Genomic DNA, 72,089 nt, shown 5'->3' with positions numbered 1-72,089 from the left:
AAATGAAAATTCATAATATACTTTAGTCTGTGAGAGAGAACAACCAACTATATGTTTTACCAATTGTATACTAGTTCCTCAAAATACACCACCAATTCTTCTGCAAGTTCACGATCACTCGATTGAGAACTAGTTTCCATTGCATCCTTGTAAAGATTATCTTTTTAGACAGTGCAATATGTTAGCACATAATTTTTCTATAATTTCCTAAAAAATGCTATTTTTCTATAATTTCTTTAATTATGCTCTTAAAAATGTGCATGCTATTTTCTATAATTTTCTTAATTATGCTCTTAAAATGCTATATTCCATAAACAAAATAGGCACATTTATTTGAATTTTTAAAAATCGTCAGTAGAGTAGAACAAGTGCTCCTTGAGGCTCAATTAAGAAAAATGAAGACCTGTTGAGCAACAAGATCTTTCTCTTCTTTCTCCTTGGATTTCTGTTCTTGGATAGCCTCTAACTCATTCCACAAAATACACCAGCAATTCGTCTACAAGTTCATGATCACCCGATTGAGAACTAGTTTCCATTGCATCCTTGTAAAGATTATCCTTCTTAGACAGTGCAATATGTTAGCACATAATTTTTCTACAATTTCCTTAAAAATTCTTATTTTCTATAATTTCCTTAATTATGCTCTTAAAAATGTGCATGCTATTTTCTATAATTTCCTTAATTATGCTCTTAAAATGCTATATTTTGTAAACAAAATAGGCACATATTTATTTGAATTTTTAAAAACCATCTGTAGAGTAGAATAAGTGCTCCTTGAGGCTCAATTAAGAAAAATGCATACTTGTTGAGCAACAAGATCTTTCTCTTCTTTGTCCTTGGATTTCTCTTCTTGGACAACCTCTAACTCATTCCCACAAAATACCTATTCCACAAAATACACCAGCAATTCCTCTGCAAGTTCACGATCACCCGATTAAGAACTAGTTTCCATTGCATCCTTGTAAAGATTATCCTTTTTAGACAGTGGAATATGTTAGCACAAAATTTTTCTATAATTTCCTTAAAAATGCTATTTTTCTATAATTTCCTTAATTATGCTCTTTAAAATGCGCATGCTATTTTCTATAATTTCCTTAATTATGATCTTAAAATGTTATGTTCTGTAGACAAAATAGGCAAATATTTATTTGAATTTTTAAAAACCGTCAGTAGAGTAGAACAAGTGCTCCTTGAGGCTCAATTAAGAAAAATGCATACCTATTGAGCAACAAGATCTTTCTCTTCTTTCTCCTTGGATTTCTCTTCTTGGACAACCTCTAACTTGTCCTTAACAAGCTCATCAACTTTTGTCGTGTACTCTCGAATGAACTTTGAAAAAGAAATTCTTTGAATATTAGCTATTTAATTGTGTAGAAGATTTAAAATGTTTATTAAAGAAATTTAAAATATTCACAGAATCATCAGAGTATATCAAGAACCTGAAGTAGGTATGTAAACACAAAGTCAATCGTATTATTCATCCAGGCAAGTTCGAAAGCCACATTTGGTCTGATCAAGTCATAGCATATGAACAAGCATGAAGCAAAGCATTCTTTCTTGCCCTACAATTCCAAATTGCAAAAGTAAGCCCCATTTCAATGCCACAATCCAAAATGAAAATTCAAAATATACTTTACCCTGTGAGAGAGAACAACCAACTATAGGTTTTACCAATTGTATACCTGTTCCACAAAATACACCACCAATTCCTCTGCAAGTTCATGATCACTCGATTGAGGTGAGGAGGCATTGGGATACCATATACTGATGAGAGAGCGTAGCAAGCTAGAGTTGTACTCATTGGCAAAAGTTATACCGATCAAGGAGAAAAGTTGAGGAGAATTGATGCATCGGAAAAAACTATACCGATATGACCCATCGACATAGTAAACACTAGCGGTAGTAGTGGAGAATTGTCTTGCCGATAGCCGATGAGGGTATCAGTAAGACTTATACTGATAAGAGTGGCAAAAAGAAGAGTCCATTGGTATAGCCAAAGCGATTGGTATGTGTTACTTTGAGCCACTCAGATGCCTGAAGAAATCATTGGTGAAACATATACCGATGGAACATACTCTATCGGGAAGACTTTCCTTATCGGTATGTTTCATTTCGGATTACCTCGATACCCGATGAAGGAGCGGAGCGAAGACACTATCGGGAAGATTCATGGTGATGAAGCCGATTGCAACGATATAACCAAAACGATCGGTATGTTTTACTTTGAGCCACCCTAATGCCCAAATAAATCATCGATGAAACATATATCGATGAAACATACTCTATTGGGAAGACTTTGCTTATCGATATATTTCATTTCAAATTACCCCAGTACCCGGTGAAGGAGCGAGCTGATTTAGTGGAGTGAAGACAATACTCGAAAGACTCATGGTGATGAAGTCGGTTGCATCGGTATAGCCAAAGTGATCAGTATGTGTTACTTTGAGCCACCCTGACACCTGAAGAAATTATCGGTGAAACTTAAACTGATGGAACATACTCTATCAGGAAGACTTTGCTTTTTGGTATGTTTCATTTCAGATTACCCTGATACTCGATGAAGGAGCGGATTGATTGAGCGGAGCGAAGAAACTATCGGGAAGACTCATGGTGATGAAGCCGGTTGCATTGGTAAGATCTATGCTGATGGTGAAGCCCATCGGGGAAACAATGCCTATCGCGATAACACTAAATGAGCTCACCCAACGCCCGATGAGAATATCGGTTTGAGATATACCGATGAGGAGGAAAAGGATTCATCAGCTTAGGGTATCCCGATACGAGAAAGTAAGATGTCAAAGCAGATAAAGGGTTGTTCAGAGAGCACCAAAAGGGAAATATTCATCGGGGAGACATATGTCGACAAGCCGTTGTCATATCAGAATTCAAAACTAATTTCTTAAAAATTCTTCTATTTAATTCTTGTAGTAGATATGCATCTATGGTTTGCACAAGGAAAATTTAATGAGAAGTTCATTATTGCAAAAGAAAATGGCAGAACTAGAAATTGCCTTGTCTAAATACTACATTGGTGAAAGAAGAATACATAGATTGAACACATTACACCTTTGAAAAATAGAGTAGAGGATTGTAATTGCAGAAATGGAAACTTTGAGTTCAACATGAAAGAAGAGGGTGGCTAAGAGCCCTGACTCTAAGGAAAAGAAAGGAAAAATTGAAGAGGTTCCTCCAGTCAAGAAGTTAAACCAAGACATGATAGACCAAATTCAGGCACCTGGCCAAAAATCCAAAAGGTCGAAGCAGCACCTGCTGCGGAGAGACCAATTGGAAGACAAGTACAGAGAGGTTGGAGATGTCTAGACCAAGGTAAGGGGACATGAATTTTTTATGTTCCACTATTTGAGAAGGAGAAAGGAGATGCCACTCTGCAATCCTTGGATGATAAATTTAGGTAAGCTAATAGCTCCCAATGTTTTTGTAAACATGATATTGCTAGAGTTTTTGGTGAGGAATTATAATTTGGTGAAGAGGTGCATTCAGCTCCCAAATGGGGAAGCATTTATTAGATTTTCTGCGGGTACCATAAATAAGGTTTTCAATTTAGACCCTAGTCCTGCTAAGCCTTGTCCTTTGGGGAGTTGGAGGAAGAATACCTCAGAATGGACACTACATATACTGACTGGAAATTTGCCATTCACAAGAGCCAGGTAGGAAATTAATAGAGGAAGGTGGGCCACCATTCATCATTGATTTGTTTAGACACTACTTGTAGTACACATATATGTCATGTGGGTAAGTAGGAGGGGTGGAGGTGCCTAATCTGGAAAGCACTAGTCCGCTGGTGTTAGCTTCTGATATACAAATGTATGAACCTAGGCCTTTTGACTATGCAACATATTTGGTGGAGAGGTTGCACAAAGGTTTTTTAAACCTTAGGGATAATACTCATCCCGATTTCAAATTTTATTCACTATTGATGCATCTAGTGTTATTTTATGGATATGTAAAGGGTTTTTGGCCTAAGGGCCTAAAATTAAATAGCAAGAACAGGGAAGATAAGGAGAAGACAGTCCAATTGTGGACATCTCTTTGGGATTCTCGATATATGAGGTCCAAATATATTAAGTTTGAAGAAATTATTGTGATGCCATTGTACCGAATGTATGGGATTTCATGTGAAGGGTCTATCTCTGACAAGATCAAGAGGTTCCTAAGACCCAAGGATTATGATGAAAGACACATTCTTGATCATAACTGAGGGGGACTGGTTTGTGAATAAGGATTTTACATGTTTTAGAGTACATGGATTTGAGGGGAGCCCCTACATGCTACCAAAACTAGTACCACACATAATAGCTTATCTAGAGATTGTGAGGCAATTGAGTGTGTCCAATGCTAAACATTTTATAGATATGCATAAGCAAGCCTTTCTTCCTAGGACATTGAGTTTTGGTGATTTCACCATAGTGTCAACCAAATATTATGAAACAATTTATAAGAAGCTGATAGAAGAATACAATTTGTATGAGCATTATGTCAGGAAAAACTATGATCCTGAAGGATACATTTAGTCTTGTAAGAAGAGGCAAAACTTGAAAGGTTATCTGCATGTCAGTATTGAGGCTGAAGATATCTTCAGGAACATGGAGGATGCAGAGTCCAAAGAGGTAATTGATCAACTGAATAATGAACTGGCAGAAAAGAGACAGACTCAAGGAAATTGAAACCGAGGAGGAGGAGGCAGAAAGTGAATCTGATGAGAATGTAGTTGTCTCTAGATGGCAAGTGCTTGAGAAGGAAGAAGAGCCAAACATGCAGGGCCAAATAGAGACAACATTAGAAGTTCATGCTGACTCTTGGTTAGAGGAGTTTTCTGCTTTTGTTGCTAATGATGTTTTTATTCATTCCAAATAATTCAAAACATTCTTGTACAATTTTAAAGGGAAGAAATTGAGAGAGTCTATTCCCAACATAACGCCTTATAATGAGGTTGAGTTGTTAAAGAAATTAAAAGAGGAAATTGCAGAGATAACCACAATGACCCCTCAAAAGGGGAGGCAATTTCTTATAGAGGTTGGGGTGATTTTGTTTCACGGATGGGACCTCAGTGCTTCTTTTATCTTTGACAGTTTATTGCATTCAGAAAATAAGGAATTCAAATTAGATATATAAGGTGTAAATGATGTATTTATTGGTTCAAGATTTGATTAGGATGAGGAATATTTGAGGTTATGGGTTCTATACCCTCCCCACAATAGACCAAAGATCATTGATGTTGACAAGGCCTTTGGCCATATGATGAAACTAATGTTAGTGAAATTGATCCAATTGTTGCTGCTGATATCAGAGTGGATATTTCAAAATTCAATAAAGAATGAATGGTCAAAGTAGTGAGGGAGAGGAACCAGTACAAGACATTGTATGAAGAAGCGCTAAGGAGAAGTGGGCAACAGGTGCCAATGGTTCTTACTCTGGATAGCTCTCAATTGAAGAAAAAATGTGAGGAGTTGCAACAAGAAAATAAAAGGATATTAAAACAGATGCAAAGTGTGAGGAAGGATACTTTTGGTGTATTACTAACTAAAATATTTGAGGTTTTACAAGCCTTTCTGAAAGAATTCTGGGCAGTGTTTCAAAAGAACATGGACAATGCAGCTTCACACAACAAAATTTCAAAATAGATTGGGAACAAGGTTGCATGATAAAACAATGGACAAAGCGGAAATAAAAGAAATTGAAAAAATAAAGAGGTTGTTGGCTAAACACAATAAATTTGATGAATAATTACAATTTGAATATGATGAATGCAAAGACACTATTCAGCATGGTTTCCCACAGTTAATTGATCAGAATGGTGAGCTAAAGGATAGAGATGTATGGATCTTAGAATGTCATAGTCTTCTCAATGTCACCCTTGATATTGCCCTAATTAATGGAATTGAATTGAAAGAAACTATGAAACAGATGGAAAAATTTGTCACGCTGGAAGTCATTGTTAGGGATATCATCCATGATGTAGACACATATATGTCATAGAAGTACTTGGAGCATATCCATAATTGCAGCAAGATGCTGGGAGACCAGACCTGATGTCTAAGTTGGAGCCCAGAGTCATGTTTTTCTATGTTTTTATATGTTCATATAGTAAAGACAATTTTTAGGAAGTTAGTTTTTAGTTAGTTTTTGTTAGTTTTAGTTTTAATGAAAGGGTATGCCCTTTCACTTTCAAACTGAATCATCATCTATAAATGTAGGATATTTTAGAACAAGTGGGGAAGATACCTCAAATTTTATTATCTTATCAAGACAATTTTATATAGTAGTTATCTAGTTTGTTTTTTGGAAATATCAAAGTTGATGGATGATACATATTGAAATCAGCTGGTTTGATTATCTATTTTCAATATAAATTTTAAGTGTTCTTCATTCTAAATGGTATATGCTTTTCAATTGATTTATTAGTTCCATGTGATAAATCTATTTTATTAGATTGCGTCAATGTGCTATCTTATGCTATTGTGATTGAGACTAATTTCTAGTTTGAGCATCAGTTTGAAAGGTTGGTTGGCAAGTTTCAAATTGTCTTATTTGTCTTTCAGAGCAGAGTTCTAATTCAATAAGACTAACCACATTTTATATTTCAGTTACAATCCATATAGATTCTTTTGATGTGATGGTCTTGTTTTAAAAACATGTTATTAAAACTGTCTCCATTGTTATACGTAGGATCTTTCAATTTGAAATAGTATGGAATCAGTAAGGCGAGATGAAGGCACTAATCTATTGTTGATCTGATATAATTAAATTAGATATTTTCAGAAGCAATCTTCATCAAGGAATCATACTTTTAATTTATACAGGCACAACTTCATAAACATTTATAAGTAAGCATTTCATAATTTTCAGCAAGTAATAAATATAACCAGACAGAATTCAAGAATCATTTTCCTCCTTGAAAATTCGCTATAGAAAAGCTTTTAATCAGAATTCAAGAAGTTCATGTTTCTCAACCTAATTGAAATTGAAGATCATTACAAAACTATTCAAATGTTACTCTATACTGCAACCATGTACGGCTTCACAAGACGAAGATGTCCAGCGTGGATAACAAATACAATAGAACAAAAGATAGTCATGAAAATTTTCCAAACCAAATAGCTGCTAAAGAGAACATTTAAAAAAACTTAATACCCAAGTGAAAGACATCTCGGTAATCCTAAAAATAGTAACAAAAAAAAGAGTTTAGAGCCATACCTTATGCATGATGTCAACCACTAGTGTGTGGTCTACCCTAAGGGAAAGGACATTCAAGAGGTCATTAATAAGATCTGGGTGTTCTTGCAAATAAAAGTGTACAACTTTGTAGTACAATTCAACCTTGGCCACTTTAACTACAACATCTTTGAATCGCATATGATCCCATGCCTCCGGAGAATGGTTCATGATAGTAGTGGCAACATTATCATATTTATCATCTTGAATATATAAATATGTAAGTTCCTTCTAGTGTTGCTGCTCATCACAAACACGGATATGAGTTCATCAAAGCGACCCCTATTTTGATAGTAATCACTGACCTCTTCCAAGTCATCCACCTGGAGCAAAAAATAAATGTCAGAATCACAAAAAATCTAAATTTCTCACCTTCATAGTTACACATAATACTACAGGATTAACCTTCTTAGATTATCATGAAAAAAAAACTTAAAAAACAAACCACTTACCTGTGGTGTTGTTGTTCGCGTTGGCTCTGTTGGACCCTGCAATTAAGATTCAATATACATTATTCAATAAGATTAACTATGCAACATAATGAAATATTGAAAAGTGTGTTATCTTATTGAGTTTCACTTGGTTTCAAGAATATTTTAATATTCTCTACTTAACAGGGCCAACCACATGAAGTTGGAATCTCATTTGGCCCCTCCCCCCTCTAACATCACTCTAAATTCCCTGTTAACATCTAACATTCATTCATTGTTTAATTCCATTAATAAAATATAACATTCATTCATTATCACATAATGTTCAATAACACATAACATTCATTAACACTCATTAACATGCAAAATTCATCAATATTAATTAACACATACCATTCATGAACATTCATTAGCACATAATTACAATCATTAACACATAAAAATTAGTCAGTATCAAATAATGTAGATTACAATCATTTATTTTTTAATATTTTTTTGAAGCTATGAAATTTCTAAGTGGACCATCATTTTCTTCATCAATTCCCCCCTCTTTAGTTGTTCTGCCCTCTTCTCATGATCTCGATGTATGCTTAGTCCTCTTCTGAGGACGAGGACACTGATGCAAAGGGGGTTCCTTTGCAATAACAAAGAAATGGGTTAAATTCAAATCATTTTTTATTTTTGTTACAAGTATTTCATTAATTTAAAGAACATAACTATGGTGCTCTTTACCTGATGGGTCCACATCATCTTCAAAATCATTTTGTCTAGCCTCAACCTCAATATGTTGAACAGCCTCTAGATCCTCTGGAGTTGAAATACAAAAGGTTACATTAATCAATACACCAATTGCAATTAAATATGTTTAAATGAATAATAGTGGTACTCTTTACCTGACTGGGGAACATCACGTTCCCGATGTTGTCTAGCTGAATCATGCTCTAAAATATTAACAAAAACAATTACATTAATTTCTACACCAATTACAATTTAAGATATTTATTTGTATTAATAATTACATAAAAAAATTTGAATAGCAAATGAATACCTCCACTACTGAGATGCACATCCGGACCTTCATGTGGAGGTTGTGCTCCACAATTATCAGGCTACATTCCAATTTCATGCACATTGTTATAATTGCTTGCTTAATTAAAACAAATAAATTCACTCTATGTTGGAACTTAACATCAAATAGATTATTTCAAGGTATTTAATTTGAAATTATTTTCATATAGCTTATTTACTTGTGTGACAGATGCACCAGAATCTCATGTTTGCCCACTCAATTCTTGTAGCCGTTCAGCCACGACTGTATAGCCTTGCTGGTAGGCAATTCTCTTGTCAGCTTCTGTGGGCACTCTATTGAATTCATAGCCTTGCATTTTTGCTTAGTATGATGAATTTTGCTTGTATTGTTTGCTAAAAAAAAATTGTTTACAATTTATACCTATTTTGATGCGATATTCCATTTACTGATTCTTACAATTCGTGTGGCAAGTTTCATATAACCACCAGAGCCGATTTTGTGTTGCCCGTTCTTTTCTTGTCTTGCCTTGGTTTCCTTTGACGTGTCACCCAGTCTATGAAAAGTTTGAAATGTGTTAGATTATATAAATATAAAGAGTAATTAATACATAATTACATTCTTAATAGTATCACATACCTTCTTCTGGTGTCTAGTTGTGGATTTCCTTTTTTCCTTTCAACTCTCTCCTTCACATCCAAAATCAGGTCCTTACACTCCCTCTCTGGAATCCTGGGGGGACGCTCATACTTTACGTTCTTCTCTAAATGTGTCATGTACTGGTCCCTCACATACTGTAGATATGTGCCATCTTTTTCAAGGAGCTTGGTTTTGTCGAATGTGTCATTTCTGAACAACTCAACCATATGGTTTGTGAGTTCATCTTTTAACCCGTTTTCTTGGTCATTCCACCTTTTAAGAAAAAACAAACCTATTAGATTCAGAAATGAACTGAAGCTACCTTTAATATAGTTGAAGAAATGGATCAAAGGAAAACTATTCTAGAAATGATGTGAAATAAAAATAGTGGATTAGGGTTAGTTCACATATGATGTTCCACCTTTTACATATGGTGGGCCCAAACATCTACAATGCAATGTCGTGAAGGTTTTTATAAAAAAAATCATTTCCTGCAAAAAATTCATGGGATGATTAGTCCAAAATGAGTGATCAGTAAGTAAATTACAATTAGACTATATATAATAATAATTTTAAAGTACCTGGAACCTTTTGTATCTTCAAGGGAATCAATTCTTCGTCGCTCACCACCAATGTGGTCTGCAACGTTCCCGTACTAGCAATACGAGAAGATACAGGAAATGATGGTATGGTATCAATAGTATTCGCCTTTGGCGCATCTCGTGCTGCAGAAAATGAATACTCTATGAAATGCCCCCAAGAAAGAACACTTCAAGGGAAATAAACACATAACAAAAGAGAGAGAAAAAGAGGGATCTACCAACAATGGGTGGGTCAACATGACGAGTAGTAGAGGACGTCTACATGCTGTCTGTTGCCAACATTGCAGTCGGCAATAATCTCGAATAAGGCGGCCTTTCCATAAGAACATTGGCAACACCTGAAGAATGATACATTAAATATATGAAAACTACAAGAATTGTAAACAAGGATGAACTTTTATTAAGAGTTGTAAAGAAATATGAACTTTTATTAAGTGTTCAATACTAATCTTAATCATACAATAGTATGAAGGAGAATAAGGAAGGTAGGTTTAGATGCAGGACAAAGGTATGTAAATTTGTGACAAGAGGGCAATGTAAGTGATAAACTAGTATAGTCCTTATAGAAGATAGTCCATGGAATCTATTTATTTAGATTCCTTCAATGTGCTATCTCATGTTGTCAAGCTTCACGTTGTCTTATTGGTCTTTGTAATGTCCCTACTTTGAAATATAATTTAATAATAGTAAATTAAAATACAAGTGATCAGATCAGATCAAATGAGAACTTCTAATTGTGCAACTAAATACTTTATTAACAATTTAATAAACTATTATTAAAATCATATATACACACAAAATTTATTATTATTCATTCTAAAGAGAGATCAATAGTATAGATAGGGAAAGACCTATGTAAATAACACTAGCATTAAAAAAGTAAGTTCACAAGTCCAAAGGAGTAGTTTTAATGTATAGAACATGGTCCTCACCTGTGAGGCCCTACCCCGACTCATCCTAGCATTTCAGTGATTTTCATGTTGAGACTATTATGGATGCTTTATTTCTATGCATTATAGATTTAGAACTTATATGATTTCATGATTTGGATAACATTGATATATATGGATGCTTCATTTCTATGCATTATAGATATAGAACTCTATATGATTCTAGAATAGGATAACTTTGCGATGATGTAAGTCATTATTGGATTTGCAGGACTTTACTATGATAATAGAAATAGGATGCATGTCTTATGTATGGATCAAAATTATGAAAATTGTGATAATTACTTATGTGGAATTATTTTGATACAAGATATATTGATTTTGTTTAATGCCAATTGTATGCAGAGTGTTTGACGTATATTCTTATTCATCTATTTAAATATTATATGAGGTTATTTGGAAGTACTAATGTGTAATTGAGATGCGCAGGAAAATTATCCATGTGACCATGGAAATATTATGGAGAACCAAACCTAGACCTATGTACGTTCGTAAAGCCAGGGATTGTCTATTTGGAGAGACAACACCCCGTATGTATCATATTTTATTTGTGAAAGTAAATGTTGCATGTGTGTTAAGTTGAATTATTAATTTGTATAAATCCAACAAGAGACAAATTTCATGTGTAATTTTGTAATCTATTTTATTGTGTCACTTGACACGTGTTGATTTATGTCTTGATTTTTGACTTGTCTCTTGGAGGGAGTAGTTCAACTATAGCTTTTTCAAACATTTGAATGTGGTTCTAAAATTTCCTTGGGTAGAGAGTCTTTGGAGTGGTCAACTCAGGTTTGACCCAAAAGTTAACTTCAGAAGGGTTTATAAGGGGTCAAATGGACTCCTAGGGGTAGTTTAAAGGTGTTTCCTAAAGCCCATAAGGTATACCTATGGGTTAGGATTATTTTTAGGCATGTGTCTACTCCCATGTGGCTGTTTAGTCACCTCAAAAAGTGAGTTTCCTAAGGTGAGCGAAAATTGAAATTAGAAGGTGCCATCTAGGTTAGATAACCTTCCCTTTTGATGAGAGATCCTTTTTCATCTTTTTCTTACTTTTTCCTTTATCAGTTTTAGAAACCTGGGAGAACTCTCACTGAGGTCTTCTTAGGCGAGAATGAGAGATTTTGTGGGTAATCACCCACTCTCCATTTTTGGAGACTATGCATTTTGAAAAGTTAGTTTTTGGGATTTGAAATTTGGCTAAGTGTAGAAGGGAGGATTGTGGATTTGGGCTGCTTATCCTCAAACTAGTTCTAGCAAACCTTTGGGCAAATTGAAGGCTGGTTCATCTTCTTCTTTTGTTTCTTTTTAAGTTGCATGTTTTTGTTGGAAAGATTGTTTGAATGAAGTCTTGTATTTTTTTGTGTAAAAATTTTAATGCGTCCTTTCTTTTATTCTTTTGTGCATTTCTTGTGATTTGGGAGTAACCAAGGCCTTCTACTCTTGGGAGAGTAGGATGGTCTTGTGGGTGGTAGGATTTTGACAACCCTCAAGTGAGAGACTCTCATTTGAGAGCGAACTCAAGGGGTGTATATGGGACCCTTGCTGCAGGACCTGGTTTATGCATTTGGGGGTCATAAGGGGAGAAAGTATGGCTTGAATGCCTTGCGGGGAATAAGGATGTGGGGTTAATGAACTTGTGATATATCTTTGTTTGCCATGAGGTGGCTTTGTGATCTACCATTCTTGCAGTCTCCTCAGGGTATTTGGTCCACTACCACCCATGTAAAATCATCACAATTTGTGATGAAGTGTAGCCTTGGTTGGGAAAGTGTTGTTGAGTGCTTTTCCCTTGCCTGTTGTGTTTGCATGTCTGTAACCTGTCTAGGGCTTGGTTCTCCAAGCTCAGTGGTGGCTTCTGGTAAGCCTAGGCTGGGAGGTGAGCACTCTATGGTCAAGCCTTATGATTTACTTGCGGGTTGCTTGGAAGGGAAAGAAAAAGTCAAGCTAGGATTTGTTGTTTTTACTTGGTTTATAGAAAAAGAATAAGAAAAGGGATGCTATATTTTCGGTTGTAGGAATGTAAATAAAAAGTTGCATGTTGTATTTACCTTAAAAATAAAATGTATCTATTTTATTCAAAGTCCTCATTTAATAGAAAAGAGAGACTAGTTGGGTACATCACCCATTTGTATTGTTGGCTATATTGTATTTTAAACACACTATAAAGAAATGCATTAATTTTATTAAGTATTATTTTGTTGCAAAAAGAAAAATGAAATGTTTATCTTGGATTAAGTTCCCTATAGTTATTGAAATAATATTTGTAGTATGCATGTTAGTTTTGAAAATAAAGGTTCATTTTATCTCCTTATGCATATTGGAAAAATGGGAAATGAGTAAAGTAGAAAGCATGTACGTTACTAAGCTAGAAATAAAACATTTAGTCCTATTTATGGAAATGTAAATATCATTTATTAAATTCTGTCATTTTCCCTTTTATTTATTCGTAGAAAATAAATCTAAACATTAACATGTCTATTTCTAAGATTTATTTCAATGCTTTCTAGTCTAAATATAGTTGATGTTTAAATTTATTTAATTCTGTCATTTACTTATATGCAGAAAATAAATCTAAAGTTAAATAGTCTATCTCTAATTTTAGCAATAAGGTATTTAAGAGATAAAATAAAAAATACATTGATTTAAATCTGAATATTTTAATTAATCTGTTAAAAAGTTGAAACAAAAATAATATATATTGCATAGTAGAGTTAGCCCTAAATTTAATATGTATCCAATATATATATATATAGAATCTTTAAATTTTTAAATTTAAAAAAAAAAAAAAAAACTATTTGGTGGGGAGCCGAAGGGCTGAACCACTGTGTGGACACATAGTGGACGGCCCGCGGCCGCCACTGTGTGGACACATAGTGGTGCTCGCGGCCACCACTATGTGGGCAGATAGTGGGCGGAACTCGGCATTACCGCCGCTCCCTCCCCTTCTTCGAGCGATCCATGGCCGCCGCCTCCCGTGACCTGCAAAACCAAACACTCCTCCGCCCTTCACAATAAGAAAAAGATAAAACCCTAACCCGGTTAGGGTTAGGGTAGCATGAAAGAAATAAGAAAAGATTATAAAATGTAAGGGGCATTTTATAATATAGTTTAGCTAGGGTTTCATGGGTATTTTTATAATAATGTGAAATATATATATATATATATATATAGACAGAGAGAGAGAGTTAAAAATATAAATGTATAGGTCAAATTGTAGATTAATTATTTTATTAGGTGTTTATATTTTATATATGTTTTTAAAAAACATATGGGTATATTTTAAAAAAATGATGTTTTAAATTCTAATTATTTTGGAGTTTAATCTTTTAGGGAATTTTAATGGCTCTGTAAGTTATTTGGCCATAGGAGATTATTATTTTGGTTTACCTAAATTTAGGCTATTCCATACTAAATTTTATAGGGCAATTTACATTATGGATTTAATTGACCCTTTAGTCGAATTAGATTAATCACATTTTAAATATTGTTAAAATAAAATATAGGCATTAATAATCTAAGTGCTAGGACTAATTTATTTAGTTCCTAAAAGCAATTGATGGATATTGGAGATGAATACTACCTTTGTCAATTAATTTAGAGATTTTTGGTTATATTAATTTATTGATTAAAATTGATGAGATAATAACTAACTCTTTTAGTATTCCGCATTTAATTTAAATTATTTTCGCTTACTTCAGTTAGAGGTTAGAGTTAACTCAAAACATAGTTAAGACAAAACTTGTTAGTGCGTTTCGCATTTGCAAATTTAATATTATTAGGTTGTTATTTTAAAAGAAATTTATCCCGTTCGCGCCCAAAAGTTTGGGCATGACATTTTGGTATCAGAGAAAGGTTTCCAACACTAGCAACCTTTCTCCATTACGTTTCTCTTGAATTAGTTAATTAATTAATTTTATTTTATTATATTTATTTTTAATTAATTAAATATTTCTCCAAAAAATTATTTATTTATTTTATTTTATTTTTTATTTTCTCATAAGGATGCCTCCGACTACGCGACAAGCTCACAGACGTGGTAGAGGTCCTAGGCGTGAAAGCATGGCACGCGAAGAGGTCGATAGGGAGGAATCGGTTCGAAAAGGAACCCATAGGCTGCTCCCGAACGACCAGTTGACCCAAACCGAGACATCTTAGAAGCACTCCAGAACTTGATAGGGATAGTCCAGGAAAGGCTTCCAATAGAGGATCATCATGTTGAAAATTAGAACTTAGGGAGCCATAGATCGACAGATAGGGAATGGAGTAGGATTCCACCTCCTAATCCCATAGAGAGTCAAGTTGGGCATGAGCTCGAGTCCGTTCACCTAACAGGACCACCTCCAGTGGTAGAGCCAGTGTATTATGAGAGTTCACATCGAGATCCAGGGGATCTAATCAGAGAGGTTATGCGCCTCCAGCCACCATCTTTTGGGGGATCTACCGACGAGATAGAAGCTGAGGCTTGACTTTTGAGCCTAGATAGGTGCTTTGCATTGCACTCTTGCGAGAGAAATATAAAGGCACGTGTTGCAGTCCACCTATTGAGAGGAACGACCTCCACATGGTGGAGATAGGAGGAATGCAAGTGTGGTTTAGTTGTTCATACCCTCACATGGGAGATTTTTACAGAGAGGTTCAGGGAGAGGTACTTGTCAGAACATTACAGATAGCGTAGGATAGATGAGTTCCATGACCTCTAGCAGAAGGGTCTCTTAGTGACCAAGTATGAGAGAAAATTCTGAGCTCTTTCCCTACGTGGACTACCTGAAAGACGAGAAGCTTCTCGTCAACGTTTCATCAGAGGGCTGAATGTCGACATAGCAGGACCAATGAGGATGTCCGCTCTAGGGAGCCTTGGGGTTGCTACGGAGAAGGCCCTGATAGTAGAGAAGATTTAGGTCAAGCCACAGGATACAAGGGATTAGTTCTAGAACCAAAACCCTATACTCCAGACATACGAGTTTTAGAAACCCCATTGGAAGAGAAATAACAGAAACACACCGGGGTTCTCCAAACACCCTCTTCCACAATAGTCATAGCAGAACTAGAGGCAGAGGCCTCCATAGAGTCAGTAGGGCGCAAAGCCCAAGCAATAGCAGCCTCAGGGTCATAGGCGAGATCAGCGATCCTAGGTTCCTTACACACCTCTAGCGAGGACTCAACAGTCTTGCAGAGGTGGTTACAGTGGTTCTAGCAAGACAGGGGGACAGTCTTTCTTTAGGCCTTAGGGCATTTAGTTTCAGGCACGTGGTGCTTGCTTCATATGTGGAGCCATGGGACACATGGCGAGAGAGTGTCCTCAGGGTCAGATGGTAGGAAATCGGAGGATGGTAGCATCAGAGCCTATAGTTGGAGATATGGGCAAGTCCCATAGAGTCTTCGCAGCAGTTGACAACCGCTAGGCAGAGCACCAGGCTACAGTCATTGAGGCTGCAGGTATGATCAGAGGTAGCAGTGTATCTATATTATTTGATTCAGGAGCTACTGACTCCTTTATATCTCCATTGGTTGTGGAGTGTTGCGGGCTAGTGGCAACTAGACAAGGTGTCAGTTGGGAAGTGGAGTTAGCTTCAGGGGCTAGAGTGTCAGTGGAATCAGAGGTTAGGGCATGTCAGCTTCAGATTGGCAATACCACCACCTTAGTAGACCTTAGAGTTACACCACTTGGATCATATGGCATCGTACTTGGCATGGATTGGCTTTATGCCCACAGAGCCAAGATGGATTACCGCCAGAAATAGATCTAGTGTGAGGATGATTAGGGTTTGCCCATAGTAATCACTGGGATTTAGAGACCCATGTCTCTTTGTATGATTTCCACAATGCAGCTTAAGTGGATCATACGAAAGGGATGTCAGTTATTTGCCATCACCATTAGTGATAGAGAGGAGGAGGATGAAAAGGAAACAGCGATAGACGACCATCCTATCCTTAAGGGATATTCAGACATGTTTCCTTCAGAGCTACCTAGAATGCTGCCCCATAGAGAGATTGACTTTCATATAGACCTTGTACTAGGAGATGAGCCAGTTTCAAGAGCACCTTATAGGATGAACACAAATGAGCTTAATGAGCTCAAGATGCAGCTTGAGGAACTCCTAGAGAAGAGTCACATACATCCTAGTGTATCCCCGTGGAGTGCACCAGTCATCTTCGTGAAGAAGAAGGATAGATCTCTTCGGTTATGCATGGATTATTGTCAGTTGAACAAAGTAACGATCAAGAACCGATATCCCTTACCCTTGATCAATGATTTATTTGACCAACTTTAGGGTGCCAAAGTATTTTCCAAAATTGATCTGAAATCAGGATACCATCAATTGAGAATAGAGGAAAGTGATATCCACAAGACCACATTTCGCACTAGATATGGTCACTATGAGTTCACCGTGGTTCCATTCGGTCTTACAAATGCTCCATTTGTTTTCATGAGCCTCATGAATGGGATATTCTACACATTTCTTGACCGTTTGGTGATTGTGTTCCTCGATGACATATTGATATATTCTCGGAATGAGAAGGAGCATGAGGAGCACCTGAGGCAGGTTTTGCAATGTTTCAGGGACAATCAGTTGTATGGCAGTTTGTCAAAGTGTGCTTTCTTTCATTCAGAGGTCAAGTACCTTGGGCATGTTATTTCTGTTGATGGGATCTTAGTTGACCCATCAAAGATCAAAGCTATTATGGATTGGCCAGCCCCAACCATTGTGACAGAGGTCAAGAGCTTCATGGGCTTAGTAGGTTATTACCATCGCTTTGTTGAGGGATTCTCTAGAGTCGCACATCCCATTACTTCTCTTCAGCATAAAGGGAAGAAATTTGAGTGGAAAGAGAAGTGCGAGATGGCCTTTTAGGAACTCAAAAAGGCACTTACTAGCGCACCTATCCTTGTAGTACCAGATCCCTCAGCTGACTTCATGGTTTGCACAGATTCATCCCTAGAGGGTTTAGGAGCAATCCTTATGCAGGATGGTAGGGCTATAGCTTTTGAGTCTAGGAAACTTAAAACTCGTGAGCTTAACTACCCTACTCATGACCTTGAGCTTGCAGCAGTAGTGCATGCACTTGTGCGGTGGAGACACTTCATTTTGGGTCATCATTTTGAGCTTCATTTAGACCATCAGAGCCTTCAGTAGATATTCACTCAATCGAACCTTAATGCACGTGAGAGGAGATGGATGGAGTTCTTGTGTGAATATGATTTTAATGTTCACTATGTCAAAGGGAAAGAAAACATAGTTGCAGATGCCTTGAGTAGGAGATGTTACAAGGTATACACCATTTCTATGGGCACGGATTTGAGAGATCAGATATTGCAGCAGTTGTGAGAGGATGGATGGTATTTAGAGGTTTGTTAGGTGATATGATCTCTGGAAAATCTAGAAGGGAAATATTTGGATTATTCCTTGGAGTCTGATGCACTATTATGCCATAGAGGGCACATCTATGTACCTTCTTCTACGGGATTGTGCAAGTTCATTGTCACGGAGGCTCATAGAGCCCCTTATGCAGCACATCTTGGAGTTAAGAAGATGCAAGCTGACCTGAGATAGTTATATCATTGGCCAGGAATGCAACAGCTCATTGCTGAGTTAGTAGCCCGATGCCTCGAGTGTCAGAGAGTCAAGGTGGAGCACCGCCATCCAGGTGGGTTGCTTCAGTCTCATGCTATAGCAGAGTGGAAGTGGGATACTATATCCATGGATTTCATCATTGGTCTCCCTATGTCATCTCATCACCATGATTGCATCTTGGTGACAGTTGACAAGTTGATCAAAGTGGCCCACTTTTCACCAGTTCGGACTACCTTCACAGCACCAGCAGTAGCACAGGTGTTCTTGTGAGACATTGTCAGACTTCATGGCGTTCCATGCAAGATTATTTCTAATAGGGATTCCCTCTTCACTTCTTCCTTTTGGAAGGCATTACAGGCAGCTATGGGCACCAAGCTCAACTTCAGGACATCCTATCATCTGGAAATGGATGGTCAGACAAAGAGGGTTAACTAGGTGTTAGAGGATATGCTTCGCATGTACATCATGGATCATCAGACTAGATGGGAAGAGTACCTTCCCTTAGTGGAGTTTGCCTATAACAATAGGCATCACACTTTGTTGGGAATGCCACCCTATCAAGCATTATATGGCAAGCCTTGTAGGACACCATTGAGTTGGGACCGCATAGAGGACAGAGTTGCTATTGGTCCTGAGATAGTTTGGGATATGGAGCAGTAGGTGGATTTGATTAGGTAGTGTCTTAGAGAGGCACATGATAGACAAAAGAAGTATGCAGATGTGAAGAGGATAGATCGTAGCTACTTGGTTGGAGATAGAGTCTTCTTGATTGTGCGATCGCATAAGAGTCCAATCCATTATGGAAAGGGTTCTAAGCTCACACCTCACTTTGTAGGACCATTTGAGATCCTTAAGAGGATAGGACCAGTTGCCTACCGTTTAGCATTGCCACCTAGCCTTTCACGCATCCGCGATGTGTTTCATGTATCAATTTTGAGGAAGTATATCTATGATGAGTCTCATATTTTAGATTGGGATGCCTTGCAGGTAGAGTCGGACGGACAGCTAGCTTTGGAGCCCATTCACATTTTGGCTTGTCGGACGTTGGCCCTTCAAGGTTGAGAGTTGGACCAGGTTAGGGTCTAGTGGGATTGCTATGATGAGGTTATGGCTTCATGGGAGGACGCAACATGTATGAGACCACAGTACCTCCATCTTTTTGATGAACTCCAGGAGGAAGTTCTATTGAAATATGGTGACTGATCAGCAAAGTACTGTACACTCAGTGGTTTGCACAGAAAAAGGGTATAGATTATGATGAAATATTTTCTCCAGTTGTAAAAATGACTTCAATTAGAACTGTACTTAGTCTTGTGGTTACAGATGATTTACTTGAACAATTAGATGTCAAAACAACTTTTTTCCATGGAGATTTGGAGGAGGAAATTTACATGTTGCAACCACAAGGATATGAGGTCAAAGGTAAAGAGAACTTGGTGTGCAGGTTGAAGAAAAGTTTGTATGGCCTAAAGCAAGCACCCCGGTAATGGTATTTAAAATTTGATAGTTTCATGGCTGAACAGGGTTATCATAGATGTCATTCTGATCATTGTGTATATTTTAAGAGATTGGATAATGGCAGTTATATTATCCTATTGCTTTATGTTGATGACATGCTTGTTGTTGGTTCTAACATGGAACACATAAATGATCTTAAATAGAAATTATCCAGGTCATTTGCTATGAAGGATTTGGGTGCAGCTAAGCAAATTCTGGGTATGAGGATTACATGGGACAGAAAAAATAAAATCTTGAATTTGTCTCAAAGTGAATATATAAAGAAGGTGTTGAAAAGATTTAACATGTAGGATGTAAAAGCAGTTAGTACACCTTTGGCTAGTTATTTCAAATTGACTAAGGAGATGTGCCCAAAGGCATAGGAAGAAGTAAAGAAAATGTCTAACATCCCGTATTCATTAGCTGTTGGCAGTCTGATGTATGCAATGGTATGCACAAGGCTAGCTATTGCACATGCAGTGGGAGTTGTGAGCAGGTTTATGAGTAATCCAGGTATGGAACATTGGAATGTTATGAAATGGATCCTTCGGTATTTGAAAGGAACCACTACGAAGGCATTATGTTTCAAAGGATCTAATGCTGCACTGAGTGGATTTGTTGACTTTGATTTGGCAGGTGATATTGATTCACGGAGGAGCACTATAGGGTATGTTTTTACTATAGGGGGAACTACAGTCAGTTGGATTTCTAGGCTGCAAAAGGTTGTTGCACTTTCAACCACTGAAGCTGAGTATGTTGTTGCTACAGAAGCCAGCAAGGAGATGATTTGGTTACAATGTTTTCTGGAGGAATTGGGTCAGACATAGGAGGATCACCCATTGTATACTGATAGCCAGAGTACCATTCATCTTGCGAAGAACTCTGCTTTTCATTCAAGGACAAAGCACATTTAGCTCAAGTACCACTTCATCCGGACTGTTTTGGAGGAGGGTCAGTTACGGCTTGAGAAGATTCACACAAGTGAGAATCCTGCCGATATGTTCATGAAGGCAATTCCATAGGAGAAGCTGATATCTTCATCAGTTTCTATTGGTCTTCTTGATTGATAATTGTGGAATTTATACCAGTCGAGTCCTAGTGTTTTATCCAGCGGATGTTGCATGTACAGTGGTGTCATGTAGTATTAGTCTCCAAGTGGGAGATTGTTCGGTGTGGAGCCTGATCGGTCTCCAAGTGGGAAGATTGTTGAAATGTGGTGACTGATTAGCAAAGTACTGTACACTCAGCACGTATAAACTCATTATAATAAAACCCTAAAATGACCGACTTTGTTTTTGCCCTAAAAATGCATGTTATAAGCGGCTAGGATGCTTAAGGCATTGTAAGGTTGATGTACTATTTTTGCTGGATAATAAGAAAGATTGGACGACTGTGTATGGTGGACGTAACCCATTCTAGGTGAACCATGTTAAATCTCTGTGTTATCTGTGTCCTATTTTATTTCTTTATCTTTTGTATTTAAATCTACACATAATTGTTAGTTCATATTTGCTTCAGATCTGTTTGAAACCCTAACAAGTTCATGCCTAGAGGGGGAGGGTGTGAGGCCCTACCCCGACTCATCCTAGCATTTCAATGATTTTCATGTTGAGACTATTATGGATGCTTTATTTCTATGCATTATGGATTTAGAACTTATAGGATTTCATGATTTGGATAACATTGATATATATGGATGCTTCATTTCTATGCATTATAGATATAGAACTCTATATGATTCTAGAATAGGATAACTTTGCGATGATGTATGTCATTATTGGATTTGCAGGACTTTACTATGATGATCGAAATAGGATGCATGTCTTATGTATGGATCAAAATTATGAGGATTATGATAATTACTTAAGTGGATTTATTTTGATACAAGATATATTGATTTTGTTTAATGTCAATTGTATGCAGAGTGTTTGACGTGTATTCTTAATCATGTGTTTAAATATTATATGAGGTTATTTGGAAGTACTAATGTGTAATTGAGATGCGTAGGAAAATTATCCATGTGACCATGGAAATATTATGGAGAACCAAACCTAGACCTATGTACATTTGTAAAGCCAGGGGTTGTCTATTTGGAGAGACAACACCCCGTATGTATCATATTTTATTTGTGAAAGTAAATGTTGCAAAAATTGAATTATTAATTTGTATAAATCCAACAAGAGACAAATTTCATGTGTAATTTTGTAATCTATTTTATTGTGTCACTTGACACGTGTTGATTTATGTCTTGATTTTTGACTTGTCTCTTGGAGGGAGTAGTTCAACTATAGCTTTTTCAAACATTTGAATGTGGTTCTAAAATTTCCTTGGATAGAGAGTCTTTGGAGTGGTCAACTCAGGTTTGACCCGAAAGTTAACTTCAGAAGGGTTTATAAGGGGTCAAATTGACTCCTAGGGGTAGTTTAAAGGTGTTTCCTAAAGCCCATAAGGTATACCTATGGGTTAGGATTATTTTTAGGCATGTGTCTACTCCCATGTGACTGTTTAGTCACCTCAAAAAGTGAGTTTCCTAAGGTGAGCGAAAATTGAAATTAGAAGGTGCCATCTAGGTTAGATAACCTTCCCTTTTGATGAGAGATCCTTTTTCATCTTTTTCTTACTTTTTCCTTTTTCAGTTTTAGAAACTTGGGAGAACTCTCACTAAGGTTTTCTTAGGTGAGAATGAGAGATTTTGTGGGTAATCACCCACTCTCCACTTTTGGAGACTATGCATTTTGAAAAGTTAGTTTTCGGGATTCGAAATTTGGCTAAGTGTAGAAGGGAGGATTGTGGATTTGGACTGCTTGTCCTCAAACTAGTTCTAGCAAACCTTTGGGTAGATTGAAGGCTGGTTCATCTTCTTCTTTTGTTTCTTTTTATGTTGCATGTTTTTGTTGGAATGATTGTTTGAATGAAGTCTTGTATTTTCTTGTGTAAAAATTATTATGCATCCTTTCTTTTATTCTTTTGTGCATTTCCTATGATTTGGGAGTAACCAAGGCCTTCTACTCTTGGGAGAGTAGGATGGTCTTGCGGGTGGTAGGAGTTTGACAGCCCTCGAGTGAGAGACTCTCATTTGAGAGCGAACTCAAGGGGTGTATATGTGACCCTTGCTACATGACCTGGTTTATGCATTTGGGGGTCATAAGGGGAGAAAGTATGGCTTGAATGCCTTGGGGGGCATAATGATGCGGGGTTAATGAACTTGTGATATATCTCTGTTTGCCATGAGGTGGCTTTGTGATCTACCATTCTTGCAGTCTCCTCAGGGTATTTGGTCCACTACCACCCATGTAAAATCATCACATTTTGTGATGAAGTGTAGTCTTGGTTGGGAAAGTGTTGTTGAGTGTGTTTCCCTTGCTTTTTGTGTTTGCATGTCTGTAACTTGTCTAGGGATTGCTTCTCCAAGTTCAGGGGGTGGCTTCTAGTAAGCCTAGGCTGGGAGGTGAGCACTCCATGGTCAAGCCTTATGATTTACTTGTAGGTTGCTTGGAAGGGAAAGAAAAAGTCAAGCTAGGAGTTGTTGTTTTTACTTGGTTTGTAGAAAAAGAATAAGAAAAGGGATGCTATATTTTTAGTTGCAGGAATGTAAATAAAAAGTTGCATGTTGTATTTACCTTAAAAAGAAAATGTATCTATTTTATTCAAAGTCCTCATTTAATAGAAAAGAGAGACTAGTTAGGTATATCACCCATTTGTATTGTTGGCTATATTGTATTTTAAACACACTTTAAAGAAATGCATTAATTTTATAAAGTATTTTTTTGTTGCAAAAAAATAAAATGAAATGTTTATCTTGGATTAAGTTCCCTATAGTTATTGAAATAATATTTGTAGTATGCATGTTAGTTTTGAAAATAAAGGTTCATTTTATCTCCTTATGCATATTGGAAAAAAGGGAAATGAGTAAAGTAGAAAGCATGTATGTTAGTAAGTTGGAAATAAAACATTTAGTCCTATTTATGGAAATGCAAATATTGTTTATTAAATTCTGTCATTTTCCCTTTTATTTATTCGCAGAAAATAAATCTAAACATTAACATGTCTATTTCTAAGATTTTTTTCAATGCTTTCCAGTCTAAATATAGTTGATGTTTAAATTTATTAAATTCTGTCATTTACTTATATGCAGAAAATAAATCTAAAGTTAAATAGTCTATCTCTGATTTTAGCAATAAGGTATTTAAAAAATAAATTAAAAAAATACATTGATTTAAATCTGAATATTTTAATCAATTTGTTAAAAAGTTCGAACAAAAATAATATATGTTGCATAGTAGAGTTAGCCCTAAATTTAATATGCATCCAATATATATATATAAATATAAATATATATATATATATATATATATATATATATATATATATATATAAAATATATTTATATCTATATTTAAATAAATGTATTTTTACATTGTAAAACCAAATAAAAAAAAGAGGAAAAGAATCTTTAAATTTTTATTTAAAAAAATAAACTATCTGGGGGGGAGCCGAAGGGCCGAACCACTATGTGGACACACAGTGGACGGCAAAACCAAACACTCCTCCACCCTGCATAATAAGAAAAAGATAAAACCCTAACCCGGCTAGGGTTAGGGTAGCATGAAAGAAATAAGAAAAGATTATAAAATGTAAGAGGCATTTTATAATATATTTTAGCTAGGGTTTCATGGGTATTTTTATAATAATGTGAAAATATATATTGTTAAAATAAAATATAGGCGTTAATAATCTAAGTGCTAGGACTAATTTATTTAGTTCCTAAAAGCAATTAATCGATATTGGAGATTAATACTGCCGTTATCAATTAATTTAGAGATTTTTGGTTAAATTAATTTATTGATTAAAACTGATGAGATAATAACTAACTCTTTTAGTATTCCGCATTTAATTTAAATTATTTTTGCTTACGTGAGTTAGAGGTCAGAGTTAACTCAAAACATAGTTAAAACAAAACTTCTTAGTGCATTTCATATTTGCAAATTTAATATTATTAGGTTGTTATTTTTAAAAAAATGTATCTCGTTCGCGCCCAAAAGTTTGGGCATGACATCACCTGTACTACCTGCAATACCCTGATCATGTCTAGTAGATTGATGATCACACATGAAATTCTATAAAAACAACATGTAAATATTTTAGTTAGTGACATAAAAGAGTATAAAATATAAACCATTATTGAATTTTTGTTATAATTAGAGATTTCATTATTGCTTACTCGCATGTTTTCTGCTTCTTGCATCAATTGATTCAGCCTATCTTTTATCTCATCAGTCTGAGGGGTCATGCATACCAAAGCAACAATCTCTTTATTAATTTTTGTGATAGACATTTTTATCACTTCTACATGGTTTGTGGAAATTGCGTAGTCCTCATCGCTTAATACTGTGCTGAGGTGATGATGTAAGGGAGGTTCCTTTCCCTTTCCCCGAGCAACCGTCTATGACAAGAATATTATTAACACTATCAAAATTACTCCAAAACAGTCAAGAAAATAACATAATAATGTAACAGGTTGCTTCTATCTAATTTGTACAATTACAATAAGGTTTACTTGCTCGGTAGAAGTGTTGGGACCTTCATCCTTGTCTATGCTATGTGACAAATCCAAGTTGCCCCGTGACAAAGAAAAAAAATAATCACATTAGCGAAATGAAACCAATAGACTTAGAAAAAAATCTTAATAATAAGATGGTATATTGGAGTCATTAATTGAAGGTTCGTTTAAAAGGTTTATAGTAGTACCACCCCTATGTTAGTAACTTTGTTTGTATCTATACAATTCAAATTTTAATCGATTAGCAGCTCTTCCCCTACACTTATTGATTTTGTTGCACATACGAATACACAATTTCCCTCGTGCGCCTCAAATATGAAATTTGGTTGCTTATTAGTTGACCTAGGTTACATACTATTTATAAAACCTGCAATATTCCCTATTGCTTTTGGCCTTCCATCAATGTATATAGCCACTCATTTACTTTGATCATTATCTTTCTGTTGTATATAATTTGCCGACAATGCATACCTACGCATACTTTTTTTATATCGAACAATCTGTATCCAATTTTTGTAATTGTAACAAGGTCCGACATACTCCATCAATTCAACAACTTTGTTGTAATAGACACTTATGCCGTCCATGGAAAATACACCCAAATCATGTAACGACAAAGGTGTTATGCGATATAACCTCTCGTTTACACAAAAACCGGTGTTTATTGGAGGAAGTTCCTTGGGTACCCATTTTTTCTTTAGATGTTTGTACCAAAAGGGAACCTTGATGTCGCCTTTGGTCTCATCATCATAAGAACATGCCCCCCCTTGAGCAAGGAAACAATTCATGAATTTACTGAATTTTCTTCTAATCTTTTGACCTCTAGTTGATCTCCCTATTTTAGACCTACTACATGTCTCACTTTCATTGGCTAGTCCTACATTTCCCTCACTCGAGGAAGACACGTCTTGAAAATACCTATTTGGTGGTACTTGCACTCCATCAAATGAGAGAGTTAGTTGGTAATGAGAGAGATATTTTGCAAATGAGGGTAATGTTGATGAAGAAGTCAACCCTAAATTTGACGTTGAGATTAAAATTTGAATAAGTCCAACTAGGGCCTGAAGTGTTGATAACTGTATTAGATTTGATGCTAATGTCGAGGTTTGAAGAACTCAGGAAATTTGTTTTCCTAGTATTTTTTAAAAAAATAAACTATTTCTATAGGGTGTATTGACTTATACCTGTCGATCCATTAGACTGTGCAAGATCCTCGTCAAAGGGGTCTAGACTCCTGCATATGTAATTCAATTATCTTATGTTAGCCAAAAATTACATGATACGTATACTAAAAAATACATAGTACACAACATGAAAAATATGCAATCATCATAATCATTGTATATTTTTTTATTCCTTACCTTTACTTTATGTAGACTGTGTAGGATCCTCAACTAAAGGGTTGACAATGTCTATAGTAATAAACCTATTTACACTAAGGGTGGTATCATCACACAAAATATATATATATGAAATTAGCACCAACAATTGAGCATCAGAATTTAGTAGAATTGATCAGGCAATTGAGAAAACTTTGGGGGTTGCAGCTTCTCAGATGGAATCTATGAGTACCCCCTTTACTATAGAGGACATGAAAATCGAAAAATCATGGCCTAATGTCAAACTAAGACATGGGGCCTAGATCAACAGGAAGTAGAGTAAGTAGTGTAATTCACCCACAGAATGAGTTCCACCCCAGAGGGGGTGGATCAAAGAAAATTTTGATGGGGAAACTCAACTTAGAGGGGGTCTATCTGGTGTGGGGGTGGTGTTTCATAATGATAGTGACAGTTTAGTTAAAATTAGGGAACAATGTATTAAGAAGGGCACTAACAATGAAGCTGAAGCATATGCAACATTGCTAGCTACACGATGTGCTCAAAATATAGGGATTAAAAAATTACATCTCGAAGGGGATTCACTGATCATAATCCAAGCTATTAAAAATGGTGAAATTAAAGCATGACATTAATTTTTTTTTATCTCTCTGATCTTAGAGGACTTGAAGTATTTTGAAGATGTCGTGGTTAGTCATATCAGATGAGAGGGTAATACAGTGGCGGATAAATTATGTAAATGGGCCCTTGTTAGGTCCTAGGGACAACTGAGAGGGGGGGGTGAATAGGTTGTCAAATAAATTCAAACCAAAATAACTTAACCAACTTTAATGTTTAATACCGGTAAACCAGTCTTTTATGTCGGTAGACAGTTTTATCAGTTAATTGTAATGCCAGTAAAGATTAATGCATCAAACAGAAAGACAATAAAATCCACAACACATAACACCAATATTTGTATGTGGAAACCCTGTAAGGGGAAAAACCATGGTGGGAAACCTTACCCACAATTAGATTATACTACTGCAAATAGTATGTGTATACAAATGGGATCTGCACATACAAAAAGGCCAAGCACCTAGAGCTCACTGCTCAAACACAAATAGGATTCACACTGACTACAATTGGATGGTTAAATCCAATAAGGATATACTACTCAAATTAGCATCTTTATATGCTAGATTCAGTACCGGTGTAGTTTTGATTGTCTTCACAAAAACCCTCCTTCAACCTTCAAATGATGTCTGTGTGTATAGCTCTACTTATTCTTTGCTCCAGTATGCTCTTTGCATCCTGTGTCAAAAATAAAAAATATTAATAAAAAGGTTTAGTGGAATAATCCACTTTTATTGGAAAAAAATTTAAAATTCAATAAATGTTTTTTAAAAAATTCAAGAATTTTTAAGATTTATTTCATATATTTATTATAACTGTGTAGATAATAATAATCATGTAATTATTAGATTCAAAAATTGATTTATGATTTTAGACTATTACCAGATTTACATTTATTCTTGTATCATTAATATAATATTTTAAATCTATTATAAGATACTTAGTAGGTCAAACATGCCTTCATTTTCTTACATATTTTACTTTTATCATTTTCTATATATACGAGACCCAATCAAAATCTATAGTAAATTTTTATTCATGATTTTGAGTAAACTTGATTTAGAGGGGCATTGTTGGTTTTGTGCGAATTCCTATCACATTAATTTTATCTTTAATTTGAGATATTCAAAAATAAAAAATTAAAGATGTATTTTTTGATTTAACAGTATTTATTTGTATTTTGTATCCATATCTAATATTTAGAAATTAATAATTGTATTATTTGTCAATTTTTAAAATTTGAGTTTATTGGTTTATATTGTAAAAGTCCAAATATAATGTATATGTTAGTGCATAAATAACAATTTAGTCATCTTAACTATAAAATATAAGTGAAAAAATTGTAGGCATATGATTTTCAAAATTACATATAGATTTGATCTTTTATTAGAATTTAAACTAATATTTTAAAAAATTAAAAATAATTATATATTATATTTAAATATACTTAAAATTTAAAATAAAAACTAAAAAGCTACCTATCTACCTCTCCCTCCCTATCTCATTATCAACCTCCCTCAGGCCCCATAATTATCTCACTCCATCTCTCCCCTTAGTTTCTCACCCTCTCTCTCTCTCTCTCTCTCACACACACACACACACACACACACACACACACACACACACACACATCTCCCCTCTCTAGGTCTCTGCCTTCCTCTCTATCTCCCCCTTCCATATTAACCTCATATATATCTCTCCCCTACTCTCTCTTATACTCTCTCCCTCTCTATTCCTTCTCTCCATTTTCTAGGTTGTCACCTTTTCGTCCTACCCTCTCTCTCTCAGTCTCTCCCCTTTATAGGTTTCTCCCTGCCTCCCACTCCACCTCTATACCTCTCCATCCATGTCTCATTAGATAATTCTCTTTATGCACCTCTATCCATCTCTCCCATCTAGGTATCTAACCTGTCTCTCACCCTTTAGATATCTCACCTCTTTATCTCTCCCCTCTCTAGCTCTATCCTTCCCTCTCTACCTCTGTCTCTCTATCACCTCTTACCCCTCCACCTTTATACAATTATAAGTGTGTCAAAAAATGAAGATGGGGCACTGGAAGATTGAACCTATATATGAAAAAAAGAATTTCAAGGGTAGAAATTTATATAATCGAACAAATCGAACACAAATTATATGAATCCTTATGGCCACTTGATTACTTGATTTGAACTACATAGTAAATATGAAGTTCTAGGTTGAACTACACATCGTGTTTACAAATCTACACAAACTTAGTTCATGGTTGATAAAATGTACTTTTTTAGCTTATTTGATGTTATCTGAAATTAAGGGATGGAGATCACTAGAACCATCTTGCTCTATGCTAGGATATATTGTTTTCCTTTCTTAAAATTTTAGATGCTACACCCAAATCTAGTTTTTTTACACAGTTTAATTGAATTTCTCGACTTAATTCTAATTCTAAGTGTATAGCCAAATTTTTGGTTTTTGATAATTGGTTAAGTCATGATTTGAGAACCTTCACAAGTTTTTATTTTGAATATGAAGTTCTAGGTTGTAAAACCAAGAAAGAAAAATAAACCATCATAATATAAAATTTTCCAATGTTGTGTTGTGCCAACATGTCGTGTTGTGCAAACACTTGTGTTTTGAAAACACGCCATGTTATGCAAACACATGTTGTGAAACCAAGAAACATGTCCTATTGTGAAACCAAGAAACACATCATGTTATGGTGGAAAACTTTGTAGTTTTAGAACAACACTAAGTCTCTTCTCAATTGTTATATATTAAAAATAATTATAATCAGGCTAAAAGTTTTACTAGCTAAGCCAAAAGAACATGGTATCAATACTTATTTTTAAATCCTTACATAGTATAATAGTCAATAGCATGCTCTAATAAATAATAGTACAAGGATGTCTAGTATGCATTCATTCACTTTCAAATGTCTCTCTAGAGCCATGTAGAGAATTTAGAGCCAACTAACACATTGTCCAAAAATAGTGGCATGTTCATAACCCTATTATTGAAACTTCATATTGTGAGGCTTCTAGAGAAGCTAAATTTGATGAGCTAAGGTTTCAATCAGATTTTGCTAGGAAAGAAGGAAAAGAGTTTTGGTTTGATAGGTGACACAATATAGATTGAAGAAAACATTAAGGGCATGTTGTGAAGCTTAGAAACCTAAAGATTTCATAGTAAGCCTATCTTACTCTAATCCTTGTGAAAAAAGTGTGATGATGGATAAAATAAAAAAAGGATTAGCAAGCATGACTAAAATGAACAATATATAGTTGTTTCACTATTATTATGGGTAAGAAAAAAGGATTACTTGGTACTATTTATTAATATAAATATAAGAGATATGTCATCCCATAATATAATAATTTCATGCATAGGTGAATCATATCATTTAACCTTGCATTGTGTATTCTTGTCATTATGATAAAGCATAGGATCATCATTAAGTATATTGGAAATGGAATAATAATCTATTAATATGAGGGTGTAAGAACTTACCAATTTGATGAAAGAGATGAAATAAAACACACGGTAAAATAGCACTTACCAATTTGATGAACTAAGTTTGTGTAGGTTGAAAAACACAACATGTAGTTCGACCTAGAACTTCATGTTTATAATGAAATCATAATGAGGTGCACATACCTCTTTTACCTAAAGAGGAAGGTAATGGTGGGTAAAAGTACAAACTTGTGTCTCACTTTTATAAAGGAAAAGGCTAACAACAACAAAACAATTCAACTTCAATGGCACAAAAGTGATTTATCTATTTGGTATTTGAAAATGATGTAAATTGATGAAATGTGTAAAATTGGATGAAGTTTATGCCTATTATTTAAAAAAAAAATTGGAACAAGAATTGATATATTTTTTAATTATTAAAGTCATTTTTTAAATTATTGATAAATATTGCAAATCAGGGCTTTCACCTCCCACCATAAAATTATATGTAAATAATCTTTTTGTCCTCTGATTTGGAAATATGTTTTAGATGACATCCATAGCCAGTGTAGAAAAATAAAATAAAAATGATTTTGATGTGTATTTTCACCGTTATAGAAATTCAAAGTTAAAGTTTCCTGAAATCGAATTTTTCTTCTCCCACCAAATTTCCCCTATCAAAACTATAGCGATCTCCCCAAAAATTGTATATTCTTGAAGAGGACTCTCTTTTCTAGTGTTATATATAATTTTTATTTTTTTGATATGATTTACTATTTTTTTTATTTTTCCGAATGAGAGTCTTTTTCGAATGTTAATATACCTACTTGTATTTTTTAATTTCAATATACCAATTCTAATTGAAACTATATAAAAATTATATGTCAACGTTCCTCACTTCGAGCTCTCGAAAATTGTATTTTAGTTTTTTTTTAAAATTAAATTTGATGGTGAAATTCTTAGAAGAACTTGAAAGTTCTACAAATTGGGGGGGTTTTGTTGAGTAGGCTGCCATGTGGGATGCCACATAGGCAGCCTTGACCGAGTGGGACTCGGTCAAGTAGGGCTCGATTGAGTCCCCCAAGCGGCGGGACCCTCCGTGAGTAGTCGCGTGGGGAAGGTACCGCTCTCTTCTCCACCTTTTCCCTCATATATTAATGAGGTGATTTTTTAATTTTTTAAAAATAAAAAACAAAAAATAATTTATGAAATCTTCAAACTTTTTTCTAGGAAGTTGATTTTTTTCAAGGAAGGAGGCAATTTTTTCGAAGGAGGTGAATTTTTTATCGAGGAGGTGATTTTTTGCAAACGAGTTGATTTTTTTCTTGAGTATTCACTTGTGATTTTAGGAAAGAAAATTTCAATACTTTGTGTAATGGGGAATAAAAGAAATAGAGCAAAAAAAATATGACCGTATAAGGGATGATTCAAAGAAAGGTCATACAAAACGTAATCAAGAGCAACCTGTTGATGTTGAAGAAGATCCTATTGATGTTGAATATTATGCAACTAAAGTAGTGGAAGAAATTGGTACTAGTCAAGGTACAAATTTTTTATCCCTATCAACCCTTCATGAATGGCATCAGTGAGATAAGGTGCAAAATCAAAAGTTACTACCAGAGATGGGTTCAAAATCTGTGCTATCATGATCATATAATGGGTTAGCATAGTTGTTTAAGCATCTTCCCCAAGAATCTGACATAGGGACCAATAAATCCCTTTAGCACTCAAAGTAAATATATTTAGAGAGAAGGGTTCCATGGTGCTAGGGCCTACAACAGTAAGTCCTCCTATTTTGACAAAAAAATCTTTCAAAGGGTCACTCCTGAGGTGATCTCTCTGCGCATTATAGACCTGTGCAAGTATTTCAAAATTGATGGGCTCTAAATAATTTGATACTTCACTAAGCCCAAAAAATATCCTGAACTCATCATCATTTATTTAAATTAGTGACCCCCCATTTACATTTCTCACACATCTAGTAACAGGATCATAATTATTTGCAATCTGGGTTAACAGGTCCACATCCATGAAAACGCCAGGGACTATGAGCTTTCCAACATCTAACTCCCATATACTATTCATTGGAGTAGGGAAATTTATCTGGCCAAATCCCACTTTGAAAATTCCCAGACCTGATATTCCTATCTGAGAATCCCTTAACCAATTCCCTTTGTCATACAAACCATCGCCAATTCTCAAACAGGGAGCCTTGGGCACTAATTCTTTCATCTTAGTTGCAGCATTAGTAGACATAGTTAACTGCTCTAAAAAGTCATCACAAATGGCTCTCTCCTGATAAGTTACCTTCCCTGTGAAATCTCTTCGTGGTGCCATCTCGAAATTACAGTTATTTCAATTAAAACTTAGACAAACTTCTGAGAAATCAAGCACCCAGCAATACCAATTCAAACTGTAATTGTCAAGCAATATGCAGAAACTTACTTGTTGCCTGAAGAAATTCGCTCTATGCACCGGTTCTTCTGCAAGACTCTTCAAAATGATACCAAAGTTTCAGCTGATGTGAAGCTTATTACGGCAACTGAGCATTGAATAGAAACATTAAGCCACATGCTTTGGCAATCAATTTGTAATTGAATTCGAAAAATGGCTCCAACGGACCACAAAGAATTTTCTAAGTGTCTTGCCTTTTTGCTGCTTCGCAAAAGATAAAAACCTCGCATATTTTTATTGCAAAACAACACCATTCGTCAGATCCTAAAAGATGTGCATGTTCTTTACCTTACCTGAGTCATCCTGCTTAGAAATGGGCCCCGCCTTCCTTTTGCTACTTTGTGAAGGATAAAGACCTTGCATCTTTTCCATGCGAAACAACGCCAACCATTGGATCTTCCACTATCCGCTTGACCGTTATACTTCACAGTGACCACTTGTCTCTTCAACTATCCGCATGAAACCATGACCGCTAAGGGTTTTGACTATTTCTCAAAGGTTTATCACCGTGTTACTTTAGGCTGCGAAACAACGCGCACCATTGGATCTATTTCAAGATGCACTTTTTTTAACTCCTTTAACCTTCAAAGTGGGCCCTCTATGTGCAATCCACTTGCCCTACTGATTTTTGACAAATATCCCCCACGTGTTGGCCATTCATTCACTCAAGAACTCTATCGGACTCCACATCTGAATGGCCACGTGTCTTAGCCGTTGATTTCATCAATATTGCCACTTAATAAAATGGGCCACTCACAATCCATTCGGAGCCACGTGTCCTACTGACAGATCACCTTTTGGCTTAGCTAGACATCCAGCTATATTGCCACCTCATCTACCATGTAACCGTCATCTCCTTTTTGATGCTTCACGAAGAGTAAATTTCGTGTTACTTTGGGTTGCGAAACAACGTGCACTATTGGATCTATTTCGAGATGCACTTTCTTTAACTTACAAGCCACCCTTTCACTGGGCCCACTACCTTTTCGCTACTTCATGAAAGGTAAACTTCACACATATTTTCCATGCGAAATAGTGCCGATCGCTAGATCTTCTCGGAGATGTTCAGTTGTTAACCAAGGGATCCACTTACCTTTGGGGCCTGTCATCCTTTCGCTACTTTGTGAAAGGTAAACATCGGGTTACTTCCCTTTGCAAGATCACGTGCATTGTTGGATCAACTAGAACTTGCACAATCTTTACGAAGCCCAACAAAGAAATAAAAACTGAGGAGAAGGCAAAAAATTAAAACATTATTAACGACCCGCCTAAGGAAAAACTTAAAGGGGGGACCTCTTCTCATGACGGACTGACCCTTCCATCTAAGTGGAAAAGTAACAAGGAAATAGAACGCAGGGATTTCAAGATGGAAAAGGTGAATTGCAAAAAACCCTAAACCCTTAGGCCAATAACCTTCAGAGGCGGAATGAAGAAACTAAGCACAATTTTGTAGATTTAAGCGGATTTAAAGAACAAAATCACCCAATAATCAAAATAGTGATAACAAGTCCAAAACCTAAAATAAATATAAAAAGAATGAAGGAACCACTACGTATAATTAAAAGAATGAAAGATTCACTACGTATATTCTTTCTAAGGCTATTTGTAGAAGTGCCCAATCATTTTTAGAAGGACGTGGACCTTATTAATTAATAATTTTACATCATTGTGTAGATCAATTATATCCTTTTGTAATATACTTTTGAGCCTCTCCACTATGGCCTTTACCTAAAATTCTAAGTGCAAAAATATTTGAAGGACACCCTCAATTTTTGTAATGAATGATGAATAACTAGCAATTGAATAATGTATAGTCCACTTGCCAAGGATTGAGCTTGGGAGACCTTAGAGGAAAACTAGATGACAATACCATAAAATATTGTTTTAACCTATTTATTCAAGGGTTGAGTTGAAATCCTATACCTTGGGATAGATTTAACCTCTAAAATAAATGATATGATACTATCCCCTTCATTAGTAGAATAACACCTAAAGAAAATTAGAGAGGAGTGGCAACACCAAATTATGACAAAGAATCATTATGATAGAAAGAATAGATGGGAAAAAAAATTAACTCAATAGAATCTATGATTGGAGGAATTGACAATATTTGAACTTGAGCGAGTGGGAAATAAGAAAGGATACAATGAGAGGGAGAAGAGGGATGAGAGATATGTATTTGGGTGACTAGAATAGCCAAGGTGGTTGCTAGTTGTTGTGATGCCTCATGTTCATTATAGTTTTACTCTTGAGTTATTTGAAACTCCTTATCTTTTGTTTAGGCTCTTTTGCTAGAGATGTCTCTTAGCCTTTCTCTAGAGGGCCCTATAACAGTATCACTTATTTTATCATTTTAGAAATCGTTTGTGTCCTTATGGTGGCTTAATTCAATAATTTCACTTTCTCATGGTGCTCTTACTTGTTAGAGAGTACTTTGATCCTCTCACAAGTTTTTCTAGATATATGTGCAAACTCCTTTATCTTGGAATTAATTGAATAAAAGAGGTCAAATTCTATGATGAGTTTTGAGGGCTATCATGTGTTGTGGGTAGGTGCAAAAAGTGGAAGTGTTTTTTATTTTAATACCTAGAGTAACCCCAATCCCCGTGGTCCTGGCCTTGCATTTCCAGCTCAGGAAAATCTGGAGGTGAGACTAGTCCCTAGGGGGGTAAATCTGCAACCTACAAGCAGTCCCCCCTCTTAAACCTAGGAAGGATTTGAACCCAAGACAGATAGGGAGAAAACCCATTGCCTAAGCCAACTCACCTACCTGTGTGGACTGGAAGTGTTTTTGTTTTCAAATAGTTTCCCAATTGATATAAATATTTAAAGCACTAAAATATTGAATCTAAAATCCATTATTTACAAGTTTCTTTTTTAAGACCATCCAATGCATTTCAAAATATTATAAATAACTTCAAATGATTATAAATACTAATAAAATTGAGACTATGAGAGATAAGTTAATAGATACTAATTATATTCATCATTCTTCACAAGATTATAAATAACTTCATGCATTTCATCCCTGAGTTAAAGGCAAAATTGAATGTTTTTATTTTGGTAGTTTCTAAAGTTGTACACACCCATACTAATATATATTTGAGAAAATTATGATCAAGTGCCCTTGGCATCTTTGTGAAATGCATTGATTTAAAAGTGCACCCTTCGGGAGTCTAAATAAATTTTTTTTTTTTAACTTTTACTAACTTATCTTTTATAATAAATAATATTTAAAAAAATTGGAATTAATGTCATAATGCATATGTTTTTAATAGAAAGGATAAAACTCAAATTTCTAAATATAGATTTGTAAAGCCAAAATCTAGTGTATTGATATTTTTCATAGTTTTTTTGTTACATATTTATTTAATTACTTTTTGAAGTCAAAGTCATTATAATTTAGACATAAGTGTATGTCATAATGTATAATTTTGTTTTTAATATATCAAAATTTATTTATTTATTGAAACAATGACACCAATAACTAATTCATGGATATTTTTAGAATTTTTTTACTATTTTTCTACATGTATAAACATGTGAACAAAATTATAGTTTTTAGAAATATTGTAATAAGGGTTACATAAGTACACAATATAATTTTCAAATGGGTTCATTTTATCTTCGAAAAGTAGAAGAAAAGTTGTTTTTTGTTAGCATTTTGATAGGTGCAAAGGAGAATCCATTGAGGGTTTTGTTTACCAAAAATAATCCTTTCCAAAGGTGTTTGATTTAAGAATAAGGGGATTCTTTCAAAGGATATCTTATATACCTTTTCCTTTTGTGTTAGGTGCCACATCTATTTTGCAATGGGTGTATATTATTGCAAAGTCAGTTTTGTCCATCCAACAAACATCAATGCATGGGCCACATTGGTGAAAAAGGTTTGAGGCCTTGAAAAATTAAAAAAATTGTAGAAAGGCTTGTTAATTTCTCTTTTGATCTTATGGGAGCATTAAATTTATTGAAAAAAAAATTCTATTCAAACTTTATTGAACTCTCATATCTCTAATTTGATTTTTCTTAAATAGTTATATATATGGTCAAGTAGATATTCCTTATTAGAAAATCCTTATACTATTTTATTTTTATTAATGATTTATCTATAGGAATTGTGTATACTTTATCATGGACAAATTCAAGGGTTTTAGTTAGCTCAAGGAATTTAAGGCTTTTATAGGGAGATAGATAAATTAAAAGATCAAGGCTTTTATGGGGTACTAAATAATGAGAATGGTATTCCACAAAAGAAGAAAACTCTATACATCCTTAATAGTGAAGGATCGAAAAAATAAAGACAAAATATTAATGAAGAAGGCTAGTAATATTATCCTTGGGGTTATATTAGATGTAAAAATTCTAGGGAAAGGTGGTTAGCATGCCATGTTACTTGATTAGAAAGTTCCCTAAATCAACATTTAAAAAATTCTATTTGAAGATATTTAAATTTTTGGGTATAAGGGATATGTTCATGTGATTAAAGAGGAGTGCTCAAATTTAAATTATAATTTCATGAAGTATATCTTCATCAATATGTTGATAGCTTGAAAATATACAAGTTTTTAGATCATGTGACAAAAAGTATGTATATAATTAAAATTTGATATTTAAAGAGATCAAGTAGGTTCTCTTATAACTGAGCAAAAAGATGGAAGTGCAAATTCTATAATGTAATTACAACTAAAGAATGAGATAGTTGTACTTGAGGTTAAGGATCATGTTCAAAATAGATTAAATAAGAATTCATATTGAAAGTTTAAAGATATCTAAGAAGGAAGAAAGTCGACCTCATATTTTGAGGGGGTTCACTAGGGAAATAATGTTATTAGGAAAGTATAGCTTGTTTAATGAGAAATATAGTTTTTTCTTTTTATTAACGCCATTGAACCTCAAAACTGTGAAAAAGATAAGAGAGGAACAATAGAGAGTCCTCACAAGTAAAGTTTTTTTAGATTTCTATGTTGATTTTAAACATTTTTAATTTAAAAATAATATGTATGTTCTAAACATTTCTTAACTCTTTTTGATATTATATAGTGTCTTTAATGAGTGAAATATTATTCTATAATGAATATCTTTTCAAAATCAAGATAATTTCATGATATTTAAAAATGGCTCATTAACTTAATATTTGGAGCATCCATTTTTTTAATTAGTTATTTTTAAAATTATTTAAATTATATTTTGGTACAATAATCTTTTGTGTATACATTAAAAAATATTTGTTGAATAAGACCATCAATGTAAAGGTGTACATGTTATTTAAAATAAAAATTCTACATTATTTTATTTTTCATATCCATTAATCATAAACCATTATGTGTTGTAAAATATCTAGATTCATTTGAAAATAGAAAATAAATAAGATATATTACAATTTATACTTTGTTAAGGTTACTTTGAGGACTACAATCCTTATAAAATCTCATGTCATGGCGACTCTACATAATTACCCAATTCTTGTTTTGAAGTAAAAAAATTCTCGTAAAAATCAAGTAGAAGAATGAGGTCAACATAAATACATTGATTTGAAGATATGTTTATTCAAATGTCCCTTCCTATAAAGATTTTAATATATGATAAAAAAAACATTTCATTGAAGGGACCCCTTCATCCAAAGCCTCTTTACATATGGTAGACATTTTAACTCACATTTTTACTCTCCAAATCTCATTTTTGTGCTCCATTCCAAAAATGAAATATGCTACTATGAAATCACTCTATAGTATGATGATGATTCTCTTTTTCTCTAATATGTTATTCAAATGAAAGAACATTTAAATATGTTAAACCATGCATCTTAATAATTGTATTATTTTTATTTACTAATTATTTATAATTCCCCATAAAAGTGAGGTTCCACTTTGAATCAATAATATTTGCCATGTGTAATATGATGTGTAATGTGTCTAAGAAATTGTTAGAACAACCATAGAGATGTGTTAGGATCTTACAACATTGTAAACTATAGATCAAATCTTATAACAATTTTATGACACATATAAGAATACACACAAAGAGAGTGGCATTGTTCCCTCAATGTGTTGATCAAACTGTGATGCATGTTATGACACATTATAAACCATTTATGAATGGAGCTAATGTAGTGAAAATTTAAGAGGTGATATGTTATGATGATTTATGACATATGTAAGAACATGGTAACAATAACTTCTTGACTCCTTTTAAGATAAATGTTTTGGATTTCAAGACCTTAGTTTTGGGTATCATTTTGGGTCAAAAATTTGGTTCCTGATAATGGAAAACCATCCTTCGTTTGTGGTTTGAGAACCTCTTTATTTAGTGCTTGATATGGAGTTTTATTAGTGTGAATTGAATGTATCATTAGACTCTTAGAATCACTTGAGATCTAAATACCTATGTAATCTCCTATGAAGACTTGTGTCATGCCTGTGAAAGTGTGATACCTGCAGCAACAACAAAAACACTCAATAGATCATTACAAGCATGGTTAGAAAATTAAAATCAAATGAAAAATGAACCATGACAAAGCGACCTATCACCTCCTAAGAGATGCGAGAGTGGATTTTCTCTCAGATTTGGATAAGCAATCCCAGTGACTTGACTACACCTAGAGGAAGGATTTGAAATGATGATATGCAAACTAGCTGAGATTGATTATGCTAGATTGATCCAAGAGTCTAATTAAGATAATGATATGCATGATTAAGCTATTGTGATGACGCAATTAATCTAGAAAAGAGATTGATTAAGCTACATGATTCAACAATTATGCTAGAAAATGATCAAATTAAGCTAATGCAATTGCCTATAACAACAATGCTCAAATGATATGCCTATAGTAACAATGCCTAAGATGAAAATGAGATGGGATCCTTAAAGCTCCAAAATGGGGGATATTTATAGGATTTCCAAGGCCAGCGGTGAGGTGGCAAGAATCAATGGCCAAGATTGAGTCTGAATATATTAAGGGTGAAATTGAAGGAGGTTGGAGGAAGGGACACTTGTCATCTCTATGGTGAAAAGTGTCAATGAGCCTTTCTCATGAGAGGGAAAGTGTCCAAGAGAGGAGACATGTGGCCAAAGTTCCATGTGTCTCAAGGGGAGAATATCCACACCATATGAGGTTAGGATAAGGAGGTTAGAATGTGCAAGATAGGATAGGGTTAGGCAAGCCCAAGGTTAGGTGGGATGGGTTAGGTTCGAGGGATGGTTGGGTTAGGTGGTTAGAAGCTAGGAGGCATGTGGGTAATTTGAATTTGAAAATTCAAATAATAGGGAAAGACTAATTAATTTTCAACAACTCATAAATTGATTTGTTTTAATTAATTAGGGGATTAGAAGAATTGATTGAAATGGGAGGAGGATTAAATAATTTGAATTAATTAATCAAATGGGACTATTGAAATGAACCTATTAAATAAATCCTTAGATTTATTAATAAGTAGATGAAATGAAAAATTTAACCAAATTTCTAATGAATTCAATTAAATTAGGAAGGGGGATTAATTAAATAATTGTTTATTTAATTAACTATTTTCACACCATTTTTAGGTGTATACATTTTTCCCCTCTTTGAAGCGAGGTGTGATGAGACATTGATTCAAAGAATAATCTCATTTTGATGATGATATTGGTTCGATAGGATGCTCTTGACATTGATTGGTAAATTATGGCATGATGATGCCCCCTCGAGAGATCAATTGAGATAATTGATTTTTGGAGTGTGTGAATTTTTGCGAAATTGATATCCCGATTAGAAAAGATTCGATCTTTGCAACTGTGGTTGATGAAAGTGTGAGTTCTATGATCATGGTGATGCGGTTCTCGATGTGATGATTGATAGAGCTTTATTGATTAGATTGATAAGATCGAGATGTAGTCTGGTTTCAGGAATGACACCTCCTGTATAAGACAAAGATGATCAAAGAGCCTGGTTTTAGGAATGATATATCCTGTATAAGGCTTGATCAAAACGTCTGGTTCCAGGAAAGATACATCCTGTATAAGACATGATAGAATAGATTAGATGCGATCGATTGGTAGAATTGATAAGGTTGATTGGATAAAGAATTGGCATTTTGTTGATATCAAGTTGTAGGAAGATTCAAATATGTTGATGTTGGTTATGTTGAGGAGGTAACATAAAATTTGCGCTGGGTCGACAATATCTGGAGAGAGATGAGTCATCTATCTGATTGTGTATACACTTATGATGATACCTTGATGATTCCTGCGATAGATTTAACCTTGGATAAAATGAGCTTGACGGATCCCATGCACTACTTTCCTAGATTTTGATATTGAAAGTTAGCACAAGCATCGAGGTATAATTGAACTGAGATGACCTGAGTATTGCTTGCATAAAACATGCAGTATTAACCATTTTTATACACAAATTGGAATGTCCTTGATGATACTCTATTGATCATGTCCTGAGACAAATTTGCACATATTAATGATTAATTTATAAATAGCAAACAAGAAAAAGATCATGTTCCTTCCTTGTTCCTCTAGTCAGAGACATCATGGAGTCACTCAGAAATCATAATAGCTAAAGTCAAGATAGAAAAGTTGAACAAGCATGTTAAAATCATTATCCAAAAGATATCATCCACTGAAAAGTGTGTGGTGTGCTTAGATTGACATGTGATAGTTTGATGGTTGACAATTTGATCTCGTTTTCAACGTTGGATGTGTCTCAATTTTCGCTTGATAAGAGTTGCCTGACGATTGTTCTACCTATTTGATTAAGTTCAAAATGATGAAAAATTTTACCCCTAGCTAGGTGCAAGATTTTTCCCCAAGCCTAGAAATAAAGTCATTATGATATACCCAATGATCCAAACCATGGTGAGAAATCACCCGGGATGCCTGCATATGTACAAAGGCTTTATGATGGATATGAATAGCACCGATGGAAAATGAATGCAAGTAGAAGGATGCATGAACTGATAGATGGAAGAGTTAGTGGATAGATAGTGCTTGTTTGCCAGGTTTTCACCATATGTTTTTATTGCACTTTTCTCATATTTGATTTTTTTTTTAAATTGTTTTCCTGTTTTTCAATGTTTTTTGTATTTTCTTCTTTTTCACTATTTTTGGATTTTTCTGCTTTTTCAGATATAAAACTTCTTCAGATGCATGCTATTGATGGGTTCCTCAAGATGATCCCCATCCTGTGTTGATAGCTGGTATGCTCCTAACCCAAATACTGTTGTGACTACAAATGGACCTAACCAATTTGGTTCAAACTTCCCTTTCTTTTCTCGATCTGCCTGGTTGCATGAATTTTCTTTTAGTACTAGTTCTCCAACTTGAAATGTTCTCGGTTTGACCTTGTGATTATAACTGCAACACATTCTTTGCTGATATACCTTTAAATGATCAAAGGCATGTTGTCTATGTTCATGGATTAATTCTAACTCTTGCAATCTAGATATTCATTGTTCTTTATCTGGGACAAGGCCTTTTAATAATACTCGTAGAGAAGGTATCTCTACTTCTATTGGTAGTATTGCTTCTAATCCATAAACAAGAGAGAAAGGTGTGGCATTTGTTGGTGTGTGGATACTGATATGGTAGGCCCATAGAGAAGGGTTCAATTGAACATACCAATCTCTTCTAGCATCCTTCACAGTCTTTTTGAGGATTTTTAGAATGGTTTTGTTTGATGCCTCTACTTGCCCATTCCCTTGTGGATAGTAAGGTGTTGAAAATCTGTGTTGGATCTTTAATTTGTCACATAGTTCTTGTACATCTTCGTTCTTGAACGGTCGCCCATTATCAGTGATAATGGTCATGGGTATTCCATAGCGATAGATGATGTAATTCAAGATAAATGCAACAATTTATTTTCTTGTGATATTGATGAGAGGTACTGCCTCAATCCATTTTGTGAAATATTCTATAGCTACAAGGATGAATTTGTGACCATTGGATGAAGAAGGATTTATCTTTTCTACTAGATCAAGACCCCATTGGCAAAAAGGCCAAGATGTTGCCAAAGCATGAAGTTCTTATGCTGGTGCATGAATCAAATTTCTATGGATCTGACATTGTTTGTATGTTTTAGCTATCTAAAAAGAATCTCATTCCATAGTTGGCCAATAATAGCTCGAGTGTATGAGTTTTTTCAAAAGGGTAAGAACACTTGAATGAGTGCTAGAAATGCCATTATGGACTTCATTTAAGGCCTTCTCAAATTCTTCTTGTTCGAGACATCTTAAAACAATACCGTCTAGACCTCGTTTAAAAAGCATATCCTTGACGAGAGTATAATGGGAGGATTGGCGAATAAAGTTTCTCTTTTGGGTTTTTGATAAGTCGGGAGGGAGGATACTATCTTTTAGGTATGTATAAGTTTGTCCATAGTGGGAGGAATCATGCCCAGCAAGGTGACAGATAGTTTGGGAATCTAGACAATTATGTGTAGGGTAAAACAAATCTTTCACCAGGAATTCATAACGCTCTTGATTTTCCCATGTCTGAAGGAGAGAAGCAAGTGTTGCAATGACATCTGCTGCTCTGTTGTTATTCTTTGGAATCTGCTGAAAAGTTATTTCTACAAAATATTTCTTGACATCGTCCACCATCTTCTTATAAGGCATTAAATTTTCATCCTTTGTTTGATAATCATCATTGATTTGATTGATGATGAGATGAGAGTCTTTGAAGACTTTGAGTTATGTAATGTTCCATTCTATAGCCATTTTGATACCTGTAACCAAAGCTTCATATTCTGTTGTATTGTTGGTGCATGAAAAACTTAATATGTATGCTTTAGGAATTGTATGACCTTGTGGTGTGATGAATAGAATACCTGCTCCTGATCCATATTGTCTTCCATTATTGATGCCTGCTCCTGGACTGATATTCAGGTGATGTATTATAAGATCTGGATCGAACCCTGGAATGTCTGTATATGACCATCTTTTGATTTGCCTTCTTTTGAAGTGTTCCAAATATTTATGTACTTCATGTTTTGATAGAGAGATTGTTGGATGTAGATCAATTGTTCCAATGTTAACTACCTCTGTTAGTTCTATCAGGATAGATGACCTTTCTTGATAGTGCACAGGTAAAGTGTCAAATCTCCCATCTTTTGGTGCCTCAAGGAGGTTTTCACCATTAGATGCGTCCTTTCTTTTTACTTTTTCTTAGTCTAATGTTGCCAAGAAATGGTTTTCGGCATTAGACCTGATATTATTTTCTTTATTTTTACTTTTACGACTAGGAGATTTGGCACCCACATGACTCGAAGATACATTAGCGAAATCCCTGGTGAAATTTGTTGTGGGTTCGATTGTATTAAGATATAAAGATATGTCATGGTCATTAGGAAAGGTGTCAATGGCAGTATGTCTTTCATTTCCCAATCAATAAGTTCATGGTGGATTAGAGGTAGGGGGTCATCAGGTTGAGATGTTTAGAGGGTATCAACGGTCATGATAGATGTGTCAAAGTTTTTAATATGTATGTCATTGTCTAGAATGATACTCTCATCATAATGACCTCTTGCAATTAGCTCCTGATCATCCTCAATTAAGTCCAAGTCAGCCAAATGTGATTCTGATTCAATTATTCTAGTTCCTAACATTTTCCCTGCATACGTATGAAATACATTGACACCTATAGCTTCTTCTTCCCTTTCAATTTCAAGTTGCTCTTGTTTGTTTTTCCATGATAGAAAATATTCTCCGTTCCCTCGATCTCTTAGTTGCATTTGTTTTTCCATGCTTGACAAAATTGATGCAAATGATTGTTCCTTGGATTATGTGCCTGAAGATGCTGCCTCTCTATTATGTGGAACAATGACCTCTAGGGATAGTTTTATATTACTACAACACTGGAATGGATTTGTGTCTACTGAGTTCATGATTTCCTTCCCATTGTATAGAAATTTCAGGCACTGATAACATGTTGATGGAATATCCTGTATGTCATGTATCCATGGTCTTCCCAAGAGTATGTTGTATGGTAAGTCCAAGTCTAGAACTTGGCATGCTATGTCTTTCTGTAAAGGTCCCACTCTGATGGTAACATCACAATTCCTTTAGAGGAACACTCTTCTTCATCATAGGCTTTGAATGTGATCTTTTTCCAGGTATTAACTGTATCTTCTAAATAACCTAGAGCACGGACAATACTCATTGAGAAAATGTTTAAGCCAACTCCCCCATCTATTAGGACACATTTAACGAGCATTCTATGAATGAGGACTTCAATTTGCAAGGAAGCATTATGGGGATGTTGCAAGGAATCAATGCTTAGATATGAAGGAGATGGACTTTGAATATGATCCTCTGAAATAGGTTTGATGACCATTATGGATATCCCTTGGGAACTTCATCTTTGGGTGTATTGCTTGGTGATGATGCTATGGAAAATTCTTGCAATTTTTCAAGAGGTGTAGGAATAGATGCCTTTGGAGAGTCAATTTTCTTGTGGGGGGATGAGCCATTGCTAGACATAGGTGCATGATTTTGATCTTCCTCAGTAAAATCCCTTAGGGATCTCTTTAAAAGTTGCATAAAAGAGCCATTGTTCTTTGGAGATGCATTTGAATCCTTGTGAGGTTTTGACATAGTCAGATTTTGATTTTGGACTTGTTTGATTGCTTTGATATGTTGACTTTTTATGTCTTCTTCTTGTATTTTTCTTTGGTATGTCATGTTGCTATGATCTTCAGCTATTTCGAATGTTTCAATTTCTGTTTCAACGATCTTATGTCTCTGCACTCTAGCTAAAATGGGCATAAATGTGTGTTGAATATTGTGCAAGGATTCTATTGTCTAAGAGTTTTTTCGATAAGTAATCAACTGTCAATGTAAATGTGATAAAGTGATATGGCACGAAAAAGATGATTCGAGTGTTCAAAAGTTTGCAAGTTTTTCGATCTTCGATTTTGGAGTGCAATGATGATGATTTTGATAAAACCAAGTCCAATAGGAATGATATATCCTACGATGTGGGACAAGATTGTCCTGACCAAACATTGTAGTTTTATGATAAAGGATGATAGATCCTAATGAGAAACTATGTTTTGAGTGATCAATTTATCAAAGAGGGTGATAATGCAATTTGAGATGTTTAGATCTTAAACTTGTTGAAGGTGAATACTTGAAAATCTTGAGGTGTCTATTTCTATAATCCAATTTGACAGATGATAACTTGACCAAGTGAACCAAGAAGACAATCTAAGCACAAAATGATAGATAGCAGGTGTTTATGCTCACTATAAAGTGACCAAGCAAACATGACAATCTAAAAAAGATAGGCAAGAAGACAGCTCTAAACTGATAGAGACAGAAATTCGTACGACACCTTAGACAACCCCAGACGACAATTTATACAGGCCCATACGATAAACTAGAAATCTCACACAACAAAAGGCATAAACTCGTACGAGATTTCTCATAGAACCAGACGATAAAAGATGACATAAGATTCTCTGCTAAGCTGACTTGTACGATAATTCTCACAGAACCAGACAATAAAAGATGACACCAAATTCTCTACTAAATTGTCTCGTACAACAATTCTCACTAGACCAGACAATAAAAGATGACACACAATTCTCTGCTAAGATGACTCGTACAAAAATTCTCACTGGACCATACAATAAACAAGATATTTTGTATGACAAACTAACAAACTTGTATCACTGAGGACAGAACAAAGACAAAAATTTTGTTTGGATAGATTTTTGATCAATGAAGTTTGATGTTTTGCTTATGTTTTTCAGTTTTAGATGTCTGATTTTTTTTGTTTCAAGGATGAAGACACAACAAACACACGATATGATAAGTGACCTCAAGCACAACACACTAAATCCTAAGGAAGTTGGTTGAGAGAGAAAACTTTTTCTTGCAAACTTAGGTATACACCCAATAGCTAATCAGAATGCGACCGTTGAGTCTCATGCAATGGATTCTCAACACTGTATTATATAACTCCAAACACTAATGGGGGCATGATTTGGCAAGTGTCTTGGGAGAGTTATTATCTCTCTTGCACAAAGATTATCTCCCTTTCAGAGGTGAATCGGATAGCTTCTATCTTAGGGTTCGTAGTAAGGGTTTCCGTTTGAAATTACCCCTTGTAGTCCCACAAGCGCGATTAAGGCCTATAGCCCTACAAGGTACCGAAACAAGAAGTAGTCACACAAGTGTGATTGAGACCGCGAGGCCCTACTAAATGTACGATATGAGAGATCTCAAAAGAGAAAACTCAAATAATCCCATCCTTCGAGACTTTAATCCTGAGAGGTTAGCTCTAGTTGTACTCACTTGGGTTGTTCTCATAGGGTGATTACTTTTTCCTACTGTGATGGACCCGCTAAACGTAATCAAATCTCAAACATAGAAGTGCTTCAAGGGTCAGGATTTCTAATTGTCCAAATGGACACAAGCATGCTCTCCTACCTTTTAGACAACTTCTGAGACATACAAAGAAAGATGTTCATTTACCATTAGCAAAATAAGTGTGCCTAGAAAACTTAAAGAAGACACAAAGTTTGGTTGAGTCCTCCTAGGCAACCTGCAAAATAAATATGTTAGTAGTCATGTTGTTTTGATGAAATGAAGCTTTGACAAGTGTAATCTTTGACAGTCGTCCTATAAAAAAATCAGCTAGGTTGTTGAAAAACTCACAAACAGACCAGGGTTTTCATTAGTAATAATCAAATTGAAGCATGACAACCCTAAAATGCAATCTGTTTTGAAAACATGGAAGCAGAAATTCGTATGACAATTCTCACATGCTTGTACGACAATTCTCACCTTCTCGTATGAGGGCACAAAGGAGCTCATACAAGACAAAAAGAGAATTCGTATGATATTTTGAATCAAACCCAGCCAGAAACCTGCTAGATTGAAAATTTGATGATGTTAAGAGGCCAAAAATGAGATTTTCGGCCCCACGATGGGCACCAAAATGTCATGCCTGTGAAAGTGTGATACTTGCAGCTGCAACACAAATAGTCAATAGATCATTACCAGCATGGTTAGCAAACTAAAAGAAAATGAAAGATTAACCATGACAAAGCAACGGTCAAGATTGAGTCTGAAGATATCAAGGGTGAAATTGGAGGAGGTTGGAGAAGAGGTTGGAGGAAGGGACACTTGTCATCTCTATGGTGACAAGTGTCAAGGAGCCTTGCTCATGAGAGGGCAAGTGTCCAAGAGAGGAGACATGTGGCCAAAGTGCCATGTGTCTCAAGGAGAGAATATCCACACCATAGGAGGTTAGGATAAGGAGGTTAGAATGTGCAAGATAGGATAGGGTTAGGCAAACCCAAGGTTAGGTGGGATGGGTTAGGTTAGAGGGATGGTTAGGTTAGGTGGTTAGAAGGTAGGAGACATGTGGGTAATTTGAATTTGAAAATTCAAATAATAGGGAAAGACTAATTAATTTTCAACAACTCATAAATTGATTCATTTTAATTAGTAAGGGGATTAGAAGAATTGATTGAAATGGGGGAGGATTTGAATTAATTAATCAAAGGTGACTATTGAAATGAACCTATTAAACAAATCCTTAGATTTATTAATAAGTAGATGAAAGGAAGAATTTAATCAAATTGCTAATGAATTCAATTAAATTAGGAAGGGGGATTAATTAAATAATTGCTTATTTAATTAACTATTTTCACACCATTTTTAGGTGTATCCAACTTGAACTTAAATTTATAGTATGAAAATATTGGTGTTGCTAACAATAGAATTGATTTAAGTTTTTAAAGTAATTTTTTTCTTAAAAGAGTAGATTTTTTTCAAAATAAATGTTGTATTGAAATAAATATTTTTATACAATTTCTAATATTTATAATATATTTGTCCTCTTAATCTAAAATAAATAATACTCTTCTTTTTAAAAATAAAAATTAATTTTATAATTTTTTTAAGTTAACTAATAATTTCTTACCTCATAAAATAAAAATATCTGACAAATTACGAAATCGTGACGCCTCCAAAAATGAATTAGATGGCTAAAACTTAACAATTAAAAGTCAAATTAATTAAAATAGACTTCAAACAATAATTTGAAGGGCCACCAAAGTATAAATATATGTATTCAGGGATTAGAGAAGTATTATTCTGGGCTCATTTCTTTTTATTCTGTCCACATAATAGAGTGTATCCCTTGAGTTATATTTAGGCGCCTTCAGCACGCTATCTGTTCTCAGCATTAATAACAGGTTCCAGATCCGTGCTATAATCATATGACGTACACACACTATCTGGTCGAAGGTGGGTCCCACGTCGAACAGACACACACTAGTCAATGCTTAACATAACAGTTTTTGTACTTCACTAATATTCTACCTAACTACTATCCCAAATATAGAAGTCCCCACCACGATGGACCCTCTCCCTTTATTACTACAAAAATAACTAAATGTGGTCATACAATCAACAAATTTAGGGCTTCCTAAATAAGGGAAAATAGAGTGACAGAGAAATTGAAGACATAAAACTGACATGATGGCGATGCATTTATCCCCACTCCCACGGATTCCAACATGACAGAAATGTGAGTGATTAAAGAAGTATATTGCCTGAAATAACTCAGCCTAAGCTTCCTGGAATGAACTCCAAGCTCTCTGAAATCAATCAGCTTAATTTAGCCCACAAAATATACAAAAATAGACAATGTACAAAGCGTATTTGAAATCTGAATCTGATAGCATGTCTCCAAACATAATAGGCAATAAATGGCAGCTAATACAGACTACGGAAGAAATTGTATGAAAACGGAAGATGACAATAATAGTGATTGACGAGGGAAGAAATGCTTTCGCGGCTACGCCGATCTAACAGAAGCCGATTTGGAAAGTTGTGTCATGTCATGAATAAACCTGTTCAAATTCATAAAAGAAGAACCTGTCTCCCCAACAGCTTTAAATGCCGCCTCCTTCAACTCCATGCCCCTTTTTCTCAGCTCCTGCGCTTCCTTACCCTCCATCAGTCTCCTCACGCCTTTCTCTATCTTCTCGCTTTTGATCACCACATTTTCATCAACGTCCACGCCTTCCAAGTCAATGCCAATCTTCCACACATCCTTGCAGAAGCGGCAGTCCAGAAACTGATCACAGAAATAGGGCCATCCAAGAATGGGAATACCCATGCTCATGCTCTCCAAACACGAGTTCCACCCGCAATGGCTGAGGAACACTCCTACGGAAGGATGCGACAGAACTTTCACCTGAGGCGTCCATTTAACAATCAGTCCCCGATCTTTTGTCCTCTCTTCAAAACCCTCCGGCAGAGTTGCATGCACGCCTCCCGCAATATCCATGCGCAAAACCCACAGGAAAGGGTGCTCACTCTTCTCCAATCCCATCGCCAGCTCTTCCAGCTGTTCGTTTTATTTGACAGCGATGCTGCCGAAGCAAACAAGTGATCACTTTGTCCGCCCTCTTCGATCCCTCCACTGCAATCAGTTATGACAAATATTTTGAGCAATCAGAATAAAATTGAGGAAGCCTCAGTGGTATAGAATATGTACCTTTGACAGGAATATGTCCGCGGGAGAGGAGAAGGTTGGCGTTGCACTGAGCAATAGAAGAGGCAGCGCACAATGTCCAGAAGATCACTCGGGGCACTCCCAGTTTTTTGGCTACTTGGTGAGTGCAGGACATGAAATTTTCTGTTATTATGCAGGTGATTGGAGGAGTTTTTCCGTCTGACAAGCTGCTCAGCAAATGATGCTCCAAGATTTTCCATTGCGATTACGTACTCGCCAAGATTGGCGAGGCGACCATGATCTGGCGGCAACCCATCTGGAATGGTGAGAAACTTAAACGCGGGTTCATCATCATTATGAGCTGCTTTGGAAATGCACTTGTGACTCCATTCCGTGTTTACGAAAGTGATGAAAACCCCTCTTGAAGAGAGCAGCTGGGCCAAATTAATGAGAGGATTGATGGTGCCTTGCGCAGGGAAAGGTACAATCACTGCGTGCAGGCCACTCATCCCCATCTTTCTAATTGCTTGAGATCAGTTGATCCCGGCCTTCATATATATATACACTTCAGCAAGTATTATGTGGATCTAGAATGTTAGGGGTAAATGAAATTTCTTGTATACATCAATTGGCATGATCATAGAAAACGAAATCCTCACTAATGGAGACAAAACGGAATCTGTTTTAGGGTGGAAACTGAGTGAGAAAAAGGACAAACGAATCCCCTCATACCAACAAAAGGGAGGGGATTTTGAAAAATTTTATTGTAATTTTTTTTGTTCAATCTGATTCTTTTCTTTTATTTTATATGTTATTAGTCCTGATTTCTTTTTAAAAATTATTATTTTTAATATAATATTCCTTAATTTGTTTTGTATATCATAATCCATAGTGAATATGTATATTTTTTATTTTTTATATATTATATTTATAAAAATATAGAAATATATATTATTATTAATAGAAATATAATATAAATATTGATATTATATAATATATTATATTGTGTATTTATAATATCAATATTAATATTATATAATATAAATATTATATTATTTATTTATATACATTTAATATATTATAGTATAAATGTCTTTTGTTGTAGTTAAAACACTTTGTTGGTGAAGTGGCCATCAAGGTTCAAATTCCTCTTGAGCCAATGAGCTCACATGCCTTATACTTTTGTTAGGCTATTGTGCTCGCTGGGTGAATAAAGTAAATCTTAATATAACTTCAAATTAAAAATCAAAAGTAAATATTGAGATCATTTTCAATTCAAATATTGTGACCTAATTAATTAATTATACTAAATAAAATAACTTTTCTAGGTTAAATGGGGCATATATACATGTATATACATATACATATATATATATATACACATATATATATACATATATATATATATATACATATATATACATATATACTATATATATACATATATACTATATATATACATATATACTATATATATACATATATACTATATATATACATATATACTATATATACATACATACATATATATATACATACATACATATATACATATATACACATATATGTATATACATGTATATACATGTATATACATGTATATACATGTATATACATATATATATATATGTATATTCATGTATATACATATACATATATATATATATGTATATACATGTATATACATATACATATATATACTTACATATATGTACATATATATACATACATAGATGTATATATACATATATGTACATATATATACATATATGTATATATGTATATCTATATATATATGGTAGAGTTAGTAGCTTACCTCGTTGAACCACCTCGAGCACCTATAACAACAAAAGATTAAGTTGTTGATTTAGTAGATTTTGTTGCTTATAGATAAGTAGGGGTAGTCATTTCCTAAATAAACTATAGGGTGTGATCGTTATGAAGAAGATATACCCAGGAGAATTAGTGACTCGGAGAAAAACCACCACATAGGGAACTTACTAGTGAGCCACCACATGGAGAACATTGCAACAACTATTCCCCACCTGCCTAGAAAACCACCACTACCTAATGGAGATTTAAAGCCACTTGATGTAATACTAGCACATGGAGAACCAACTCACTAGGGATGGATAATTATGGATGGAGAACTACCATCTCTCTTCGGATATAGATGGGGGGCACCACCTAATGGATGGATAACCACCTAGGGCTAAGGGTACATCATATAATAAAGACAAATGTGCATTTATCCTTGATGTTGAGTCATTGACTACATAATCCACTGGTCCCTTTAGAATAGTAGGGTTGAATCCTTTTAGAATAGTAGCTAGGGTGGGTAGGGGGCATTGAACCAATAGACTCAACTTTGTCCCCTTAGAATAGTAGAGCCTCGACAAAATCTGCTATTGAACCACCTGAATGAATATGTTATGCTGGTCCTTTAAATCTTTCTATGCTCCTCCTACAACTAGTGTTGCCCATATAGTTGTAGGGGCTACTAGTTCTTCGAGTGGATCTACTATTCTAGATACCCTTGCTTCTGCTGTGACTAAAGCAAGAGGGTCTAGGTTTTGATCTAGAAAAACTGCCTCCCTTATAATAGTAGGGATAGTGTATTCTAGCCACCTATAATAATCTACCCCCATAGAATTGTAGGACTCAAATTAGAAACTGTAATAGGTGGGGTGCGGGCTTGAATAGGCCCCCCTACATGGCTTAGGGTTTTAGTCAAGCCCTACCATAAAATTTTAGGGGCTATAGGGCCCTACTATTCTAAAGGGCTTGCCCTATCAATTCTATAGGGCTCCCTACAATTCTATGGCCTTCGTGAACCCTGTAGAATAATAGGGGGAAAACTTGCCCACCCAATTCTATGGGATTGCTCGCCCTAAAATTCTATGGAGGGTGGCTAGGAGGCCCTTCTGTAGGAGAATTCTAGGTTGGGCTTGATAGTTTCCCATGCCATCTCCTCCTCTATTAATTATCCTGCTAGCCCTACTATAACTATAAAGGGGGGTGGGGGTAGGTGGGTCGATCATTGGAATGGACCACATAAAGAGAGGTGATCTATGCATAGTCATTCTAGGCCCATGCATGTTAGAGATAGTAGTGATAAAATTGATAGAACCTGAAATGGGGAAAACACCTGATAGATGAGGACTATCATTAAAATATATTATATTATAAAATAAAAAATAAAATAAGGCAAACAAAATAAAAAATATATAATAATTGTTAAATAATTCATAAATAAAATTCAATAAATAAATTGTGACTAGTGGACCCCTTAAGCTAGCTAGATGGAAGTCGATTGATTTCTTAGATGTTGATCAAAGTATGAAATTATATTTTGAGAAGATTTTGGGGGATAGAATTGTATTTCTTTCTGATTCTGAGGATAAACTTATTTGGACAAAGAATATTTCTGGTAAGTACATTGTTAAAGATGGTTACAACTCTCTTATGGTTGCTAAAGATTTATCATTCTGGCCTTATAAGTTGTTTTGGCATTCAACTTGTCTTCCTAAAGCTGGAGCCTTTGATTGGTTGGCAGTTCAGGATAGAGTCCTTACAGGTATGAGACTGGATAGGCTTGGTATTATTGTTTTTTGCCCTTGTGTCCTTTGTAACAAAAAATTGGAATCTTCTTCACACTTGTTCCTACATTGTGATTATGCTTATGAATGTTGGTAGTGGTTATTTCAGAAGTTAAATATATCCTTTGTTATTGGTAAGGATCTCATTTTCCATTTTAGATCTTGGCCCTTTATGTTTTTCTCATCATTTTATGCATGCCTTTGGATCATATCTCTATCTATTGTGATTTGGAATATTTGGCTAGAGCAAAACAATGGGATATTTAAAAAAACAATTTCTCTTGTGTCTGAGGTTCTATTAAAAATTGAGTCTTCAATCTCTGAGGTTTCTTTTTCATTTATTTATAAGAATTTGGAAATTCTTACTTCATTTTTGCACTGGGATAGTAGAGTTACTAGAGTTCAGAAGATGTTGTCGGTTTTACCCTCTCATGGTTCAATTTTAAAAAAGAATGATGCAATAGGTAAGAGATGCTCTACTAGATGGAAACCTCCTCCTTAGGGGCACTTTAAACTGAATTTTGATGGGGCCTCTCATGGTAACCCTAGGCCGGATGGGGTAGGCATGGTAATTTATGATCACAATGCCAATTTTATTCGAGCTAAGTGTCATGCTATTGGTTTTAAAACTAACAATTATGCAGAATTTCATGATTTGTCTTTTGGATTAGATATGGCAATCTCTTTGGGAATTAAGGACTTAATAATTGAAGGTGATTCTATGGTGATTATTTATTGTGTTATGAAAAAGAAATTGAATTTGTGGAATTTGCAGTATATACTTGAACTCATTTTACAAAAAATAGAATTGTTTGAATCTTTTTTGTTATCCCATTATTACAGAGAAGTTAATAAGATTGCGAATTATTTGGAAAATTTAGCCATTGATAGCAATGCTAATCAGTGAGAGGTGGGTTTTGAGGAAATTCCTTCTAGGGTATGGGAAGGTTTGCAACAATAGTTATGCGATTTTCTTGAGTAATGTTGATCTAAAATTTTATGATGATAATTATTCCCGCTTTCCCCTTTCATTTCAAGTATTCATGTTCGTTGTCTGGAGGAGAGTTTGATCTCATGGTATTGGATGCAACATTATTTTTCCAAAGGTTTTTTGATACTTTCTTTTTTGGCAGGAAGGTTTTTGGCTCATGGGATTTGGCACAGGGCTTTACAAAATTATGTCTTCTTCCATTGATAGCAGTTGTGGAGTCTATATTTGAGTATCCAATGGGTTTGGAAATTGCCATATGAGCTCTATGTAAAACTAATATTATATGTGTTGTGACCGCATTTTGTATGTGGTTTTGGGTGGGATATATAAACTAATCTATTAGATACTATAGGTTTATTTTATGAGCTATGACCGAAGTTTTTCTTCCCAGGGTTCTTTCCTCCGATATGCTCTTTGAATCATGTGTAAAAAATAAAAAATATTAATAAAAAGGTTTACTGGAATAATCCACTTTTATTGAAAAAAGAAAAATTCAATAAATAAATTAAAAAAAATTCAAGAATTTTTAAGATTTATTTCATATATTTATTATAACTATGTAGATAATAATAATCATGTAATTATTAGATTCAAAAATTGATTTATGATTTTAGACTATTACTAGATTTACATTTATTCTTCTATCATTAATATAATATTTTAAATCTATTATAAGATACTTAGTAGGTCAAACGTGCCTTCATTTTCTTACATATTTTACTTTTATCATTTTCTATATATACGAGACCCAATCAAAATCTATAGTAAATTTTTATTCATGATTTTGAGTAAACTTGATTTAGAGGGGCATTGTTGGTTTTGTGTGAATTCCTATCACATTAATTTTATCTTTAATTTGTGATATTCAAAAATTAAAAATTAAAGATGTATTTTTTGATTTAAAAGTATTTATTTGTATTTTGTATCCATATCAAATATTTAGAAATTAATAAATTGTATTGTTTTCTAATGTTTAAAATTTGAGTTTGTTGGTTTATATTGTAAAAGTACAAATATAATGTATATGTTAGTGCATAAATAACAATTTAGTCATCTTAAATATAAAAAATTATTTTAAAATTATAGGCATATGATTTTCAAAATTACATATAGATTTGATCTTTTATTAGAATTTTAACACACACACATCTCCCCTCTCTAGGTCTCTCCCTTCCTCTCTCTCTCTCTCTCTCTCTCTCTCTCTCTCTCTCTCTCTCTCTCTCTCTCATACACACACACACACATCTCCCTTCTCTAGGTCTCTCCCTTCCTCTCTATCTCCCCCTTTCATATTAACCTCATATATATCTCTCCCCTACTCTCTCTTATACTCTCTCCCTCTCTATTCCTTCTCTCCATTTTATAGGTCATCACCTTTTCATCCTACCCTCTCTCTCTCTCTCTCTCCCCCCTTTATAAGTTTCTCCCTGCCTCCCACTCCACCTCTATACCTCTCCATCCATGTCTCATTAGATACTTCTCTTTATGCACCTCTATCCATCTCTCCCATCTAGGTATCTAACCTCTCTCTCACCCTCTAAGTATCTCACCTCTCTATCTCTCCCCTCTCTAGCTCTATCCTCCCCTCTCTACCTCTCTCTCTCTATCACCCCTTACCCCTCTCCCTTTATGATCTCTCTCCATCACCCCTTATCCCTCCACCTTTATGCAATTATAAGTGTGTCAAAAAATGAAGATGGGGCACTAGAAGATTGAATCTATATATGAAAAAAGAATTTCAAGGGTAGAAATTTATATAATCAAACATCGACCACAAATTATATGAATCCTTGTGGCCACTTGATTACTTAATTTGAAATACATAGTAAATATGAATTTCTAGGCTGAACTACACACCATGTTTACAAATCTACACAAGCTTAGTTCATGGTTGATAAAATGTACTTTTTCAGCTTATTTGATGTTATCTCAAATTAAGGGATGGAAATCACTAGAACCACCTTTCTCTATGCTAGGATATATTGTTTTCCTTTTTTCAAATTTTAGATGCTACACCCAAATCTAGTTTTTTTACATAGAATAATTGAAGTCGTCGACTTAATTCTAATTCTGAGTGTATAGCCAATTTTTTTGTTTTTGATAATTAGTTAAGTCATGATTTGATAACCTTCACAAGTTTTTATTTTGAATATGAAGTTCTAGGTTGTAAAACCAAGAAAGAAAAATAAACCATCATAATATAAAATTTTCCAATGTTGTGTCGTTCCAACATGTCATGTTGTGCAAACACTTGTGTTTTGAAAACACGTCATCTTATGCAAACACATATCGTGAAATGAAGAAACATGTCGTGTTGTAAAACCAAGAAACACATCATGTTATTGTGGAAAAATTTGTAGTTTTAGAACAACACTAAGTCTCTTCTCAATTGTTATACATTAAAAATTAATTATAATCAGGCTAAAAGTTTTACTAGCTAAGCCAAAAGAACATGGTATCAATAGTTATTTTTAAATCCTTACATACTATAATAGTCAATAGCATGCTCTAATAAATAATAGTACAAGGATGCCTAGTATGCATTCATTCACTTTCAAATGTCTCTCTAGAGCCATGTAGAGAATTTAGAGCCAACTAACACATTGTCCAAAAATAGTGGCATGTTCATAACCCTATTATTCAAACTTCATATTGTGAGGCTTCTAGAGAAGCTAAATTTGATGACCTAAGGTTTCGATCAGATTTTCTAAGAAAGAAGGAAAAGAGTTTTGGTTTGATAGGTGACACAATATAGATTGAAGAAAATATTAAGGGCATGTTGTGAAGCTTAGAAACCTATAGATTTAATAGTGAGCCTATCTTACTCTAATTCTTGTGAAAAAAGTGTGATGATGGATAAAATAAAAAAGGATTAGAAAGCATGACTAAAATAAACAATATATAGTTGTTTCACTATTATTATGGGTAAGAAAAAAGGATTACTTGGTACTATTTATTAATCTAAATATAAGAGATATGTCATCCCAGAATATACTAATTTCATGCATAGGTGAATCATATCATTTAACCTTGCATTGTGTATTCTTGTCATTATGATAAAGCATAGGATCATCATTAAGTATATTGGAAATGGAATAATAATCTATTATTACGAGGGTGTAAGAACTTACCAATTTGATGAAAGAGGGGAAATAAAACACATGGTAAAATAGCACTTACCAATTTGATGAACTAAGTTTGTATAGGTTGAAAAACACAACATGTAGTTTGACCTAGAACTTCATGTTTATAATGAAATCATATTGAGGTGCACATACCTCTTTTACCTAAAGAGGAAGGTAATGGTGGGTAAAAGAACAAACTTGTGTCTCACTTTTATAAAGGAAAAGGCTAACAACAACAAAATAATTCAACTTCAATGGCACAAAAGTGATTTATCTATTTGGTATTTGAAGATGATGTAAACTGATGAAATGTGTAAAACTGGATGAAGTTTATGCCTATTATTTAAAAAAAAAAACTGGAACAAGAATTGATATGTTTTTTAAATTATTAAAGTCATTTTTTCAATTATTGAAAAATACTGCAAATCAGGGGTTTCACCTCCCACCATAGAACTATATGTAAATAATCTTGTTTTCCTCCAATTTTGAAATATGTTTTAGATGAAATCCATAGCCAGTACAAAAAAAATAAAAAAAATGATTTTGATGTATATTTTCACCGTTCTAACAATTCAAAGTCGAAGTTTCCTGAAATCGACATTTTTTGTCTCCCACCAAATTTCCCCTATCAAAACAATAGCAATCCCCCAAAAAATGTATATTCTTGAAGAGGACTCTCTCCTTTAGTGTTGTATATAATTTTTAATTTTTTTATATGATTTACTATTATTTTTGTTTTTCCGAATGAGAGTCTTCTCGAATGTTAATATACCTACTTGTAGTATTTTGTAATTTTAATATACCAATTCTAATTGAAATTATATAAAAATTATATGTCAATGTTCCTCACTTCAAGCTCTTGAAAATTGTATTTTTAGTTTTAAAAATAAAATAAAATTTGATGGTCAAATTCTTAGAAGAACTTGAAAGTTCTGCAAATTGGGGGAGTTTTGTTGATTAGGCTTCCATGTCGGATGCCACATAGGCAGCCTTGACTGAGTGGGACTCAGTCAAGTAGGGCTCGTCCAAGTCCCCCAAGTAGTGGGACCCTCTGTGAGCAGTCACATGGGGAAGGTACTGCTCGCTTCTCCACCCTTTCCCTCATATTTTAATGAGGTGATTTTTTAATTTTTTAAAAACAAAAAACAAAAAACAGTTCATGAAATCTTCAATTGTTTTTCTAGGAAGTTGATTTTTTTCAAGGAAGGAGGCGATTTTTTCGAAGGAGGTGATTTTTTATCGAGGAGGTGATTTTTTGCAAAGGAGTTGATTTTTTTCTTAAGGAGTATTCACTTGCAATTTTAGGAAAGCAAATTTCAATACTTTGTGTAATGGGGAATAAAAGAAATAGAGAAAAAAAATATAATCGTATAAGGGATGATTCAAAGAAAGGTCATACAAAACGTAATCAAGAGAAACCTGTTGATGTTGAATATGATGCAACTAAAGTAGTGGAAGAAATTGGTACTAGTCAAGGTACAAATTTTTCTTCTATCATGAGAAATTTGATGGAGATGAATGAGGATTCTCTTTTCAGTCAAATTTTATCTGAACACATGGTACCTGAGAGCACAATTAAATTGCATTACAAAAACATATGGGAGGAATATTTTGAAAAAAATCTATGGTCAGGAGAGCACAATTATTTGTAAAATTTAGGAAAAGAGAAATGACTACTATTTTGGAGTTGTTGGTTGTCGATAATAGAAAATTCTCCAGAGGTCATGTAAAAGAAACAATAGTTGAAAATTTGCAAGATGCATTGAACCTTATTAATACCACATGTTGAGGAGCTGATTCAAGTCCTGCACATAGAGCATTGATGACTATGATTTCTAGTAAGAGGTTGTCACATAAAAGACAAGTTACAACAATTTTTGAATTACTACATATATCTAGAAAAACTGTTCAAAGATATATTAGGAGGGGAAATATGTGAGATGAAAATATTGAAATGAATTGGGTAGATATTTGTAGACTTCCTCGAAAAGATAGAATTTCTGAAGATGTAAGAAGACTGGCCATTGAATATTTGACCAGCCACTCCTGTGTTTCTTCCAATAGAAGGGACACTATATAGATGAAAGATGAAGAGACTGGTATGAAGAGTTCACATCCTAAACATTTTGTAGATACAACACAAAGTGAACTATTTAAAGCATTCAAAGAAGAATTTTCAAATGTGAAAATATGTCAAAGAATGTTTGAGAGGTTGTGTCCTTTCTTTGTATGCATAAATAAGGTACATGAAAGTTGTTGTCGAGATCATGTTGAGTTTCATCTATACTTAAAGTCATATAAAAAAGATATGGCAGTACTTATTCCAGATATGGTCATCTCTGGAAGTATGACACGATTTGTGAAATCAATTTTATGTGATAAATTAGAATATTTAGATGACTTCAATGTATAGTGCATAAAAAGTACATGCATTGATTGTGGAGATTTGAAAAAGTTTCCATTACAAATTGAGAATATTGATGTTTCAATGCCAGTTTTGTGGAAGAGATTTCAATATGAGACATATTGAACTAAGTCAGAAGATGAATCCAAGAAAATTGTGTTGAAGGAGAGTGAATTTCCCTACCTTGAATTTATGAACATATTTTGTACTATGATTTATCGACATATCCAACATTGTCATGGTGCATGATGGCAAGCTAAAGAATTTTGTGATTCCAAAAATTATTTTCTACCTGGTTGTATTCTTTCAATTGTAGATTTCTTCGAGAACTATACATTTTCTCCTCAATCCCAGATTCAAGCTCAATATTATAATTCTGATCAAGTTACAATATTTGTGCTAGTGACCTATAGACATGCACAATTTGATGTGGATGGGGTAGAAAAATGTACTCATCCAAATGAACGCATTATCATCAAGGAGGTTCATTTATATATTAGCGATGATAAGGTTCATGATACGAGCTATGCAGCTCATTGTTTTGCAATGTTTTTTGAAGATCTTGCAAATCGCGGGATAAATGTTTCACAACACTAGATTTGGTCAGATGGTTGTGTTGGGAAAATTTGTATTTGATTTCAATTTGATAAGTTTTATTTTAAATGTTCAATTGTACATGTACATGACATACAACTTTATAGAGAAGGACAATTTAAATCTCCAGAAGCCTTTAATTGGCTATCCATGCAACATGCTAGACACAATTTTAAGTTTCTATGGAACTTCTTTGAAAGTGGACATGGAAAAGGAGAGCATGATGGAGCAGGAGCATGTGTGAAGCGTGCACTTGGCCAACATGAACTTCCAGGTATTGTTAATTTTGTTTTCAATTTGTTTGTATCTATTTCTTCATATAATTTCATTTAAAAAGAAGTGCACATAATAACATCTCTAAGTTCTTTTATGTAGGTAATAGCATAGAGAATGCAAGCAAAATTGTTGAATGGTGTCAAAGTCATTTTTCTAGTCACGACACACCATACAACAAATGTTATTTTTGGGAAGTGAAAGGTAAAATATTTTGGTTCTCAAGAAATCTTTAAAAATTTCATCAGCTCTGCATTTTAGTTTTATCCTAAGTTGTTGATCTTAAAATGTGCAAATTTCATTTCATATTTGTAACAAGTATTGATCGATCTAATCCTTACAATTGTCAAACAATTGTTGGTATTAGAATTTTACATCAAGTGATGACTACAGGACACCAGAAGCCTCCATTAATTCAAGTAAGAGATAAATCATGCTTTTGTGTTGACTGTGTTGAGGACAATCCAATGAGTCAATGCAAGAATATTGCAAATGGATATGTCTCACAATGGGATATGAAAGAGTTAATTAGAATGCCTCCTTATGAAGATGATGAAAATGATATAGACATTCATGATCCTATACATCCAGCTGATTATGAACATGTTTATGATTTAGTCATTACAGGTGCGTGTGTGCATACATGTTCTTTTATTTAGTTTTAATTTAGATCATGTAGTGACATGTTCAAATTTTATCTACATCTTACTTTTGTTTTAAATTTATATGGTGTCATATGGATGTACATACATGTAGGTGATATTTTTACTTTGGTTGCGGATCTTGACAATATGGAAGGTGTAGATTATTATATACTAAGATGCATGAAAGAAAAATTAAAATTGCTAGAAGCAACTATATACGGTGATGGACAATCATATCCAACTGGTTCAGTTGTTATAGAAGGAACCTATTATCAACAAGCTAAGATAGACAAAAAAGGTGTTCAATTTTTTGAATACATGCCTAGAAATACAGTCCTACATTATAGTCACTTGGTTATAGCGACAAAACTGTAATTTGAAACATTGCCAAAAAAAGGATGTGGCAACCAAAAGTGGAGGTTACCTTTTGAAGAACATGAAATTTTTTGGAGATAATAAAAGATAGAGAGGATCCAAACTATATGTATCAGGAGCTAGCTTAGGGTATCTAACTTGTTTTTGTAGCTCATACTTTTATATTTGAACTAGAGTTTGAACTCATGTTTAATTTGAACTAGGACTAGATATATTTATTTTTGGACCATATTAAAACTTAGAGATGATTTTTTAATATTGGATCATATCTAGTTTTTTTTTTTTTGACATGGTGAACATTGGTTTTCATATATTGTTATGCATGGTCAAGGTTGAAATGCTTTTATATTTATGATTTTATATATTCTTCAATTACATACATACATGTGCTTTTACATGTGTTATACATCCCCTTCAGACATGCACTTTGGACATCTCCTTAAGACATCATCTTTGGACATCCCCTTAAGACACCCCCTTTGGACATCCCCTTAAGACATCCTAATAGGTCCTAACTTTAGATCCCCTTATGTGAAGTATGCTAAATTATATAAATTGTTACATATGCATGCTAGGTTGAAAACATTTTAAATGTATTCTTTTATGTTATACATCCCCTTAAGACATCCTCTTTGGCCATCCCCTTAAGATATCCTCCTTGGACATCCCCTTAAGACATCCTAATAGGTCCTAATTTTAGATCCCCTTATGAACTAAGTATGCTAAGTTATATATACATTGTTCCTCAATTTTTTATGAGTTCACACACATGCAAATTCCTTTCTTTGTTACATTAGATTATTAGTGATTATTTATATTACTTGAATTATATTATTAGTAATTATTTATATTGCTTGATTAAGAAATTATTAGTAATTATTAGTAATTATTTATATTTCTTGATTAAGAACAAGGCACTAGTCATAATTGCATTATTCATATCTATTAGTGATTATTTATATTACTTGATTTAGAAAATACATTTTGATTTTTCAATGACATCCCTTTAAGACAACCCCTTAAGACATCCTCATAAGAAAAGTTAGATATAGTCCTAGGATGCAGTCTTAAATAATGTCAAACTCTATATTAATATCAAACTTAGCTCTTAGTTCAGTACTAGTTGTGAAGAAAAGCAAACATCCCATACTACTTGTGGTCATCACCCTTAAAAGTAAGTGTTACAACAAACATAACATGTAGTATTGTTAATAATATTTCCACAACCTACTAAAATGATCCATAAACCTATATAAATACCAATACCAATACCAACCATAAAACCTAGTATATATCATTTGCATATCAATCTAACTGAAATGTAACACATGAAATTTGAACATTATAACAAATAAAATAAACATGTAACACAACTAAGTAGACAAATTCAATAATAATGAGTTCAAAGAAATTGAATACTAATTTAGCATGTATTATGATCCCCTTAAAACATCCCCTTAAGACATCCTTTTTCAACTAAATTATGCACTAAATAATAAATTATACATATTAAGGAAAGGTGTTGATGAATTAGGAGAGTGAGAGTGTGCACCTAATTCAGAGTGAGAGCTCATTGTAACACATAAAATAAACATGTACAACACATGAAATGAAGATATAAACATGTAACACATGAAATGTTTAGATAAACATGTAATATGTATGAAATGTCTAGGTATAATGTCTAAAATAAGGTTACAAATGCAATGTCCATAGTTTATGTATAATATCTAAATGTCCATGACATGTATAATAGAAATCGAGTGCATAATAGAAATATAATGTTCACAACATGTATAATAGAAATGTTCACAACACGTATAATAGAAATGTTAGATATACATAATAAAAGAAGCAAGCAAGTATATAACAATATAATGAGCTATGTCACACCCTATCCCGATCCCCGATCTGATCTGTCACTTGCTCCAGGGGCCTACATTGTGGACACAATTACCATGTTAAAAAAATTATATATAGTGGATCCTGATGAATAGGAAAAAATTCAGACACATCAATTTAATTTTAAATTTAAATATAAATTTACCCGTGTATCTTGATGAATAGGATCACCAGGTTCCTGCAAATCTTCATATCTCACATCCATCATAATCTCTTGCAATATATATTTAAAATAAAAAAAAATATTAGTGGTAGTGAATACATAGAAACTTTATATATACAACTAAGTTAAAATCAAAATTTCTAGTTTCTTACCTTATTCCTCTCCTTGAATGCACGCATGATGCCAGATATCTTCGAAGAGTGTAATGACATAGCATTTGGATCAATAAAGCCATCCATAAGAAGAGATGAAAAACCTTGTCGCCAAACTCCTGGAGTCAGTGGTGTAATATGAATTGTAGTCTTGGGAGCTATAGGAGGTATTGAAATATCCTCCTACCTGGAACTACTAGGTTCTAAATCTCTTCCACTATGACTGGTACTAGTCGAGGATCTCTGAAGTACTCATCTAATGAACTCATGAAGCTGTTGAGGAGTGATCCCATGTAATGTAGAGAAAGCCTGATAAGCATCCACAAGATCACTCACTAAATAGGAGCTCATCTGGCATAGACAATCCTTCGGTAAACGTGCAATCTCTACATGCAACAGTATCTCATAACAAATATATGGGTCATAAAATGGATCCATCTCATTAACAATAGGGGCAGTATGAGAACACAACATATATCTCCACACGTGATCAGAAGTCATATCATCAACCTAAGTAGCAATGTTGACAATGCTATAATACATGCCAACACATGCCTCCTCGACTGCCATATCACCAGCATCACCAGTGACCAAATCCAAACCTTTCAGAAAAACTGAAAGGTTTTGACCCACCATTGCCCTGTTACTAGGGGTCTGTGTATCATGGTGTCTAAATCTGTTTGCAAATCTTCTCGTACCTTGCCCAACATGTTGTGGAAAGTTTGTGTAATCAACATCATAGCCTAGATGAAATTTTGCATACAATTGTTTGCAGAAATACTATGGCAGCTCATCCTTCTATGACCACCTATGATGTGTCGCCAACCATCTAGGATATATGAATGGTGCGACAATAGGATCCTCACATCTAATGACCCGATATCCTCTAACCACAACCATTTCCATGTAAAATGGGAACATGGATTTCACATTCATTGCAAAAACATCTCTATCTATTGTTTTCCATTTAATCGTGCCATAGATAGTGTGAGATAAAGTCCTATAAAAATGCTCAATGTGAGGGTCATCATATGGGTTGTATGGTTGAGCAAGCTCAATCATATGCATCAAATCATCTCTAATACGTTCTAATTTATCCCTATTGGTCATCACATGAGTGTTATTTAAAGTCCGCTATAACTATGCTAGAGAGGACTGCATTATCAGAATAGTTCGAGTACGAGCAATCTTTGAATTCTCAAGAGTACTCTCAGGAGTCTCAGACCTACGTGAGGTCTGTTGTGGACCAGGATGCACACTCTGCTCAGAGGAAAAATGCTATGAACCACTAGAAGCCATATCTAGATGTGATGTCAAATGTATGAATATATATGCATGTGTGTGTGTGTGTGTGAATCTGGATGTATACATTAAATTGAATTAAAAAAAAGTTCATATATAATGTATGCCACAAACAAGATGAAACATTGTACAAATATGCTTGAGTTAACATTTTAATATAAAAATGAATTGCAACCTATAGACATTGAAACTTAAAGATTACATTGCAAAAAAAATTACATGAACATACATATGAACTTATTTAATATAAAAATAATAATATGCATATGCGACTACACCATTATAGATAATGATTATAATCATTTTATTAAACTAGAAAGTTACACCAAATATCAATAATAATAATCATTCTAGCATAATTTTACTTCAAATATAAAATTTCGTAATAGGTATAATGTTGGAGTAAAATAGACAATCACCTAATTTATTAATAAATTATTAATTAGGTTCTTTTTACTTTATCTAGGGTTTTCATTTTTCTTTTATAAGCAAATTCATTAATGTAAAATGTAATCTAGTTAATCTAGTTTACCTTTTCACAATTTGATACAAAACTCTTGATCTTTGGATATAATTCATATGATTTATTGTTAAAATTTTATTGACTATCAAAATCCAAAGTGATGTTATGTTGTGAAATGTGATAAGCTACATTGAGATGCTCCTACATCATATCTACACAATAATTTTGAAGAATACTTTTATAAATTACTACTTTTTATGTGGCAACCACGTGCTTGTGTTTCCCTTTGATGTAATTTTAAAAAATATCACATTTTTATTTCTTATACCTAAATACCTTAGATTATCATTTCTATATTAGAACAAAAAAGCACATTTTAAAACTAGATATAAAATTTTACATTTCACATTTTTACACCATGTTAATATTCTATCTATAAGTGATTCAAATCTTTACCCCAACTATAGGAAATTTTCTCCTTTAGAATATTTGTTAAAAAATTTTCCCATTTTCTAGCCCATTACCTTATAGTTATCAAATCAACCCACTAGCCTACTCCCAAAACCATGGTAATATGACAAACAAAATCAAACTGACACAAAAGGATTGAACCAAAGATCAAAGGACTAAAAACATTTAGGAAATGTCAATGAAGCTATTAAAATGTTCTAAGAATTCTAATCTAAATAATTATTAATGGGAGGGAACCAACATTTAGAATCATGATTTGGGGGTAGAACTTGAGAGAAGTAGGGGATATATGGAGCCAAGAATTAAATAACTAAAGTTATAATTAGAATTTAAAATGATGAAGTTCACTATATAGTACTTATTGCACCAAAGGTTCTAGGATCTCAAAAGGTTCGAGAAAGTGATATGCAAGTTTGGAAGACAAAAATTAATCAAGCTTGTCAGTGGCTAATTTATTAGAAACACTCTCTCTGATACATGACTATTTTGATGTATATATTTTTGTCATTTATAAATTTTATAAAAATCCACTAGATTTCCCAATTGCTAATCAATCTAAGTTTGTTCTTTCATCTTTTCTAGTTCATTTGGATCCACAACTACCATGTCTAAGCCTATTTGTTAAGCATACAATACTTGAGCTTTCGAACCTCCAGTGAAGAAATGAGAAGTGTGTTTATGGTTAGTGTTATCATATGCAAACTCAATTAATGGTAAGTAAGATCCCATCTTTTTGTTCAAACTTCCTCAAGAATTTGGGTCACTCTCTATTTTTTGATCAATTTTAAGGTGATGGGTTGATCTATAGTCCAATTTACTTCCCAATTATGTGTATGTTTTTCCAAAACCTTGGCATTATCCAGCTGTCTCAAATATGATCTTATCAAACTTACCTTTATTAAAAATGATATTCTTTGGTACTCCATGAAACTAAAAGATCTCCTAAACTCTTGGAAGGTATACATGGATGCCTGAATGTAATTAGAGAGATTGTTTGTAAATTATATTTTCTTATATTGTTTGTAATTATATGTTTTTTTGGTTGTATTTTCCATTTGAGGATACATTGATTGAGCCATTTAAAATCATTGAATGTATTTACTATGGTTGAAAGATGCTTTTGAAATACATCCAACCTTAATTTTAAAAAATTAAAACAATATATATATATATATATATATTATTATTATTATTAAACCAATTAAAAAATTAAAAATCTATACATATAAATTATTAAAACAATTTTAAAAAAATAAAAAAATTTAAAAACAAAAAAAGCCTTTTGACCCTACCTTGCTTGCTCGAAAGACTTCTTAGCCCCCCTGCCGCTCTACCTATTTTAGACTATGTAAATGGGGGGCTAAGTGTAGTCAGCGGGTATATGTAGGGCTGAGTACTACCCCACCACTCGTCCTCCACGTAGGTGCCATGCAGACTCGATGAGTAGGATTTCTTTTTTGCTCGCACTTAGCCAAAAGTGCAACACAACACTATGCTTTTACCCTGGTATCCATCCTTAATTTAGGGAAATCTCAAATGAGCAGAAAAAGTACATCTTACCAACCATGAACTAAGTTTGTTTAGGTTAAAAAACATGATGGATAGTTAAACCTAGAACTTCATATTTAAAATGAAATAATTTCTTTTTGCTAACACCCTATTGACATGTGCATTAATCACAGTCAAGCAAGACAAAATTCATATAAAAAAATATCACTTGAATGAAAATTAGACAAAGTTTAACCATCCAAGTCTTTGAGTATCAAGTCTTAACATATAAGATAACTCAAAATTTATTTGGTACTTGTTCCTTCTTCACTCGTCTCCATTTTTTTTTGCTACAAACCTTGTCAAACAATTTCATGGATGTTCTAGGAGCACCATGAGTAGAAAAAAGGATGAGTTTGAAAACAAAATTGTTGAAATCTATTAAAAAGTGTTTATTGATGAGAATTCGTATAAAAATAATAATTTATATTTAAGATTTCTTGCCTTGACTTATTATGGTTACAAGATTCTTAAGAGTGCACAATTTTAGTAGATTTATGAATTGATAAGATAACATCTAAATTTTGGTGTATATTGTTCTATTCAACATTTCAAATCTCAATAATCCCTCATCAAATAGTTATGTATTAAAATTTATACTCACATAGACAACAACAAAACTTAATTCCACAAAATAAAAAGTATTTTTTTACATCACATTGAATATACAATGCAATTTATAGTCCTTGGAATTACTAAATGTTCAGATTTACATCATTTCCATATCCCATTGCAACCATACAAATGGATATCTTTTATATACTAAAGATTGATAAATGATCTATTTATCTAAATCTTGAACAATACATTTCATGATTGGTACACAAGAATATCCAAATCTTTAAAAGGTTTCTTTATCATTAAAATGTTGCTTTATCATACATAATTTGATTTGGTTTTGTATTTAAAGAATTTAAATATACCAAGAACAAAAATATTTCTTTCTATTTATTGTGATTGTACTAGACAAACTGCAATCATGTAATTAAAACACAAGCAATCACTTACTCAATGAATAAATAATTTCATCACATAGAAAATTCTATTGATTACATGAAGCATTATAATTGATAAGAAATTCAATCCTTAATTGATATAAAGGGAGAGGACTCAATAATGGAGCATTCTAGTTTAGTGCCTTTCAAAATCATATGTGGCAATTTCAAATTACTCACAATATTTTACATTGGCTTACTTGGCAAAGTTCCTACTTATAGCCAATTTTTTATGTCTGCATCATCAAATATATTGTGCACATCAATATGTTTTTTTGTTGAAGTGCCCAAAGATACTTCCCAAAAAATATAGCCCACTAATTGCGCACTAAGATATAATAGTTGTGGACCAAATCATATTTTATTGATGCATTGATGTGGCATTCAACATGATTTAGATCTAAAGAATATACTTTATTTAACTTTGAGTACTCACTATTAATGCCGACAACTTTAAGGTAACAACTACTAGTTTAATTCTATTAAAAATATTGAACATTAAACTAATAAATGTTGTCACAACTATTTAGACATGATGTACATGGAAATCAAATGATACAAGAATAAGTTAAGGATACATCAATATAATCTATTTGTCATTTAATGTAATATTTAGATCAAACATAAAAGAATCATATTAGAATCAATTTTTGTTATATCAAGTATTAGTGGTTGTGCTTGATGATGAAAATTTGGTGGTCTGGAAGTGCTTTCACCAACAACATAACATCACTTGAGGCAGATTCAATTTATATGATATTAGGTTTTCACAATCCATAGTGAATAATAAAATTTCTTTTAGATTAGATTCTGTAGATATTTTTTTCATCAAAATTTCAGATCACACTCCATGATCCATCATTAGGAAGATAATAGAGAGCTAAAGGATATAAAAAATGATGGATCATAGAGCGTGATTTGAAATGTTGATAAAAAATATCTACACATTCTAATCTAGAAAAAAATGCATTATCCAGTTTATATATTTTTTGCAATAAGATTAGATAGCTAGGATTAAATGTAGAGATGATTGACTTAAATTGATTAAGACCTTGGAAGGATGAGTGAGAGACTGTAAATGTACTCATGTGATTGGTTGATTGGGAGGAGCCCAAGATTAAAGAGGAATCTATCTAGTTGAAAATCCTTTTGAAGGAAATAGAGAGGCAGGATGGAAAATAGGTACTTTGGAATACCATAGGGGGATAAACAAGGTCCTTTGCTTTATGTGGCATTTTATCAAAGCCCATATCAAATGAACAAGAGGACATGCCTTATGCACAAAGACTATAACTATATACATGTGAGAATGTGCAAGATTTAGAAAAGGTTGAGTGAGGTTAATGTGTACAAACGGAAGGTTAATAGATTGATAAATAATAAACAAGTATATTTATTTTATTTTATTTGTAAAGGGAAGAGAAGAATTAGGAAAATAAATCTTAAAGTTCATTTATTTTAAGATGAATTTTAGAAAAAATAGTGTAAACGATTTTATGTTAGGAATGAGATTGAGTGAATAATGAATTTTTTAATTAAATAAAAATACTATTTAATTAATAAGAAGATGAAAATTGATAATTAATGAGTTAAATAGAAATTTATTCAATCAATTCTGAAGAAAATAGTCAAATAATTAGAAAATTGATAATGTCTCAATTTTAAGTGTCATAATGATATAATGACTAAATTAAATTAACCAATATAAATTATTTATTAAATCATCTACCATCAGATTTTAAATTTACTTTCCTTGCTTTCAATCTTAATGCTATTCTTTTCGATTGCACTTTGATCTTGTCCAGCCATTTTCCTTTTGATTGTTTCACTTTTTCAGTATCACTATAATTCTTTTCAAAGTTGCTTTATACTGTCATCAAAACAATCCATATCAATTCATATCAATTCATGTCAGAGGCCCAACTGTTTGACTTAAGAGAAGGTTGCATGTTCTGGAACAGAGGTGTACAGAGCTTTGAGCTTTAGAATCGATAAATTGACAAAAAATTCAAAGTTTATCACTAAATGTGTTGTCAGAAACGACTGTGGGTCAAATGTAGATCATACGATTGCGTTAGGTCAGAGGCCCAACTATTGTAATGTTTGACAGAGGTGTGCAGAGCTTTCAGTATCGCCTACACAAGACGCACAGTGTCTAGAGTGGATAAACTGGCAAAAATTTCCTTCATCTTTATCATGTTGGACGTTGGCACTTTTTTCTTTTGGCGTGCTAGAAATAATGGTTTACGTAGTTGATGTGACTTGCAATAAGGAAATTCAATCAGTTTT

At 33.9% G+C, this 72,089-nt stretch overlaps 2 protein-coding genes across 2 annotated transcripts; both read right to left on the bottom strand.

The window, feature by feature from the left end:
- Nucleotides 1–49,881: 49,881 nt before the first annotated feature.
- On the bottom strand, nucleotides 49,882–51,348 carry LOC131045389 (gallate 1-beta-glucosyltransferase-like). Its single transcript, XM_057978971.2, has 2 exons — nucleotides 50,842–51,348; nucleotides 49,882–50,766 (listed from the first exon to the last, which is right to left on the bottom strand). The coding sequence occupies exons 1-2, from the start codon at nucleotides 51,312–51,314 to the stop codon at nucleotides 50,559–50,561; spliced, it is 681 nt and encodes a 226-aa protein (XP_057834954.2). The 5' UTR covers nucleotides 51,315–51,348; the 3' UTR covers nucleotides 49,882–50,558.
- On the bottom strand, nucleotides 50,137–50,460 carry LOC131858457 (UDP-glycosyltransferase 85A8-like). The gene has a single exon (XM_059211695.1). It carries the CDS (start codon nucleotides 50,458–50,460, stop codon nucleotides 50,137–50,139), a length of 324 nt encoding a protein of 107 aa, XP_059067678.1.
- Nucleotides 51,349–72,089: the final 20,741 nt, after the last annotated feature.

Source organism: Cryptomeria japonica, chromosome 1 (genome assembly GCF_030272615.1).
Source record: "Cryptomeria japonica chromosome 1, Sugi_1.0, whole genome shotgun sequence".
NCBI lineage: Eukaryota > Viridiplantae > Streptophyta > Pinopsida > Cupressales > Cupressaceae > Cryptomeria > Cryptomeria japonica.
This window is presented reverse-complemented; position numbering and strand designations above follow the sequence as displayed.

Bases quoted from the DNA above. Each gene is read 5' to 3' on its own strand.
- LOC131858457 (XM_059211695.1), bottom strand. From the start codon at position 50,460: ATGGGTATTCCCATTCTTGGATGGCCCTATTTCTGTGATCAGTTTCTG.
- LOC131045389 (XM_057978971.2), bottom strand. From the start codon at position 51,314: ATGGGGATGAGTGGCCTGCACGCAGTGATTGTACCTTTCCCTGCGCAA. The intron at 50,767-50,841 runs GTACATATTCTA...AACTGATTGCAG, and splicing joins CGGACATATTCCTGTCAAAG to TGGAGGGATCGAAGAGGGCG.